The sequence below is a fragment of the Helianthus annuus genome, chromosome 17 (genome assembly GCF_002127325.2).
Source record: "Helianthus annuus cultivar XRQ/B chromosome 17, HanXRQr2.0-SUNRISE, whole genome shotgun sequence".
NCBI classification, from domain to species: Eukaryota; Viridiplantae; Streptophyta; class Magnoliopsida; order Asterales; family Asteraceae; genus Helianthus; species Helianthus annuus.
This window is the reverse complement of record NC_035449.2, coordinates 77,102,454-77,174,542: the sequence shown is the minus strand read 5'-3', so window position 1 is coordinate 77,174,542 and position 72,089 is coordinate 77,102,454. Positions and strand designations below refer to the sequence as shown.

At 38.5% G+C, this 72,089-nt stretch overlaps 1 protein-coding gene across 4 annotated transcripts; it reads left to right on the top strand.

Moving 5' to 3' along the window:
* The first annotated feature begins 52,235 nt into the window (after window positions 1-52,235).
* Window positions 52,236-59,932, top strand: LOC110865169 (kinesin-like protein KIN-7E). Of its 4 annotated transcripts, XM_022114392.2 has the most exons (15): window positions 52,236-52,285; window positions 52,606-52,655; window positions 53,051-53,448; window positions 54,670-54,759; window positions 54,844-54,944; window positions 55,031-55,144; window positions 55,238-55,319; window positions 55,403-55,470; window positions 56,050-56,115; window positions 56,272-56,396; window positions 56,509-56,833; window positions 57,338-57,442; window positions 57,539-58,264; window positions 58,595-58,908; window positions 59,365-59,932. In XM_022114392.2, exons 3-15 carry the CDS (start codon window positions 53,226-53,228, stop codon window positions 59,684-59,686), a joined length of 2,661 nt encoding a protein of 886 aa, XP_021970084.1. In that variant the 5' UTR covers window positions 52,236-52,285; window positions 52,606-52,655; window positions 53,051-53,225; the 3' UTR covers window positions 59,687-59,932. The 4 variants fall into 4 exon arrangements, with proteins under 4 accessions (XP_021970084.1, XP_035842423.1, XP_035842422.1 ...); XM_035986530.1 differs by lacking the exon at window positions 52,236-52,285 and having other exon boundaries at window positions 52,604-52,655; XM_035986531.1 differs by lacking the exons at window positions 52,236-52,285; window positions 52,606-52,655 and adding an exon at window positions 52,815-52,945.
* Window positions 59,933-72,089: the final 12,157 nt, after the last annotated feature.

The following is a 72,089-nucleotide window of genomic DNA, read 5'->3' as shown; positions in this document are numbered from 1 at the left end:
AATTTTTAGGGTATAACATTGCGTTTTATGTAGTCTTTTGATTTACAAATTTAATTCATTTGTTTTTTTATACAAACACATTAATTTGATAATCAAATAATGTTTTATTAATGTTGTTAATCATTATATTCAGGTGCGTTTTAGAAAGAGTATAAAAGATTTTATCAGTGTATTTAAAAATGCTTTTTATAACATTGCGTTTTAAGTTTATTTTGATTTACAAGTTCAATACAATTTGACGATTTTATTAATTATTATTTACAATTGCATTTTATTAAAAACAAAAGGTCCATTGATTTAAATCAATATTATAATATAACAAGTATCTGATGTGTAGCATTGACAAAAATTTTTACATCAAAAAGTAACATATTTATAAATAATAATCCTGTAGAGATGCATTGCGTTATATGGATAGGACATGAATAATTACCAAAGACATTGTATTGCGTTTTATAATAACAAACTATAAGACAAACAAGTATAAAGATAAAATATTGTGTTTTAGCATAACTACAATTTCAATTCTAAGTACTTGTTTTTAAACAACATATATAATAAATATTTCCATAAAAAGTAACATTTTTATAAATAATAATCTTGTAGAGATGCATTGCGTTATATGATAAAACATGAATAATTACCAAAGACATTATATTGCGTTTTTTAATAACAAAGTATAAGACAAACAAGTATAAAGACAAAATATTGCGTTTTAGCATAACTAGCATTTCGATTCTAAGTACTTGTTTTTAAACAACATATATTCATAAACTAGCATCATCAAGCCTATTTTGAATCCTCTCTAAACTAGTGTCATAAAGAATTTTTTTAAGTTGTGCACTGAGGCTGCAATACTTCTTTGAATCTTCAATAATAAAATCTTTGGATTCGTTGAGATTGTGCAATAGTATCTTTTTGATATACTTATGTCTTAAATCCTCAAGTTGTGCTGTCTGTTTGCTCACTGGTTTTTGTTTTTAGGCTCATTGATATTTGCTGGCTTTTCATATTCCTCGTGAAATCCACAATCCCATTTTTCCACACTTACACATACAGAATATACCACAGTCGACGTGGTTATCTTGATTTCTCCATTTCATCTCCATTCTTTTAGTCTCTATGTTCTTTATATCATTTGCTTTTGAATGATTAACTAATTTAGGATAACCTACGAAAGCATTCCTCTACAGAAAAATGAGTAAACTGCCATTTTGGTCCCTGAGGTTTGGTCACTTTTGCCATTTTAGTCCAAAACTCAAACCTCTTAAATCTGGGTCCCTGTGGTTTCACTTTTATTGCCATTTTGGTCCAAAAATCAAATCTCCTCTTATTTGGCTATTAAAATATGGTTATTTTGTCTTTTACTTCAGGGGTAAAATGGCCCATTACAATTTATTATAACATATTATTAATTAAATTAATTATATTAAATATCATTTACCCTATAAAACCTTTACCCAGTTCATCTTCTTCATTTCTCCCCACACCCAAACCCTAATCCTCATCAACTCCCCTGCACATCATCAAATTCAATATACGTCTCATCTCTCGGTTATCCCTCCGTAAATCACTCAACTCTCTACTCATCCAAGAACACATACCCTTCAACATCTCAAACTCCCCCTCAATCCCAATCCAAGCGTGTCCAGAGTTGCTAGAGATTGTAGCGGACGACAATCTTAACAAGTTGAATGCGAAGTTTCAAAGGCGAGATTTGATTACCTTAAGTTAACTTTTGATGTGCTTTTGAGGAATTTGAGAGATGATGGAGTAAACAAGATTAAGATCATATCTTTTAGGATTGTGAAATTGAAAGATAAATTGAAGAGATTCAATTATGAGTTTGAGAAACATGAAAAGGAACTTGGGAAAGTAGTTGTCCCAGATTTCAGACTTGTGTTGGAGCTTCGTAAATTAATCGTTGAAATGGTGGTGACCACTTATACCTCCTTTCTTGTTCATAGGAAGAAACTAGCTCGCTTGGAGACGTATGTGAAGTACTCAGTTGAGGTGATTGAGACTGCCATTCAAGGATTCTATGATTGTAGATAAGCACCTCCTTTTAGAGATACTTTCATGGTGGTTGTTTTGGGCGGTGATCGATCAGACGGTTATAAGGGAGTTGATGAGGATTAGGGATTAGGGTTCGGGTGTGGGGAGAAATAAAGAAGATGAACTGGGTAAAGGTTTTATAGGGTAAATGATATTTAACAATATTAATTTAATTAATAATATGTTATAATAAATTGAAATGGACCATTTTACCCCTGAAGTAAAAAACAAAATAACCAGATTTTAATAGCCAAATAAGAGGTGATTTGATTTTTGGACCAAAATGGCAATAAAAGTGAAACCACAGGGACCCAGATTTAAAAGGTTTGAGTTTTGGACTAAAATGGCAAAAGTGACCAAACCTCAGGGACCAAAATGGCAGTTTACTCATTTGAGTTAAAAAAAAGATTAGGTGGTTTATATTGCATTATAAAAGCATAACTTGGCATATCTTAGTGTTTTTTCAGGCACATCGCTATATTTCTCAAAATTTGTAACCTTTTTGTACTGTTGTTAATGATGTTTATTTCTTGCTCCTTGAGATTGAATGACATCACACAAAAATGTTGTTGAGTATAATATCAAAATCTTTTATGCTTTTTATCTTTGAACCTTGAAGAACTTTTGTTATCTTTTGTGTGAACTCTTCTATCATTTCTTTTTCAATGTTGTTTAATGTGTAAGCCTGCATTACAATAAACAAAGTAAATAATTCATTGTGTTTCAGATAAACCATATATAACAACAAACATTAAACAATCAAAGTCATTGCGTTTTATACATCATTATTCAGATAACTTCAACCAAACCAAACTACTATATAACTTCATTAAACAAATTATCAATGCTATTTAGATACGTTTTATATATTATTAGTATAAAGGTAATAAAACAAACACATTGCATTTTATATAACTTCAATCAAACCAAACTACAAAATAACTTCATTAAACATAAATTTCAGTAAAATTATCAATCATATCATATTGTGTTTTAAATATATTTATATAAAGGTAATAAAACAACAAATTGCGTTTTAGCTAACTTCATACAAAACAAAGAACAAAATAAAACAAACAAATTGCGTTTTAGAGATCTTACCAGCATTTGAATTTTACAGGAAAATCTTGTAGTTAATTTTTCTTTTGATCTTCATTTTTCTTCTTCGTTCAAGATATAAGCCCAAGAATTGATTATTTCTCTTGTTATGTACAATCTTGGCCTCATTGTTTCTACTGCCCATCTTGACAACGATACATTATCACTTATTAAAAAGAGAGTGTCCCTGCAAAAAAATAATTGAATTATAATATATGATTTTGCATTTGTTTCTATGTGTGAGTGTGTGTTTTTTATATATAAATGTTTTTGTACATTACGTCGCCGTCTCCTTGGAAAGCATATCCAGAAATGTTGTTTTCAATCTTCATTCTATCTTCATTCATTGCTATTTGTCTTTGATAGTATGGGGAACATAATGCTTCTCCTGCATTTTTCTGACGATCAGGTCGTATTATATTTGTAATTATTTCTTCCGTTTTCTTGATATCACTTATTGTTACTGTTCCTGAACAGATTTTGCTAGTGTTTTATATGGATCTTCTTCTAGGTTGAGGAATGATGTGTTTCCAGTAATATCATTGATTTCTTTTTCATTCTCATTTTGAATACATGTTTCAACTCCTTTTGTTTGATCTAATTCTTTATCAGCATTTTCAGATTATGTTTTTTCGCTTGTTGCATCTTTTTGATCTTCGGATTGTGCAGTGTTACGACTACTATCATTTTCCACTACTATTTCTTTCTCATTTGTAGTTATTTGAGAAATTTTCAAATCAAATGATGGTCCCTCCTCATTTTGAATTGTTTTTGTTTTGTTCTTCTTTTTGCTTCTTCTGTCTTTTTTATCATCTCTAACATTATTGATGGAGTTTCTTCATTAAATGATGATTGTACCAACAAAGGATTTTCATCGCAGTTTTCCAGACTTGATGGAGTTTCTTTACAAATTGAAGTTTGTACTACTGTATTATCTTCATTGGTTTTTTTCAGGACTTGAGGATTGTACCAAAATTGTAGTATCTTCATTCCAAGTTCATTTCTTTTCTTTAAATCGTTAATCACATTGGCAATATACAGTTTCTTCAAAAGTTCTTGCCTGAATTGCCCCCGCAAGAATTTAATTATAAGATCTGTATCTTTGGGTGATGTGCACAAAATGCAACGTATAAATTACATCAATTGTGGCATAAAACTAACCCTTTTTAGTACTAATGTTGGGAAAAGTGTGTTTTTGTCTTCCTTTTGTATTTTCAGGATTAAATGAGCTCAAATGAACAAAAGAAGCAAAAAAGACAGCTAAATCTAACATAAATACAAGAAAAGGAACAAACGTGGCATGCCCGCCCCCCCCCCCCCCCCCCGACGGCATCTTCCCAAGCAAAACAAGAGAACAGAAGGCTGAACACGGCCTGTGCTCAGTGAGCACGGGGGCGTGCCCAAGTGTCATCAGAAAAGACAAAGATGTAGAAGCTTCTATCACCCACCACGGGGGCGTGCCCAGCGGACACGGGGCCGTAGTCAACTCTAAGATTCGCTTCTGCACACGGGGTCGTGCTCAGCGGACACGGGGGCGTGGTCAACTAATGCAGACAAACTACAATTAATGAAGAAAGAGAGGAGGATGGACACGGGGTCGTGCCCGAGCTTCTGTTCAGCCTATAAATAGGAGCGCTTGGATTACTTGCAACTCATCCCTTGGCACACCACCTCTCTCACACTTCACCCACCACCCACCACCATCACAACACCATCATCCACTACCAGCATCCATGGTCCATCATAGAGTGTGTGAGTCATCTCGGGATCCAAGATTGATCGTAAGAGTTCTTGACAATCAAAGGCCATGTTTGCCTAAGTCTCTTACATCACTAGGTGAAGACAAGTGTTTAGTGTAATACTTTTTATTTTTAATCTTTTCGCACTATTTATTTGGTTATGTATTAATGACTTTAATAACTAGTTTCTTATGTTGAAGGTGATTCTTCCTTATCGTTTGTCTGTGGTATCTTGGCATTATTTTACTGTCTATATAAAATAAAAGATTTTCACCATTCATATCTCCACGGTCTATATGGAGATATGTTGGCTACCTGGTCGGGGGTTAAGGGAACGGTTTGGTAAAAGTCTTGCCATTGTTCAGTGTATAGATCCTGCAAAGGACCTGGGTCAAATTTAGCAGGACCTCCTTCAATACCCACCGGTATTGAATGGCGGGGGTAACGTCACCTTCAAAAGAGGGGCCTACTACAATAACTAAGATAATCTCTTAAAAAGTGCAAAAGTGCGGAAATAATCAAAGGTTACACTACACATGAGTCGGATCCAAGTGATTCATCTTGTCTATCTGTTTTTATTTTTATTTTATTTTTCAGCATTTTAGTTAGTTTTATTTTTCTAGTTTAAAAATCTTTTTTCTAACTTTTGATTTGATTAGACGTTGAGGATAAACCGGTACTAAAAGCTCTTGTGTCCTTGGACGACCTCGGTATCTTACCAACACTGTACTACGTCCACGACGGGTGCACTTGCCCATATGTGTGTTTAGTGTTAGTAAATATCGTGTTTTATAAATTTAAAACTTGGCTAAAAAGTGTAAAAAGGACTTAAAATATATACATAAAATATATTACACTACACACGCATCAAGTTTTTTTGGCGCCGTTGCTGGGGACACAAGGATTTTAAGAAAGTTAGGAATCAACGGCCTAATCGTTTTTCTAAAATTTTCTGTTTTTTTAGGATTTTCTTTATTTTTCAGCTTCTGCAGAACTCAGCACGAGCCGTGCCCGCTGAACACGCCCCGTGCCCAATCTTTGGAACTGGCAATCCTGTTTTAAGTCAGACAGTGAGCTGAACACGGGGCCGTGCCCACTCAACACGCCTCGTGCCCGTCTTTTTTGCAGCTTTTGTTGTTGCCGGAACTATGTGGTATGGTTCAGCAACTACCCCCACCGAATTATACTTGACCAACCATCAGGAGAAGCAAATACAACGGGTACGCCAATCAATAAGATTTATGAAGTAAGATTCAGTTACTGAAAACAAAACCGTAAGATCCCGACGATTGGTAATTTCTGACACAAACATGAGTGATACTGATACTTTTTACTTTCGGAACTCTTATGGTACGTGGTGTCAAATATGTGGAGGCTCTCATAAAGAATTAGAATGTTATTTTCTAAATTATAAGCCCCACTATATAGACCCATTATTTTCCTGTAGCCTTAAGAGGGGCGAAAGTAAAAATAATCCCTATCTCTCCCTCGAATGCGCTCAACCGGACCTTCTAGGAGAAATGCTTCTTGATGAGCTATTTCAATTGGAAGATTTAATTCTTAATTGGTTAAAAGAACTTAGGTTGGATTTTATTAATTCATCTCAAGACGATACCCAAGAAGAATTGTTGGGATCACATTCAAACAACTCCGTTGTTCCCGATATTACCTCCAACTCTAGCGAGGACTTGAGCGATAGTCGTCCCTGTGCCAATTCCTCCGTGAAGGACTCTCCATCGAATTCGTTCGGTGCATACATAGACCTGAGCGATTCGGCATACACCATCTTTAACTAGAGCCCGGGAAAGGGTTGGACTTGTCCACCTACATTTAGCATAGGAATCACCCTCACCGACAACCTCTTGCATTCTCGTCTTAATCTAAAGCAATTAAGGTATCTTAGGCACTTTGGGGTTGTCCCATCCAGTAAGGAGCCGCCCGATCTGGATAAATTCCTTAGAAATAGGAAAGTCCTTAAGACAGCTTCTAGACACGGGGCCGTGTCCAGGTCAACACACCCCCGTGTCCACCGAAAGTTTCCTTTCTGATTTTTTATCAGAATACGGACAAAATGTGTCAGGATTCTATCTGCACACGGGGTCGTGTCCAGCCGACATGGGGCCGTGTGCAGCGTGCTGTCGTTTTCTATAAATGCAGCAAGATTCCTGCTCATTTGGACCACTCCAAAGACAAAGATCTGCTGAAATCTTCACTCATACCATCCTAGGTATATTCTAAAGAAGGTTCTCAACAACCATCTTGTCTTTTCCACTTTTGTTCATTGCCTTCCCCTTCAATTTTCACTCAATACCTCCATTAAAGTTTGAAATCACAATGATTCCAAGCTTTATTGTAATATTTGTAAGGTTATTATTCAAGGAATCTTGTTTAAAATGAGTTATAAAACTTTGTTTTAAATTATTGATGCTTAAAAGTACTTTATAAATTGGAAAAATAATTTAAAACTCCAAGATTCCTTGCTCTAAAAACCTGCAGACAACTGAGCACGGGTCCGTGTTCATTGAACACGGGGCCGTGTCCGAGGTACTGTTCCATAAGAATTGAACTCTTTTCGGTCCGTTTTCTCAGAATGGCGAGCAGAACTAGCGGAACATCTTCATCGCAATCAAGGAACAGCCGACAAGGAAGGAGGTCATCAATGGTAGAAGACTCTCTTGTAAACTATGTTTACGCTTTAAGAGAGGCTATTGATGAAATGACGGGAGTAGAAAAAGCGTTGGCCGACCGTACTAATCACTTAATGGTGGGACTAGAAGGGTGTCTCCGAGAGGTCAGCCTTTTGCACCAAAGGTTGAACATTCTCGCCTCTCCTCCTTTGGTACCGGTCATTACCCAAAGGGCATGGAACGTGGTGCCTGAAGTCATCATACCAGCCGAATGGTACATCGTACACCCGGGACCTCCTCGTAATATACTACAGGGGTTCCGGTTGGTGTCACTCCCCCTCCACAAGATGTTGAGGAGAATGAAGCCGCCTTCTTCCTCCCGAGAGGGATAGAAGAATGGCTTTAACAACATCTAGGGAACACCCCTCGGCCCGGAGTTCTACCAAGCTTTTAGATACCGGAAAATTGTTTCCGGAATTTTGGTTCTTAATGTAAAAGTAGAGCTCCTTAGAATGATTTTATGCACCACTTGACCTATCTAGTTTAACTCTTATCTTTCTTTTTCTTCTTTATTTTTAATTTTCTAGGAGTGTTATGTAATTCTCTCTATGAATTAAATGAAATGATGGTTTTAGTTAATTTGGTGTTTGGATGATGTTGTAATGGATAAAACACACTCGGGATGGTGAAGGATAACAAGGGAAACTTGCACCCGCACCCCATGCACGAAAACAGGGCCATCAGACAAAATTTTCTTCATTACAGCAAGTTCAGCACGGGCCGTGCCCACCCAACACGGCCCCATGCTGCACAATCTGCAGGAAATGCCCAGTTCAGGTAACTGGACACGGGGCGTGCTCACTGAACACGCCCCCGTGTCTAGGCTTCTGTTTCTTTTTACGAACTTTTCTTACTGGCATCTGAACACGGGGCCGTGTGCAGACGCCCAGTAACATAAAATTTTGCTTTTTCACACCTTTTTGCACATTCAATCAACCTAAAAACTTATTTTTGGGACACATTGAGGACAATGTGTAATTTAAGTGTGGGGGGATGCTAAAACATTGAATCTTGCAAGTCCTAATTAACAAGCCTTACACAAAACTTTATTGGAACTACTAATCACCCCAAATTTTTTCAAAAATTTTTATTTTTTTACTTGTCTAAGTTTAAGTTGGGAAATTCAAGTTCTAAAATGGTTATATTTTTACAAATTTACAACCGATAGAGACGTGATAATGTTGGTGCAGTTGTCTGTCGACTACATCCTCGTTCGAGTCTTAGTTAAAGAAAGACAAGCCACTACGAGTTTAACTACGAATTGACTGCGGCAATATCCAAGGGGGAGTTTGTTGATGCATTTATTGTCTATCGCCTTCGTCAATTCGTGTCGTAGTGAAAAGCCGGAAGAAATCAAGCTCATAATGTCACAAGTAGATAAAATTAGCAAGGTGTCATTTTGGTAATTAATGAGAAATCTCATTAATTCCAATGACATATAAATAAGAGAGTTATGTTATAAGTTGAAAGACTTGGGAGACTTTTGGAAGACTTTTGCTCCATTTGAGGATTTTGTGATTCAAGTCTAGAGAGAAAAAGTCTAGAGAGAGAAAGTCTTTCTACACGTGGTTTTTGTACCGTACTTGTCATATCTTGCAATAAAATCACGTTTCTAGTACGTTATAGTGTGTTCGGTCACGCACGTTCACGGATTCCGTACGTCGAACGTTCGTTACGCAATCGAACTGCGTCAAACGATCCTACAAGTGGTATCAGAGCTCAAGAGGAAGAGTTCTTACCGTTTAGCTCGATTTTCGCTCAAAATTCTGATTTCTACACTTTCTTTTCTTGGTTCAGGGAGATTTCACGGTCAGAATTAGGTCAAAATTGCACAGATTACGTGTTGTTAGACATAGACAAACCCTTGAAAGTTTCAGACAAAATTATGGACTAAAAATGGATCAAAACAGCTTCGAACTTAGGTCCGCTTATTCGGACAGTGGATAGATTCGCTTATTTGGACACATTTTAGTAGATCCGCTCCAAATAGCACCTAGGTTCGCTCAAGAGATCCGCTTTTAGAGACATTTTGTGTATAGGTCCGTTCCAAATTGCACTTTGGTTCGTTCAAGTGGTTCGCTTATTGAAACAATCTGGTCCGCTCCAATAGACATCAAACAGGTTCGCTCATTGGGTTGTGGTCAGGTTCGCTCGTGAGGTTGTTTACTGGTTCGCTCATAGTGATTAATTCTGGTCCGCTCATTGGACTGAGACTGGTTCGCTCATTTGTACAATAAGTGATCCGCTTATTTGAACAATTTGTGGTTCGCTTTTCTGTCATAGTGGTGCTTCGCTTTTGTGAACAACAAATTTGTCGAGATTATTTGAACGATGACAAAAATGTTTGATAAAGAAGAGAATAAGTTTGTTGAAAGTTTAAATAGATTTGGAAGGCATCGTACAAGTCTGTATGATCAAGATGATAAGAGGATTTGGATTCTTAGACTTGAAAACTTTGCTTGTCAACAGAATGAAAGCTTGAAAGAGATGGAAAAAAGATTTGATTACCTGATGGACAAGTTAAAATCGTTTGGATTAAATTTGACAGATACTGAAAAAATATCAAAGTTGGAAGCTGCTTTACCTGCCGAATGGGATGATGTTTTAAGAAGTTAAAACAAAAGCCTAAATTCTCAAAATTACATCCATCTGATTTCATCAGTAAACTTCAAAAACGTCATTATGAAAATCTTGATAAGAAGAAGATATTGATGAATAAAATCAAAGAGCATCTAGATGAACTGAATCTGGGAAATCTGGATAAAATCAATTTGGATGTAATTACTGAGATTAATAAAAGAATCTGTATATGTTTTGCTGCAAAACAAAACATGAAGTATGATTATAAAAGAGGATGTTATATTGATGAAAATTTAAAACCTCTTGAGTTTGTTAAAATTGTTTGTGCAGGAACATACAAGGCAGAGATAAAGTGTAACAACTTTAAGACTGAAAATGACAAACTCGTGAAAGATGCGGAAAGTTTGGCATTGGAGTTCAAGAAGTTGAAAGATGAGAAACAGGCTGATGATAAGCAGATTCTTATTCTGAAACGAAATTGTGAGAAGTTGAAAGCCGAAAATGACAAACTGTTAAATAATTTGAACAGTTTGACATTTGAAAACAAGAAGTTGAAAGAAAAAGAAAAAGTTTTTGAAGAAAAAGTTAAAGGTTTTGAAATTGAAAAAACAAAAAGTGAAAAAGAATTTCAAAATCAAATAAAAATTCTTGAAGATGGGAGAAATATTTTTAGTCAAAACAACATTGAAAAGCAAAAATTGATCAATTCCCATCTTCAGAAAATTATTAAACTTGAAAAAGAATGTGAATGTGCTCAAAAGAAAAACAAAGAGTTAGAAAAAGAACTTGAAAGCAACAAGAAATCCTCAAAAAATGAAGATTTCTGGATTAAGCTGGAAAACAAGAATCTGAGAGCAAATGAAGCGAAATTTCAAGAACAGATAAAAGTTTTGGAAAATGAAAAATCTGTTCTTGAAAACGTGAAAAATGAGAATGAAAAATCTATCAAGTCTCATCTTGAAAGAATATCTCAGCTTGAAAATGAAGCTGAGAATTCAAGAAACAAGATTGATGAACTTGAGAAGAAATTGATAGGTTTTGTGACTGCATCAGACAGTTTGAAGTTTCCCTGTCCAAAACCAATCAATTCAGTTCCAATAAGTGACGATGTCACAAACTTTGACAATGTCAAAGTTGAAGATTGCGATGAAAAATCTGATGATGAAAATGAAAAATTAGAAAAACAAAAATTGTTTTTAAAATTAAAAGAAAAATTTTAGAAAACTGTTCTACAATCGACTGAAAAAGGTGAATGTTCTAAACAAAAACCTTTGAAGAAGAAAGTGGAACAGAAACAAAAAGATAATAAAAGTTCATCAGATCGATCATCCAATCGCAATGAAAAATTACAAAAAGTAAAAAATGAAAACTCAGAAAGTGTGGGTAATAAGTGGTGCAGGTTGGACCACAGTGCTCAAAAGCAAAATCCAGTAAACATGAGGAAGGAATATCACCAAGCCAGACAATGCCATGATCTGAGCGTTTGGTGTGAAGGTGGTATACGGTACGATAACAGAGTGTGTTACCGATGCAGTTATCAAGGACACATTGCTGTTAACTGTCGGAATTGGAGTTATGAGACCAGAAGATGCTACAATTGTCAGATCAAAGGTCACATTACCAGAGATTGCCCAAGGAGATCGAATGAAAGATTGAGGGCTAAGTCTCAGAAATTGGCAAAGATTCCAGTCAAAGTCAAGCCCCATGAACAGAAGGTTCTAAAACCTAAAGTTCAAAAACAGTCAATTCAAGAAAAGAAAGTTAAACTTTCACAGGGGCAGAAAGACAGACTGAGGAAAAAGAGGAAGAAGGCGAGAGAGTATCTCGAGAAGATCTTGTCCTCGGGTTCATCTGTTGATAAAAATAAAAGTTCTGATGAATCGACTCCTTCGAATGCCAAGTTAAGCCAGACGAATTCATCAGATACAAATCTGAGGACGAAAGTAGAAAAGAAGAAGAAGAAAATGGTCGGCGATGAATCTGACAGGTCAAAGTCAGACAAGCCACCTGCAGGCAATGATTCTGGTTCATCAAAGCCAGAGGAGCCATTGGTTGAGATAAAAAAGGAGAATTCTGGTTTAACAATGGAAATGCAAATTTTCCACCATTGTTGAACAAGAATTCGAAATCACCCAAGGACCGTCAGGCTTGGGTGAATCTGTTCAAATAGAAAAACCTGACTTGCCGGAGTTCCCAGGTTGGTAAGCGTGGAGCATGAATCGGCATCTTTCTTAAAATTTTATTCGGTAACGTCATTCATTCAAAAGGTAAAAGGTTTGTTTGTGATTGATTCAAGTGGTTCAGATTTTGAATCAGATCAATCCTACAAGTGGTTAATCAAGGTCATTAAATTGAACTTGAGTTAACTACATGATTTGATCCCCAGAATCTACAAATAATTGGTAAACAAACTAAGTTTTCCGAAAAAACCATTTTGATTAAAACAAACTTAAGTGTTTTAAGATCACAATGGGAAAATAGTTTGTTGAGAGGGGGAGTTCTGATTGTTTACGTCAAGTGGATGGCGAATCGAAGCAATTCGATATCATGTTGTCAATTTTTTGTACAGTTTGTTTCAAATTTTCCCAGAAAATCAAAATTGAAACATATTTTGATTTTAGGGGGAGTAAAATTTTTAAAAAATTTGAAAATTTGAAAATGTAAAAAACATTGAAAAATTAAAAATGAGTTTTGGTGCAAATAGGGGAAATTATAGTACATCAGCTAGACTGGCACAGTACGCTAAAGATTTGTAATGTATAAATGCAATTAAGCAGTCTCGCTAAAGATGTGTCGATAGGTTTTCACAGAATTAGTAGATTAGTTTGGGATATAAACATAAATTTCACTTACGTCTACGTGGGGAACACCTCCAGGATATATAGGTAACCCCTGAAATCCTGTTTGAAGGGTCCCGTATTCTGAGATACTAGGTCTTTATGCTCAGTGATATCTGGGGTATTATCCCGGGACTTCTGCTGTATGGAAATACTGACCTAGTCCCCGAATAATACTTTCTGCAAAAAGCTTTGAAACATAAGCTCGCCCTCAGTAATCGGATTAAACAATAAAATTGATAATCTTTGTTGTTGTAATAAAAGATCCTCTAAAGGGGACTCACCAAAAGTCGAAGCCGTCATCTCTCTGCGTATACGGAAGTATCGACCTGAGCTCTCACGGCCCTCGCACATAACCCCTTAACAGATATCAGCTGTGGTATACTCACCTGTAAGACTGAATACTGGGGTCTGGATACGGGAGTATATACTGAGGTGGGACACATGTAGATGTTTAAGTTCTAAAATACTAAATCTGTATCCCGAACAGGTTGAACATTTTGTGAGAATTTAAGTGGATCAATATATCGACAATCAACGCGAACTGTTTAAAAGCTTAAAATGAAATAACAGCTTAACGGTGCTAGTGTCTAGTCAGCAGCTGATATGATCCTCTTGCACAAACTCACAAAAATATGTTTGTATATATTTCATTTTTGCATTTTAATTGATGTTATTGCATTTGTGTTTCATATTTGAAAAATTCAAAAAGATTTTCGACAACTGATGTTGGGGAGCTGAAATTCAAAATTTCAAAGGCTAAACAAGATGAACAGTTGGTTTGGTTAAAGTGTTTTGAAATGATTAATCAGATTTTGGAAAGTTAATAAATTGTTAAATGTGAAAGATTCTTGAATATTCTTAAATGATTAGTTGATTCATTAAGTTGAATCACAATTGTGTTTGTTTGTGATAGATTGTTTGAGTTGTGCAGGTTTCTGATCCTGTTGCTACAGAAAGCCAGGAGATACATCAGAACCTGAGAAGAAGTTTAAACTGATAAAGCCAGGAGTTGATTTCAATGGTGATAACGATTTCCAGACGGCGATCCCAGCATGATGATAGGGGGAGTCTGATGAAAGTTAGAGCCAGAGAAAGATCCGGGTAGAAGATTCCAAGAAGAGTTCCTGAAGAAGACCGATCAAGATTGAAGAGCTATCAATGTTTGAAGACTCTCACTGAAGATTCCGTCAACATTCAAGGGGGAGTCTGTTGGTGCAGTTGTTTGTCGACTACATCTTCGTTCGAGTCTTAGGCTAGGGTTGATTGTACAGTGAACAAAAGTCAGAAAAACACATAAGCTAGTTAGGTTCGATTATCTGTCAAAACTGTAGGTTCGCTTATGTGTCTTCATAATAGGTTCGCTTATATGGTCATATGAGTGTAGGTTCGCTTATCTGATCATATGAGGTTCGCTTATATGGACATGTCCATATAAGCGAACCCATGACTCCTATATATAGGGGTGTCATTCAAGCAGATCAGTAACAGTCAGTGTGTATGTACGGCGAAGCCCTGCCAGTTTGTCTCCGGAACTTGTAATTTGTCAGCAAATCAATAAAAGAGACGTTAAATAGTGAAATCAAGCTACACGAAGACCGAATCAATGAATTCCGCCTCTGATTTTGTCTAAGCACTCTTCTGATCGACTCGTCAGGTCGTATAACGATCCTACAGATAAAAAGAACCAACATAAGAAAATTATGAAACGGCATGACAAGTTTAGTTAAAATTTGATTATATATACTTGATCACATAAAAACCCATTCCCACAAAAAGTGAGTTTTGAGCCTTTATTGAGCATACAAATACACATCTTTAAACTAAATGCTCATTTTTCGTTTCTTGTGTGAATAGCCGCTTGGTTCGTACGACTCTAGAACTTGCCATGACGATACACTCCCGGTCCTTACCAACTTAAAACCGAGTAAGTAAATGATGGAGGCATTAGGACTAACCCTTTTTATTTCTACACCATTATTTTTCTTTTTTTTTTACCACCTACCCAAAATCCCCCTAGTTAACCCCTTTGAGCCTAAACCTTTTCATTTCTTAACCCAAACCAAACACCCTTTTTACCCACCTAAACCCTTTTTCATTTTAAACCCTTTATTTTAGTAACAAAGCTCGGTTTTTCTTATGACTTGGTTAAAAAAAATTTGAGGATGAAGCCAAAGAAATAAACAAACAAGTTTATCAAAAACAACTTTGTTTGAAAGGAATGCTTCATCAAAATAAAAAGTTTGGAAAAATAACGAGTCTTATGAAAACCAACGCTTTTTACGCTTTTCGCCCTTTTACTAACCACTAACCCAACCACCCACCTTTAGCCCAAGCCTAACCCTTCACCCAAAAAGTCCTCTTGATATTTACAAAGGTGTATAGTTAAAAAGGAGGAGGATTGATTGTTTGGCAAGCTTATGGTAGGAGTAAGTTTCATGCCGCTCTCGAGTGATTCACTAAAATACATCTTCGGCTGAGTGTTGACTGATTCCCCCGTGAGGTATGTGAACTTGTATATAAATGGAATTTCAAAAAGGCATGTTATGCCCTAATAAGTAATTTATCTTATGAAACGTTTTTAATAAATCATGACGAATAGGATTGTGAATAAATGAAAATAAAATTTAATTAAGAATTTTGGAAATCCCGACACTCTATGACAAGCCCAAAAAACCTTCTCTTCTACCCAGTCCATTTGGGAGTGTAAAGCAACATTATAAAGAGTTTTGCTTGAGAACAAGCAAAGATTCAAGTGTGGGGGTCTTTGATGTGCACAAAATGCAACATATAAATTACATCAATTGTGGCATAAAACTAACCCTTTTTTAGTACTAATGTTGGAAAAAGTGTGTTTTTGTCTTCCTTTTGTATTTTCAGGATTAAATGAGCTCAAATGAACAAAAGAAGCAAAAAGGCAGCTAAATCTAACATAAATACAAGAAAAGGAACAAACGTGGCATGCCCGACCCCCCCCCCCCCCACAGCATCTTCCCAAGCAAAACAAGAGAACAGAAGGCTGAACACGCCCCGTGCTCAGTGAGCACGGGGGCGTGGCCAAGTGTCAGCAGAAAAGACAAAGTTGTAGAAGCTTCTATCACCTACCACGGGGGCGTGCCCAGCGGACGCGGGACCGTGGTCAACTCTAAGATTCCCAGGATCTAGGGAAATCCTGATAGTACAGATACGCTTCTGCACACAGGGTCGTGCTCAGGGGACACGGGGGCGTGGTCAACTAATGTAGACAAACTGCAATTAATGAAGAAAGAGAGGATGATGGACACGAGGCCGTGCCCAATGGACACGGGGTCGTGGCCGAGCTTCTGTTCAGCCTATAAATAGGAGTGCTTGGATCACTTGCAACTCATCCCTTGGCACACCACCTCTCTCACACTTCACCCACCACCCACCACCCACCACCATCACAACGCCATCATCCACCACCATCATCCATTGTCCATCATAGAGTGTGTGAGTTGTCTCGGGATCCAAGATTGATCGTAAGAGTTCTTGACAATCAAAGGCAATGTTTGCCTAAGTCTCTTACATCACTTGGTGAAGACAAGTGTTTAGTGTAAAACTTTTTAGAGAAAAATGCCTGGATAGTCCCTTTGGTTTCGCCTTTTTTCACCTATAGTCCCCAACTTTCTAAAACTACCTGAATAGTCCCCAAATTTTCATTTTTTGTTCCCGGATAGTTCCTGGGTCTAACTTCAGTTTGTTTTCTCTGTTAAGGAGGGTGTGAAATGACAAAAATACCCTTTCCTTAAAAGGCCAAACCATAGGGACTATCCGGGCATCTTCTTCATATTTATTTATAAAACCCCACCACCACACTTCATCTTCAACCTCCACCCTCCACCATCACCGCCACGGTTTCAGAGAAAATCCGCCCGTCTAAAGGCCAACTACGATAAAAGTTGGGCTCGGTCCCGAACCGACCTCAAAACTACATCGCCATCATCACTCCCCCCCCACCCCCACTCCTTCTCCCCTTCCTGTTTGTTTCTTTGTCTCTACAACCTGCAACCTGCAAACACCACTGGCCCACCATCGGACGACCACCTGCCATCACCACTGGCCTGCCATTATATTGTCGCATCATGTGTATTTGGGATTTAATGTCAGAATCAAAAAGAACAAGTTCACATCATCAAATAGTCACTACAGATTTTTGGCATAATCATCACTTTAGTTCACAGTTGCAAAGGTCTAAATCTACTTACAATTGACACGTCAAAACCCTATCTTCACAAACACATCTGCTGAACACTTGTTTCCCTCCCAAATGCTCTCATCTACATATTTATCAAACAAAACACAGACAAATCAATTGAAGAACTGATCCATCTCACATTCCTCTCAATCTCCCTCTCACCTTACACAAAATCCGGTCACCGGATTCCAGATCCGGGCGACGTTTACAGGCAAGACACCCCCCCCCACCTCGGTTCTTCACTGTTGAAGACCACCGACAGAACCAGGATGAGATCGGAGAAGGAAAGGGAGCCGCCGCACACGGCGGCGGCGTACCTGGCAGAAAATCCCTTCGTCTCTACCTGGCAGAAAACCCCTTCGTCTCTACCGGTAGAAATCCCTAATCGAAGCCCTAATCGTACCTGCAAATCGAACCAATTCCGTCATCTACACTCGATGGTATGATTTCAGATATGTTTCAGAAGAGATGTGGGGTTAGAAGAGGGTGTGGGGTGGGTGGGGCTGGTCGGCTGGTGGTTGTGATAGGTGGTGACGGTGAAGGGTGAATATGGTAGAGAAGGAAGAGAGAGAAGTAGTGTTAAGTGGTGGTTGTGGCAGGGGTGGTTATGATGATGGTGGTAGTGGTTAGTGATGATGGCGGCGGTGGAGGTGGAGGTGATGGTGGTGGTGATACCAAAGAGAGAGCAGGGATGAAGAGAAAGGGATAATATGGGGTTTTATAAATAAATATGAAGAAGATGCCCGAATAGTCCCTATGGTTTGGCCTTTTAAGGAAAGGGTATTTTTGTCATTTCACACCCTCCTTAACCGAGAAAACAAACTGAAGTTAGACCCAGGGACTATCCGGGAACAAAAAATGAAAACTTGGGGACTATTCAGGTAGTTTTAGAAATTTGGGGACTATAGGTGAAAAAAGGCGAAACCACAGGGACTATCCGGGCATTTTTCTCTACTTTTTATTTTTAATCTTTTCCCACTTTTTATTTGGTTATGTATTAATGACTTTAATAACTAGTTTCTTATGTTGAAGGTGATTCTTCCTTATCGTTTGTCTATGGTGTCTTGGCATTATTTTACTGTCTATATAAAATAAAAGATTTTCACCATTCATATCTCCACGGTCTATATGGAGATATGTTGGCTACCTGGTCGGGGGTTAAGGGAACGGTTTGGTAAGAGTCTTGCCATTGTTCAGTGTATAGATCCTGCAAAGGACCTGGGTGAAATTTAGTAGGACCTCCTTCAATACCCACCGGTATTGGATGGCGGGGGTCCAAACTCTTTGATCCCCTCATAAGTTAAACTACTACTAAAACTTTAACCCGGCTACTTAGGACTGTATCCCTGCTGACTCAGACTACTTAGCCGAGGGTAACGTCACCTTCAAAAGAGGTGCCTACCACATTATGCATTAATAACTTAATTAATTATCTTTCAATAATCCGACCCTTTAGGATTGTATCCTTGCTGACTCAAACTACTGGGTTGAGGGTAACGTCACCTTCAAAAGAGGGGCCTACTACAATAACTAAGATAATCTCTTAAAAAGTGCAAAAGTGCGGAAATAATCAAAGGTTACTCTACACACGAGTCGTATCCAAGTGATTCATCTTGTCTATCTGTTTTTATTTTTATTTTATTTTTCAGCATTTTAGTTAGTTTTATTTTTCTAGTTTAAAAACCTTTTTTCTAACTTTTGATTTGATTAGACGTTGATGATAAACCGGTACTAAAAGCTCTTGTGTCCTTGGACGACCTCGGTATCTTACCAACACTATACTACGTCCACGATTGCTGCACTTGCCCATATGTGTGTTTAGTGTTAGTAAATATCGTGTTTTATAAATTTAAAACTTGGCTAAAATGGGCTTAAAATATATACCTAAAATATATTACACTACACGCGCATCATTGGGCCTCAATTTTTCCTCAATCTTTATTTTGCCATTTAGTATTTGAAATAACTTTAGAATCAAATCAGCCGTAATCTTAATTTTTTCATCTCCGGTATTTATCATATCGTTTTCAGCATCAAAGTTATTTATTAGCTAATATCCATATTTGCGTGGAACTGATTGCAAGTTGATTGATAGTGCGCTGCCAAATCCTATTTCTCTCACATGTTTCTTTTGCTATTTTGCCAATTGTTTGCACATCTTATGTTGATTTTTCTTCCATCGTATTCATAATAAGGTTGTTGTTTTTGTGTTTTATCTTTCCTCAATGATCTCTTTTTCATTGCTTTCACATTATCTGACTTTTCTTCCTTTTTCTTGGCTTGATTTTTCTCACTTGCTGAAATAACGATGTTTTTTTTTGTCTTTTTCACTCTTAGTGGAAGATCAATAAAATCATCATCTGATATATACAAGTGTATTAGAAACAAATATTTGTTCATAGAATTATGTTTTCTGTGATTTATGTTACCTGAATTTATTTTTTGTTATTCAGAACTATTCAGAATTATAACTCTCAGTATTTTTCTCTTTTGAAACAGAATCTTCATCTTCTAAAGTCTCAATCACCGCTTTCTTTGTTCTCCTTTTCTTTTTTTCTTGTTATGTTTTATCTTAAAGAGAATAATGAAACAAAGTCAGTTTAAAACATAATAATGTATAATACATTATTAAAATAAAACGCATTAGTTAGCAATTTTAAGATAAAAAGCAGTAATTCACAGTTTTAAGATAAAACGCAATAGTTAACAACATATATAACTAAGAAAATACAAAAAATAAGATAAAACGCAATGTGTAAAATTACCATTATCATAAATCTCTTTTTGTTTTCTACTAGTATTTTAAGATAAAACGCATTAGTTCACAATATTAAGATAAAAAGTAGTAGGTCACAGTTTTAATATAAAAAACAATCGTTAACAACAAACCTAACTAAACAAATATAATGATAAGATAAAACTCATTAAGTAACAGTTTATACTTAATATTAGGGAATATTAGGTTATATTCTACCTTACAAAACGTAATTTATTGAAAAGAATACAGTTTAAAAGGAAAACATATATCAAATTACCATTATCAGAAATCTCTTTTCATATTCTACTAGTTTGTTCTTTCATTGTTGATTTTTCGCTAATTTTTCCTTGTTGATCGATGTTTTCTTCATATGATGTTTTTTTGCCTCTTTGATGAATTAGGGTTTTGCGATATGGATTTCTTTTCAGTAAGTCAAAGGTAAACCTTCAAATTATCTCTCGATGATGCTATGAAGTTCAATGGAGTTTGATTCTCACTAATTTGAATGTGTGTGTTCTTTCAATCGAAATGTAAAACGTAATGAAATTTTTTATGAAGCTTTTTTGGTATATACAAGAGCGGTTGTTGTTGGAATTTGACGATAATACCCTTGAAAGCCCGAACAACGTGTTTAAATGAGGGTTTTTTATTTGGTTTTAATCTTAGCCGTTAATAATGCAATTGGACGTACCGGATTGCTTCCTATCCTTCCTATTGATATAAACTTTCTATTATATCTTGACCCAAAATAAAGAGTTAATTACTGTTTTCGTCCCTGTGGTTTATCAAAAATCACTATTTCAGTCCATTAGTTTAAAAATTGCGATTTCAATCCTTCTGGTTTCACTTCCATAACCATTTCAGTCCACCTCGTAACCATTTCAGTTCCTGTACTTAACAGAATAATGGATTGAAGTGGTTACGAAAGTGAAACCACATGGACTGAAATGGTAACGAAAGTGAAACCACAGGGACTGAAATCGCAATTTTTAAACTAATGGACTGAAATAGTGATTTTTGACAAACCACAGGGACGAAAACAGTAATTAACTCCAAAATAAAAGTATTAAGTCTTTGTAGTGATATATAGGATGTGCATGATTCGGTCAGTTCAGTTATTATTCTCAACTAAAGGCGAAACCGAAATCATCGGTCTTTTGCTTATAAATACATGAAATCCATACTTATACTTACTATATAATAAAGTAAATCAATGGGGAACATGTGTCAATCAACGAGGCTATTAAAAATTGGCTTTTCCTGTCTAAACAATTGGGTTCTAATCTAAATTAAAAAATATAAAAATTATTTAAGTGTGATGATGTAACACCCCAGTGTTTCGGAAGTCAAAGTCAAAGTCAAGATTGAAGTCAAAGGAAGAAAAGATTGCAAATGGCGATCTGACTTTCCTGGCTCAATTCCTGTTTTGACTTCTTTGACCATAGATAGTCTACTTTATGCTTAACGTTAGTTGTATTATGTGGAATAATTAATTATAATCGCAGTAATCGACGAATATTTCACGCTACAAATCGCTTTACGACTGTGAATAATAGGAAGTAACAATGCGATAAAGCCAACCAAACGCTAATCAATCTAATCTAATCAACATCGCTCTCGCAACTCGAATTACTCATTTTGGTGATTGTTATACGTGTGTGTCTGCCTTATATGTTACTTGTGCATGTTTATTTACGTTATGTGTGGTAATCAATCGAAACGCAATCGAACTCATCGCAATCGAATCGCAATCGCAAACCGAATACGAACTAAGGATGATTGTATGTACATATAGTATGATAATTGGTGGCGAAAGGACAGTGCGCGATATGAGTAGTTGGGATTAAAAGTAATTTAACTAGGAAATTCTATCGCTCGCAACGCTCGTAAATCGCAATCGAAATATCAAAAATCGTCACACCGAACACGCAAGCCAGATGTCAACTGACCGGATTGTCATTCGACCGGGTTGCCATCCGCTCGAGGTGTTGTCCGACCAGTCCGCCACTCGGACGGAGTACCATCCGACCGACCCACCCCTTTCCACTTTTGGAATCCTATAAATACCCCAAGTCACTTTCATTCTTTCCACTTTTGGCAAAGTGACGTCCGACCAGCTCGTGCTCCTCATCTTTTCTTCAATTTCTCTCAAATCCGGTAAGATGTCGCCCTAAATCTTGTACTTTCTTGATCTACACGCACTCCTACACCTTTCTATCTTTTGAATCTTAATTTTTAACCATGAAATCACTAGATTTGAGGTGTTCTAGGATGACGTCATCATGGTGTTCTTATGAACTTCATGTTTTGGCTTCAATCCACCAAGAACAACTTAGATCTAACCGATTTCCACACAAATAAACAAAGATCTTGCATAGATCTAGATGCATTCATGGTGAAAAAGGATTGAAAGATGGTTTCTAACTTTCTTTCAACTCTTTTACACTCAAATGCACTCAAAACCGATAGAATCGGACCTTGTTACTCATTCTTAGTGTTGTGCTAGTTCAAGATCTGGATTTTACTCACGAGACCATCGATTTCGGGTTAACCGAGAACAACCGTCTTGAACCGGTTAACTGGTCGAACTAGGGTGATTCCTGTTTGGTCGGGCCACTTGGGTCAAGATGGGGTTCTGTTGGTTAACACGCTGTCAAAACATCTCGATAAAAACGACAAACTTTCCAACGGCCAAGTGAAAGACGAACGGAACGACCAGGACGGAGAGCTATCCGACCGGACTACCGTCCGAACGGACAACCATCCGAGCGACTGGCCGTCCGAACGGCTTACATCTTGAGTCCCATACTTAACCAACCTTATCTGAAGTTTGAGTATTGAACGAATTGCTATCCGATCGGACCACCACCCGACCGGATTGCCCTTCGGATCATGAGATACTTGGACTTTAACACTTGATCGATTTTTCAAACATGTTCAATACACTAAGGGTGCCACCCAACCGGACTACTGTCCGATCGAGTGACAACCTGCTGTGAACTTGTTCTCACTGAAGTGTCAACCTATCGGATTGCCGTCCGATCGGACGACCGCCCGATCGACCGACCTGAAAGGTAGAGATACTTCAATGTTTTCAAAATGCTACAACAAAACTTCAAAAGTCAAACCATCATACACAAGCACATCCCCTCATAGGAAGAAACAATCCACTCAAATAGGCATCCGACCGGACTACCGTCCGACCGGATAACCATCCGAACGGATCATCATCCGCACGACTGGCCGTCCGATCGGATTACCATCCGACCAAACTGCCATTCGACCCATCAACACTTGTTTTCGTATTACGAGTCACTTATCATTATGCTATCGTTCTAATCAGGCTAACCTTACTCTAAAGCGCTCCCTTCAATCCGTCAACCGCTGTGAGTATACTCGATCCCTTTTTGCTTTATGCACTTTTGGGTGTTACATACGTTACTTATACGAAATCACATCAACACACTACGCGATACTTTTAACGCTAACCGTTACCGCATGTATTGCGTGACTTAAGAATGCTTGTTTGTTATGTTTACACATGGAATGTTGTCTACCTGCCTTAGCAACGATAGTACTATAGTTTGGACTCAGCACCCGTTCACTCGGGGGTTGTTAAGGACAATTATTTGCATGGATTACGGTGGTGATCATGTATTACGAACTGCCTTGGGCAGTCAACCCGCAGTCATTGGTATCGATAGATTCATTCGAACTCTATATGCTACTATCAAACTTGTATGCTCGCCTTTACACTATGTGTATTGACTTTTATTTTAACGTATCTGAGACATGTTATGGGACATGTTACTTTAAATTGATTGGTAATGATAATTGTTATGGAAACTTCTGGTCAATCTGTTTCACTCAGTGCCATGCCCCGATGTTTCTGCCATCGGTTGGGGTGTGACACATTGGTATCAGACCCATAACTATAGGGAATTAGGCAAGACTTGACCTAGTCCGGGACGACGTCTTAGAGACCTAGTCTATAGTTAGGAACCAATAGACCGACTCGTGCATGTCCAGTAGGGACTATGTATGAGCTTACTGCTATTCTTTGCCATTCTCGCCTACGCTACCCTATCACTGCACTCGAATTTTCAAATGAAGATAAGCGAATAAGTTGAGATTAGGTGTGAAAACCGCAAATTCTCGACTAAAATTGCTTGATCAACCCGCATTCTACTTACCAACGGGGAGAATTATACCAAACTAGGAGTGAAATCCATATTTTGATGAATAATCTCCTCTATTTTATTAAAAACAGGAAAGAAGTTGTTAAGCCAGGGGTGGAACCCTAACCTTGACGACTTGTTCCGACTTTTACTTGGTTTTACAAAACTCTCACCAAAGTCTCGAAGGACTCCAACGACCTGAAGTCACGATATGACCAACGGGATGCGTGCCAAATGCCCAAGAATCGAGGCAGGAGCACAAGTCCTGAAGGTCGAAGCGTGAACGACAAGTCCTTGAGAATAGTCGAATCACTTTGGATAGTCAATGTCTAATAGCCGCAGACGATCTATTTCTCAATTTTTATATGTTTCGATTCTGAGCCTGCAACTGCTGACTCTGATGACTCGTTGATTTTACGTACTGTATGTGTATTTACCTGCTTATGTGTTTAAAATTTTGGAAACTTATTCGATTTTTGCTTTCGCTTCGATTAACACGCACAACTCGCCCTGCATTTTTATCTCAAAACATTAACAAATCGCTACATACAGATAATCGCATGTTACGTAACTCGCTTATACTCTACTATACGCCAAAATAATCGCTGTACGCAATCCCTCGCAACAAAAGTCCGCGAGCGTAGACTTTGAATGACAGGTTTCTGTATTCTGATGCCTCTGTGATTACATGAGTATGTGTTTCTATGTTTCTGTGCCCTACGTGCTTACGTGCTTATGTGCTACTGTGTTTATGTGAATCTGTGATTTCGTGCCTATGTGTTTATGTGATTATGCGACTATGTTCCTAAGCTTTAGTAAGTATTGGACGTGTGGTGAGATCTGATTATGACGTGTCTGAGACCTATGACGATGTCTGTTGCAGACGATGCCAACTGGACCGTCATCAGGATCCCGTCACCCACCACTTTCTCGCCAAGAAAAGAGAGACAAACGTCTTGATGCTATCATTGCTAAATAAGTAGCAAAAGCTGTGAGTGATGTCTACAAGAACGTCAGCAAATCATCTGAGGAGTCGAGAACCAAAGCTCCTAAAGCTACCCCCAAAGCTGCCTTCAGTTTCAAGCAGTTCAAGGCTTGTGGGCCAAAGGAATTCACTGGCGAGGAAGGCCCTACAGCGTTATTCCAATGGTTTGATTCAATTGAGGTCACTCTATGACAGAGCGGTTGCCCTAACAACCTCCACACTCTCAATGCTACTGGCGTCTTCCAGTCCCGCGCACTAGACTGGTGGACGGTCGAGAGAAACAAACGAGGGAACGATGCAGCCTACAGTCTGTCGTGGGACGAACTCAAGGAGGTCAGGCTGGAAGAATTCTGCCCTCCTCATGAACACCAGAAGTTAGAAGATGAATTCTGGCACATAAAGCAGAAGGATTGCAAAAACGCTGCTCTAACCGCTCGATTCAAGCAGCTCAGTATCATCTGCCCTGATCAAGTATATCCGAGCCCTGCCTGAATGTGTTGCAGATTTCGTGCAAGCGGCTAAGACTAAGACGGTCGAAGAGACCAACTTACTGGCCGCTGAAATCAACGACAAGCGGGTCAAGGCTGGTGTCTGGGATAAAACTTCGAAACACCTGCATCAAGCTACCACCGCCGCTCCAACTGCCGAAACCGCCGCCGCTCAACCGTCAAAGCCCTCACGCCGAAAGAAGAAGAACAACAACAGCAGCTCCAGCAACAAGAACTGTGCTGTCACTACCACTGCTGCTCCTCTCCAGGTCGTACCGGCCCAGCAGCAGCACCATCACCGTCCAGCACCAACTACTTATGCACCACCGGCAAAACGTGCATACACATGCCCCCACTCGGTTTGCCCAACATGCTCTTATCATCATCCGGTGGGTCTCGCCAGTCGTTTCTGCACCCACTGCAACATGTACGGCCACTTCACTGTTAACTGCCGTACTGGTCCCCGCAACACCACAGCTCCTGCCGCTGCTCATCAAGCTCTGCTCCCAGCCCCGCAATGTCATCAAGTGGCACAGGCACCCGCAATCAATGCTCGAGTCTGCTTCGCAAGTAGTGATCCTAACCACTTTGCGAACATGTGCCCGAACAGGGTTGTGAAGTAAGAGCCCCAACCGCAGCAGCCTCAGCAGCAGCAACAAGCAGCCTCAGCAGCAGCAACAAGCAGCCCGCGCCAAAACCTTCAATATCAATGTACGCCAAGCCCAGGCTGACAACAACGTGGTCAATGGTACGTTCCTTGTGAATGGTATTTATGCATCTTGTTTGTTTGATACTGGAGCCGATAATTGCTTTGTGTCGTTCGAATTTGAGAAGCTCCTTAGTCGTAAACGCTCCCATCTCCCCTCGACATTCGATGTTGAAGTCGCCACTGGAAGAACTGTCACCGTAAATTCTGTTCTTCGTGATTGTACTCTTGAGCTCAATAATCACATCTTCCCAATCGACCTTATCCCGATGCAACTCGGGAGTTTCGACGTCATAGTAGGCTTGGACTTTCTTTGCGAAAACCATGCTGAAGTTGTATGCTTTGACAAGATGGTTCGATTCTCGCTCGCGAATGGTGATTTATTGTGTGTTTATGGTGAAACTACTTCGAAAGGTCTCAAACTCATGTCATGCGTCCAAGCTAGCAAATATCTCCGCAAGGAATACAGAGCTTTCTTGGCTAACATTGTAGTAGCGGAGAAGGAAAAGAAAAGGAAGACAGAAGTAAAAGACGTTCCTATGGTCCGTGAATTTCCTTAGGTGTTCCCTGATGATCTTCCTAGACTTCCGCCAAGTTGTGATATCGACTTTCGAATCGACCTCATTCCTGGAGCCAACCCTGTTGCCAAAGCCCCTTACCGACTCGCACCGTCCGAAATGCGTGAACTCTCGAACTAGCTTCAGGAATTACTTGAGAAAGGCTTCATTCGCCCAAGCACCTCTCCTTGGGGCGTGCCTGTCCTCTTCGTCAAAAAGAAGGATGGGTCGTTCAAGATGTGCATTGACTATCGGGAATTGAATAAGCTAACCATCAAGAACCGCTATCCCCTACCTCGCATTGACGATTTGTTTGATCAGCTACAAGGTGCCACGTGCTTCTCGAAGATCGATCTCCGTTCAGGCTATCACCAGCTACGCATTCAAGAGGAGGATATACCCAAAACCGCTTTTCGCACACGCTACGGCCACTATGAGTTCGTTGTTATGCCTTTTGGTTTAACCAACACACCCGCGGTTTTTATGGATCTGATGAATCGCGTGTGTAAACCATATCTTGACCGTTTCATCATCATATTCATCGACGATGTCTTGATCTATTCCAAATCGAAAGCCGAACACGCGCAACATCTACATTTGGTTCTCGAACTACTCCAGGGGAATCAACTCTATGCTAAGTTCTCCAAGTGTGAATTTTGGCTGGAGGAGGTTCAGTTTCTGGGTCACATCGTAAATAGTCAAGGTATTCATGTCGATCCCCCGAAGATTGGGGCAGTTAAGAGTTGGATTACACCTAAGAACCCATCTGAAGTCCGTTCTTTTCTCGGACTAGCGGGCTATTATCGACGATTTATCGAAGGATTCTCAAAGATCGTTGTGCCGCTTACCGCTCTCAGGCATAAAGACAAGCCTTTTGTTTGGGGAACTGAACAAAAGTCTGCTTTCCAAACCCTCAAGCATATGCTCTGCAATGCTCCTGTTCTCACATTGCCAGATGGAAACGACGGTTTCATTGTCTATTGTGATGCTTCCAACCTTGGTCTTGGTTATGTCCTCATGCAACGGGACAAGGTTATAGCTTACGCGTCTCGACAGCTCAAAATACACGAGAAGAACTATACAACCCATGATCTCGAGCTAGGCGCGGTTGTTTTTGCGTTAAAGATTTGGCGACACTACCTGTATGGTACCAAGTGTACGATCTTCACCGATTATAGGAGCCTACAACATATCTTTGATCAGAAAGAACTTAATATGCGTCAACGCCGATGGGTAGAACTTCTTAAAGATTACAATTGTGAGATTCGTTATCACCTAGGCAAAGCAAATGCCGTTGCCGACGCACTCAGCAGACAGAGTTATCTGCTCAGGATTCGCGATACCCAAGCCCAATACGACCTCGAAACCCTCATTCGTGAAGCCCAGCATGCCTGTTTTAATGAACGCACTCTGAAGAAGGAACGAATCTATCACGATGGAGCTCAACTGGTGAATAAATCAAATGGGATATTCTACTTCCTGGACCGAATTTGGATCCCTAAGCGGACCAATTTGCGACAGATTTTGATGGACGAAGCCCACAAATCCCGGTATTCTATTCATCCAGGTGCCGACAAAATGTACCAGGATCTTCGTTACAGGTACTGGTGGCCGGGTATGAAAAGGGATATTGCTCTCTACGTTGGGAAGTGCCTGACTTGCGCAAGGTTCAAGGCTGAACATCAAAGGCCCTCTGGCTTACTCGAGCAACCCCCAATCCCCATGTGGAAGTGGGAGAGTATAGCTATGGACTTCATAACAAAACTTCCGCACACGTCATCAGGTCACGACAGCATTTGGGTTGTTGTTGACCGTTTAACCAAATCAGCCCACTTTTTGCCAATACGAGAAGAGTACAAGGTGGAACGGTTAGCCCGAATCTACACAGACGAGATCATTTGTAATCATGGGACGCCTCGTGACATCATCTCTGACCGTGACGCTCGGTTTACCTCACGACTGTGGGAAACATTTCAAGCTGCTCTCGGTACTACGCTTAATCTGAGTACCGTATTCCATCCCCAAACCAACGGTCATACTGAAAGAATGATTCGTACTCTTGAAGACATGCTCCGTTCGTGTGTCATAGACTTCGGTGGTAATTGGGACAAATACCTACCATTAGTCGAATTCTCGTATAACAACAGCTATCATACGAGCATCCAAATGGCACCATTCGAGGCTCTATATGGAAGAAGATGTCGATTGCCTATTGTGTGGCACGAGATCGGTCACTCGCAATTAACCGGTCCCGAGCTATTGCAAGAAATGACTGACAAAGTCCTCCAAATTCGAGACAACTTGTTGAAAGCTCGAAGTCGACAGAAAAGTTACGCCGATAGACGACGCAAGCCCCTTGAATTTGACGCTGGCGACTACGTACTCCTAAAGGTATCACCTTGGAAGGGTGTGGTCCGATTCGGCAAGAAAGGGAAACTAGCGCCTCGATATGTTGGACCTTTTAAGATTCTGGAAAGGATCCGAAAAGTCGCTTACAGACTCGAACTACTGGAGGAACTCAGTAATGTCCACCCGACTTTCCACGTGTCAAACCTCCGAAAGTGCCTAGCTGAGCATGATTTGATTGTACCTCTCGATGACCTTCAAATAAACGAAACACTACACTTCGTGGAGAAGCCTGTCGAAATCATGGATCGCCAAACCAAGCAGCTCGAACGCTCGCGCATTCCTATTGTGAAAGTCCGATGGGAAGGCAAACGAGGCGCAGAGTTCACTTGGGAACTCGAAAGCCACAGGAAGACAAAGTACCCACAGTTGTTTTTTACGGCTTCGGCCTAATTTCGGGACGAAATTCCCTCTACTAGGGGAGGCTGTAACACCCCACTGTTTCGGAAGTCAAAGTCAAAGTCAAGATTGAAGTCAATGAAGAAAAGATTGCTAATTGCGATCTGACTTTCCTGGCTCAATTCCTGTTTTACGTTAGTTGTATTATGTGGAATAATTAATTATAATCGCAGTAATCGACGAATATTTAATGCTACAAATCGCTTTACGACAGTGAATAATAGGAAGTAACAATGCGATAAAGCCAACCAAACGCTAATCAATCTAATCTAATCAACATCGTGCTCGCAACTCGAATTCCGCATTTTGGTGATTGTTATACGTGTGTGTGCACCTTATGTGTTACTTGTGCATGTTTATTTACGTTATGTGTGGTAATCAATCAAAACGCAATCGAACTCATCGCAATCGAATCGCAATCGCAAACCAAATACGAACTAAGGATGATTGTATGTAGATATAGTATGATAATTGGTGGCGAAAGGACAGTGCGCGATATGAGTAGTTGGGATTAAAAGTAATTTGATAGGAAATTCTATCGCATCGCAACGCTCGCAAATCGCAATCGAAATATCAAAAATCGTCACACCGAACACGCAAACCAGATGTCAGCCGACCGGATTGTCATTCGACCAGGCTGCCATCCGGTTGAGGTGTTGTCCGACCGGGCCGCCACTCGGACGGAGTACCATCCGACCGACCCACCCCTTTCCACTTTTGGAATCCTATAAATACCCCAAGTCACTTTCATTCTTTCCTCTTTTGGCAAAGTGACGTCCGACCAGCTCGTGCTCCTCATCTTTTCTTCAATTTCTCTCAAATCCGGTAAGATCTCGCCCTAAATCTTGTACTTTCTTGATCTACACGCACTCCTACACCTTTCTATCTTTTGAATCTTAATTTTTAACCGTGAAATCACTAGATTTGAGGTGTTCTAGGATGACGTCATCATGGTGTTCTTATGAACTTCATGTTTGGCTTCAATCCACCAAGAACAACTTAGATCTAACCGATTTCCACACAAATAAACAAAGATCTTGCATAGATCTAGACGCATTCATGGTGAAAAAGGATTGAAAGATGGTTTCTAACGTTCTTTCAACTCTTTTACACTCAAATGCACTCAAAACCGATAGAATCGGACCTTGTTCTAGTCTTCTACTCATTCTTAGTGTTGTGCTAGTTCAAGTTATGGATTTTACTCACGAGACCATCGATTTCGGGTTAACCGAGAACAACCGTCTTGAACTGGTTAACTGGTCGAACTAGGGTGATTCCTGTTTGGTCGGGCCACTTGGGTCAAGATGGGGTTCTGTTGGTTAACACGCTGTCAAAACATCTCGATAAAAACGACAAACTTTCCAACGGCCAAGTGAAAGACGAACGGAACGACCAAGACGGAGAGCTATCCGACCGGACTACCGTCCGAACGGACAACCATCCGAGCGACTGGCCGTCCGAACGGCTTACATCTTGAGTCCCACACTTAACCAACCTTATCTGAAGTTTGAGTATTGAACGAATTGCTATCCGATCGGACTACCACCCGACCGGATTGCCCTTCGGATCATGAGATACTTGGACTTTAACACTTGATCGATTTTTCAAACATGTTCAATACACTAAGGGTGCCACCCAACCGGACTACTGTCCGATCGAGTGATAACCTGCTGTGAACTTGTTCTCACTGAAGTGTCAACCTATCGGATTGCCGTCCGATCGGACGACCGTCCGATCGACCGACCTGAAAGGTAGAGATACTTCAATGTTTTCAAAATACTACAACAAAAACTTCAAAAGTCAAACCATCATACACAAGCACATCCCCTCATAGGAAGAAACAATCCACTCGAATAGGCATCCGACCGGACTACCGTCCGACCGGATAACCATCCGAACGGATCATCATCCGCACGACTGGCCGTCCGATCGGATTACCATCTGACCGAACTGCCATTCGACCCATCAACACTTGTTTTCGTATTACGAGTCACTTATCATTATGCTATCGTTCTAATCAGGCTAACCTTATTCTAAAGCGCTCCCTTCAATCCGTCAACCGCTGTGAGTATACTCGATCCCTTTTTGCTTTATGCACTTTTGGGTGTTACATACGTTACTTATACGAAATCACATCAACACACTACGCGATACTTTTAACGCTAACCGTTACCGCATGTATTACGTGACTTAATGAATGCTTGTTTGTTATGTTTACACATGGAATGCTGTCTACCTGCCTTAGCAACGATAGTACTATAGTTTGGACTCAGCACCCGTTCACTCGGGGGTTGTCAAGGACAATTATTTGCATGGTTAACGGTGGTGATCATGTATTACGAACTGCCTTGGGCAGTCAACCCGCAGTCATTGGTATCGATATATTCATGTCGATAACTAACATACTTCGTTTTCCTCTGTGTACGTGCTGGTTATGCGTAAACTATTTCGAACTCTATATGCTACTAGCAAACTTGTATGCTCGCTTTACACTATGTGTGTTGACTTTTATTTTAACGTATCTGAGTTGTCGGAGTAGAACTATTTGCCTAGATTTTGTCTGTAATAATTTGTTTACCTTTTGAGATGTCACAGCCCGATATTTCCACATATTACCGGTGGGCCCGGCGAGGAGTATCGTGACGTAGTTGATATCATCATTGTCAATACACAATAATATAGCACGGTGGAAGGCTGGGTAAATAAACTATTACAAACCATGCTGTCTGAGTATTCGAGTGTATAAATAATACAGACTGGAATGTAATAAGATCCACAGGCGGATCATAAATGTACAAAGAAACAAGAACAACAGACTTCAGGTATCTATGGATTTGCAAGATTCTCTTATGATACCTAATAGCTCCAGCCTATTACGAGAGGTACCTGTCAATCAGTCTTTAAGAAAATACGTCAGTTTACAGTGGTAAATACAATTAACTGACTCTTTTGAAAACATTTATGAAAATTGATTTAAGTGCACATGGCTCAAATCATTTATAACTTGGAACAATTATTTAAAGATAATCTTGTATACAGATTTACATGTTTGTCATACAATTGGGGCCGGTTGGAAGCTGGTCATGATTAACCGACTCACCACTTATAGAACCCACAAAGGATTTATCCCCAACATGTGGGTTTATATATATTATTTACCATTTGCATCTGTCAGGTGTATGCCTACACCCCGTGCATAGGTCGTGGCCATTTTCAAATGAAATGAGCCGAGAATATCCAGGACACGGTCAGATTAACCCCCAATGTTTATGTTATCAAACAAAACAGATTAAAACGGGTTATGTAAATTTATTAATCACAATCCGATTAAATGATTTTCTTACCCGACCAAGCGGTATTGTTATAATACCGTATCCCAAGCCCGTATAAGGAAAAATAAGTTAAAAGTATTTACCTGATGCTAGCAGTATAATCCTAAAGCTTTTGAAGGCACCTTCTACCGGAAGCTATTTAATCTGTATAAGAAGGTTTATTAACCTATTAGGATGCTAACGGGTCTTTAATTAAGTCAAGGACTTAGACCGGCTAGCTAGAAGGAAACCTTACGGTTCTAAACGCTAGATTAAGCGGAGACCGGAATAGAATGTGGTTTAGACTCGACAAGCTTGGATACTTGTATAATATGGGTAAACTAAACACATTCTGGAAAATGAGAATTTAATGATATGCTTAAGCCCGTTTCGGCTATTTTACGTAAACTAGTCACGTAAACCGACCCGAACACATAAACGCGTAACGGGTAACCAAATAAATTATATACAGGTCTTAATCGTTATTATGCTTAAAATATGTTAATACATCAGTAAGATGTTAACATATATGCCCAAAAAATAATTTAAACCATATTAAGTCCCATAAGGGCATTTTGGTAATTTTAATGTTCATAAAAGAGTTTAAATGTTAAACTGAGTTTCAGGTCTGATCTAATCAGTAAAAATATGTATTTTTATAAGTTATAACAGTAGGGTATTTTATATATGTGAAATTTATCTTATATAACCAAACTATGCACCGTAGGGGCATTTTGGTAATTTCACATAAGCTTTTAAAGGTCAAAATAGACTTCTGAGTTTAAAAACTTTGGCTTACTGTTTAATTATAAAAATTAACTTAAAACATCAGTAGGTAATAAGTTTTATATGCCAAATATAGTTTTAACCCAAACTATGTGCTAAAAACGCTTAAAAGTCGGTTTTAAGGGATATTCGGGTTAAAATAGGAAATCTGAGTTTTTGATCAGTTTATAAAGTTCAAAATATTTTATTTACCATATAAAATCAGTAGCAAAAAGTTTGGCATTAAAATGTTATGTAAAACTCATTTTATGCATGAAAAGGGTAAAACCGACAATTACCGAAATCAAGCTATAATCCTGTGTTATGCTCAACCTAAAATAAATAAAAATCTTCAAAAATCCCAAAATATTATTTTACATCAGTAGGTAAAAAGTTTGGTATCAAAAATTGGGTTTAGATAGGCTTTATGCTAATTACGCCATTTAACTATTCAAAAGCTTTCTAATTACGCTAATGAGCATAACTCCTAATCTAGACCTCAAACTGATGTCAAATTTTCGGGATAAGTCTAAATATCAGTAGCAAAGGTGTTAGTCCATTCACATTGCTAAAAATCTGAGTTGTGTGTCAAAAGAGCGTTTATGGCATTTTTAAGCATAATTACGATCAAGTGCATATAATTCAAACCATTAGGCATCATGCAATATAACTTTAGAGGGTTATACTACTGAGTAATGTGGTCCTAATGGAAGCTTAAAACAAGGGAGAATTAAGCGTAAACGGGTCAGAACTGAAAGTCAAAGCATAAGTCAAGCTTTTGCGACTTTCGGTTATAAACTAACCTTAGACTATTAATTGCCGGGTTAGGACTGATAAAACATGTTTTAATATTAATTACCAAGTCATTAGAATGTTAAAATATAATTTAGAACTTCTGTTTAATTAATTTACATCATTTTCAAACATTCTGTCCAGTTTGACTTTTTGTCAACTACTTTGACCTGACAATTAATTGGTCAAACGAGATAATTAGGAGGTGCCCTTTTAAGGGTTAATCACCTACCTTAATATGGTCCCATAACCACTTTCAATTTGATCAGTGGCTGGTCCATATGTAATTAAAACGAAAGTCAAATCTAAATTACGATAAGTTTGACTTCTAGGTACATAAGCTAATTAAAATGACTAAGCAAGTGATTAGAAGCTTACTAAAGGTCCAAGCTGTCTTTTCTATACTTCTAAGTCTTCTCCTAGCCCTTGCAAAGCTCCAGAGGTTGGGTTGAAGATTAATTGCAAAAGTGAGTATGAGAACTCAACACTAAGGCTTCTTATATAGTGCATTTCAATCTCTTGGATTACTTGCAGCTGTTAAGGGAGGCCCTAGGATCACCCCAGGTGTCCTAGTGGTTTATAAAAACCGTCCAAAAGTCCAAGGTTTCGAAACAAGTAAGCTTGAGTCGGTTTAACAGCTGAAACATACATCTGTCCAAATTTCTGCCCAGCGATAAGCTTACGGACCGTAAGCTAATCTCCTTGCGGTCCGTATCCAACAGTTACGAACCGTAAGTCCATGTGGTTGCGGTCCGTAACCGAACCTAAAGTGCATCGCCCAGTTACCTCCTTGCGGACCGTAAGCCTAGGGCCACATGGTCCGTAACCGATGACCAGAAGACAAAAAAATTTTGAGAACTTTATATTTGATCATGCAACCTTTCGAACTCGAATCTTCAGACATTTTTTAGTTGGGATAGCCCACATGATCAGACCTGCCTTTCACATTTTACCATGCCATGCACAAGTGTTCCCTTGGCTTCTTTAAAGATGTCCCTTGCATGAGAATTTGTCGGTTTATGGCACATGGGCTCTTATTTTGTGAAAGTGAAGTGAATCATCACAAACTAAACCGATGGTTTATGATCTCTTTCACAAATATTCAAAAGGTATAATTTATATCTTACAAAGCTTTTGGGAATGTTAAAAGGTCACTCAAAGGTAGAATTAACATGTTGACACGTTTAATTCCTGAAGCTTTGTAAATATTCCGATCATATTCACGAACGGCTTGTTACATTCAATTAATCATTCGATTAAGAATATATTCCCCGCGTACTGTCATTCAGAGGCTCAAGTTTGGCATGTTGACATTTTAAGTCCTTCAAACTAAATTTTCATTTATTTAGAGTTTAGGACACGTTTCTATACATAATTTAGACACGTCTTTACGTGGTGTTACATGAGACATGGTATGGGACATGTTACTTTAAATTGATTGGTAATGATAATTGTTATGGAAACTTCTGGTCAATCTGCTTCGCTCAGTGCCATGCCCCGATGTTTCCGCCATCGTTGGGATGTGATAGATGATATCTTTTATTGAAGATAACTTAATCCATTAAAATATAAATACGGTGTCAAAGAAAGTGGGGAAAAAACAAACTTTTAATAACTAGTAAGATGCCCCCCCCCCACGCGTTGCGGCGGGAGACGTGTGCATGTAGAGAACCAAGTGTCGAATATGTCGTATACTGGAACAACTTTCACCAAAAAGGAAAAAGTGCGCATACTCATGTTATAGTAATCCCGAATTTTTATGCTCTCGCTAGTACTTCCCAAGCACCGGCTTTTGTGCGACTTTTTTAAGCATCGGCTTAGATGCTTTTCTTTGCATAGCCCATACACACAATGTGAAGACTTTAAGTTGGAGGCATATACCCTTGACTTCCGGAAATATGTAAAAGAACTACATGGCCCTCACACTACACATGAAAACAATATTGTTAGAAGAGATGATAGATGACGTGTTTTAAAGGGAAATGAGACAACAGTCCGAAACGAACAGCAAGCTACAGTTAGCACGGGCAATGCCAAGGAATGATCTACACACACTATATGTCCATTTTTTAACAAATAGCTAATGTATAACTTAATTACGTATTACAAATTCTATGAACAACCTAGGCGATCTTATGCATTAAGTATAGACTTTGGACGAACTTAAACAGTTTGACCCATTCAACTTGTTTACGGAAATAACTATTTTTAATTTGACTCATTTAAAACAAAACACAACCCTAATTAATCCATTTGAAGGGATATTTTAACTTAAGCTACTTTCAACTTTATGTCATGATTATTTGCGACAAACCCATATGACTTGGGCAGAAAGTGAAAAACGTCGTTCATTTGGTGCAACGTTTATTTCTAATAAAGTAATGATGACACACAAACTTCATAGTTGTAATGACCAATCACTTTCAACTTTATGTCATGATTATTTGCAACAAACCAAGGGTGATACTTTCAGTAAAACTTTATCGCCTACCTCAAACTTTAGAGGTTTTCGCCTTTTATCAGCATAACTTTTTTGCCTATCCCTGGCAGCTTTTAGGCGATCACGAATCTGGACAATCTTGTCCGTCGTTTCAAGGACTATATCAGGTCCTGATAACTGAGCTTCTCCTACTTCTGCCCAACATACAGGCGTTCTGCACTTCCTACCATATAATGCCTCAAAAGGCGCAGCTTGAATGCTTGAATGGTAGCTATTGTTATAGGAGAACTCGATCAAGGGTAGTTGGTCATCCCAACTACCACCTAAATCAATAATGCATGCACGAAGCATATCTTCCAAAGTTTGAATTGTACGCTCACTCTGTCCATCAGTCTGAGGGTGGTAAGCAGTACTAAAATTCAAATGCGTGCCCAAAGATTGTTGGAAACTTTTCCAAAAGTGTGAGGTGTATCTAGTATCTCTATCAGATATAATAGACACCGGCACGCCATGAAGAGCCACAATCTTATCTGCGTATAACTGGGCTAACTTGTCGGAGCTATGAGTCTCCTTGATGGGCAAGAAATGTGCTGACTTAGTCAGTCTATCAACTATAACCCATATGGTATCATTTCCATGTTTTGTTTTAGGTAACTTGGTTATAAAATCCATAGTTACCATTTCCCACTTGCATGTGGGTAGTTCCGGCTGTTGTAGAAGACCTGATGGCTTTGGATGTTCAGCTTTAATCTGAGCACAAGTCAGGCACTTAGCTACATGAGTGGCAATAGATTTCTTCAAACCTATCCACCAATAATTAGCCTTCAAATCCTGATACATTTTATCACCTGCAGGGTGGACTGAGTACTTAGAGTTGTGGGCTTCCTGGAGGATTACATCTCGAAGTCCTCCCTGAATAGGAACCCAAATTCTTCCATTCATTCTGAGGATTCCATCCTTCCCAGGTGCTAACTGCTCAGCAGTTGCACCTAACTTTTCGTTTGGAAGGTTAACTTCCAAAGAAGCATCTTTCTGTGTAGCTAATAGTCTTTCATTTAGACTATTCCTCAGCTCAATGCTCTTGGCATTGATCCTAATTGGTTTAACTCTTTCCTTTCGGCTTAGAGCATCAGCGACCATGTTCGCTTTACCTGGATGGTAGCGAATCTCATAATCATAGTCATTCAGAGTTTCCATCCAACGGCGTTGTCTCATGTTGAGCTCTTTCTGATTGAACAAGTTTTGGAGACTTTTATGATCCGAGTAGATCACACATTGTTCCATACAAATAATGTCTCCACAACTTTAGTGCGAATACAACAGCACCCAGTTCTAAATCATGGGTGGTGTAATTCTTTTCATGCACTTTTAGTTGTCGTGATGCATAGGCGATTACCTTGCCTCGCTGCATAAGTACACACACCATACCGGCGTGTGAAACATCATAGTATACAACAAACTCTTCTACTCCTTCCGGTAAAGATAATACCGGAGCATTGCTCAATCTTTGCTTTAGAATCTCAAAGGATTCCTGTTGCTTTGGACCCCAGTCAAATTTCACATTCTTACGGGTCAAGGAAGTTAATGGTGCAGCTATTCTAGAGAAGTTCTCAATGAATCTTCTGTAATATCCAGCTAAACCCCAGAAAGCTGCGAATTTCCGTAGGCGTCTTTGGTGCTTAAGAGTAATTTTATCATTTTTTATATGTAATTTTACAATTACATATATGTAAACTAGTTTTTTTACATATATGTAATTAGTTATGACACATATATATAATTTTGGCAATTAAACATATGTAAACTACTTTTAACATGTATGTAATCAAAGAAATACATATAATAGATGATAAAAAGATCCTAAATACAAAAACTTATATATAAAATGATTATTTATTAGGAGTTCTGAAAGTTCTGTATTTATTTAGGGTTCTGAAATGAACTCAACCCTAACATAGTTAACGTATAAATACATAAAATTAATGTATGTATACATGAAATGTTTCAGTTCGGTTCGTTTAATTTGAAATACATGAAACGAAGGTATAAAAGTTAGAAATATCTAGCTAAACCCCAGAAAGGTGTGAATTTCCGTTGGCGTCTTTGGTGCTTCCCAATTCATAATGGCTTCTATCTTGGCGGGATCTACTTCGATACCTTGCTTACTAACAACATGTCCAAGGAATTGGACTTTACGAAGCCAGAACTCGCACTTGGAGAATTTATCATACAATTTCTCCTGTCGAAGCAATCTTAAGATACACCGAAGATGCTTCTCGTGATCGACTTGGCTACGAGAGTAAATAAGTATGTCGTCTATAAAGACAATGACAAACTTATCTAAGTATGGTTTGCAGACTCTATTCATGAGGTCCATGAATGCTGCAGGCGCATTAGTTAGCCTAAAAGGCATCACTAAGAACTCAAAATGTCCATACCTTGTTCTGAATGCCGTCTTTAGTACATCTTCAGTTCTCACTTTAAGTTGATGATACCCAGATCCCAAATCAATCTTCGAGAAATAGCTCGCCCCTTGAAGTTGATCGAATAAATCATCAATCCTGGGCAAAGGATAACGATTCTTGATCATTACCTTATTCAATTCATGGTAATCAATGCATAAGCGCATTGATCTGTCCTTCTTTTTCACAAACAGTATTGGAGCTCCCCAGGGCGAAGAGCTGGGTTGAATGAAACCTTTTTCCAGTAAGTCGTCTAGTTGAGTCCTAAGCTCTTTCATTTCCGTAGGTGCTAGACGATAACGAGCTCTTGCAATAGGTGCAGACCCTGGTAGAATGTCTATCCTGAATTCTACTTGCCTCTCAGGAGGTAATCCAGGTAACTCGTCAGGAAAGACATCAGGATACTCAGAGATGATTGTAATATCCTCGATCTTAGGCTTCGGATCATTCACAGTCACTTGTGCCATGTAAATGACACATCCGCTCTTCAAACACTACGATACCTTGAGAATAGACACATTGCTGGGTAATCCATATTGCGTATCTCCTTGAATAGTGACTGATTCACCAGAAGGAGTTTTGATAATAACTAGCTTTTTATCATAGGCAATTTGGGCTTGGTTATGCGACAACCAATCCATGCCTAAAACTATATCAAACCCAGCCAATTTCATTGGCAAGAGGGATAGCAGGATAGAATGATTCTTAATAGATATAGAGCATCCATCAAGAAGAGTGGAAGCTGTTTCTAAGGTACCATCGGCAAGCTCTACCTCATATTTTATGTCTAGAGTCTTAATAGGCAAATTCAATATCTTACAGAACTTATGGTCTACAAAAGACTTACCAGCACCGGAATCAAGCAAGACTCTAGCATAGTTATTATTGATGAGGAAGGTACCTGTTATGACGTTCTCGTCGTTCACCGCTTCCCTCGCATTCATCTGGAAAACTCTTACATTTGTTTTCTTTGCCTCCTCAGGCTTCTTTGCATTCTTGGAGCAATTGGTTTTGATGTGCCCCTTTTCATTGCAACCATAGCAAGTTGCATCTTTGATATTTCGGCACTCAACAGACTTGTGCCCTTTCTTTTTTGCAGATCCCACATGGTTTGGCCTGTGGGTCTTGGTTGCACTTTCCAAAGTGCCTTTTATGACATGTCTTGCACCTGGGCCTATCATTCGACGTCCCCTTTTTGGAACCAGAGTTCCCTTTGCCCTTTTTGTTTGACTGAGGAGACTTGTCATCCTCTCTTTTCCTCTTCCCTTCATCGCTAGTCTTCTTCGCCCTACTCCTCACAACATCCAAAGTGAGTGACAAAGATAGATCCACAGCAGATCTATAAGTGGCTGGCTTAGAGGCCTTAACATTCCCTTTTACTTCAGGGGCCAAGCCACCGATGAAACGCGCAATGCGTTTGGGTTCAGGAGTGACTAAATATGGCACAGGCCTTGACATTGAATTGAAGCTAGTCATATAGGATCTACAATCCAGATCCTTCATCACCAAGGTGAGGAAATCAGTCTCTATCCTTTCTACCTCATGTTGAGGACAGTAAGTGTCCTTCACCAAGTCAACAAACTTCTCCCAAGAAAGATTGTACAAATGAACCTTCCTGGTGGCCTGCACTAATGCTTTCCACCAAGTAAGGGCATCGCCCTTGAAGGATTGTGATACAAACTTCACTATATCCTCTTTAGCACATCCGCTGATGTCTATCACAGTCTCCATCTCGTCCAACCATTTCATACAATCAATCGCTCCCTTTTCTCCTGTAAAATCCCTCGGCTTACAGGAGACAAAGTACTTATATGTACAACCCTTGGTGTACCTAGGAGTCGGCTCGAGGACAATCTGCCTCTTGGGCTCACTACCCTGATTGGATGAGTGCTGAGACTCACTTTTCTTATGAGTATGAGGTTGGGAATGGGATCTCGAATGAGTTTGAGACCGAGTAATACTTGGCTCTTTAAATTTAGCATCCACCGCCTGAGAAACTGCTGTGGTGATCATTGCTTGCAGTTCGGCACCAGTTATATTAATCCTGGTGTTGTTGCCTTCTACAAGATGACTGTTTGCTTCATCCGAGCTAGACATTTTTGAATACTATATCAAACAATGATGATATTTAAATTATATATTGATTCATCGCATTGATGATCTGATGGTCATGGTATTATTAAACCATTTAGACCATGTGAAGTAATAATTAAATAATCAATAGAATATAATATCCTTTATATTTATTTGACAGGGGAATTATAATTCACAACTGTCAATGTCGGAGAAGACATTTAACATTAGGCTCGTCTCGAAGGACATTTAAATAGCTTAGAAAGCTTGTCATAGGGACGATTTTAAATATAACTAACGATCTCTTGGATCAGTGATCTTTTAAGGGTCGAACAAAGTTCATCGCCTTTTTGACAAGAAGTTTAAAAACTATCATTGTCATTATCACACCTTTGCTTATAAGCACACATCTCAAATGGATGTTTTGGTGTATACATCATAGTGATGTTTATTAGCCATGATTCGCATTGATCATTTAGGCTATATATAAGTGACTTGGAAATCCCAAGTACATTTGGAAGCTCGTGTGGTTTCTCGTACCGCACAGCTAGGAATGTTAACATGTTTTCAGATGTTAACAGAGATTTACTGTCTTAAAAAGGTTGTACCATCATAGCCAGTTAATATTTTGGCTAGGTTATACCTCTAAGAATTTCTTTGGCAGATCAATTATAAATTGAAAAGATATAACATGATGTATAAAATACATATTTAAAAACCAAAGATAAACTTCATTAAATCATAAAACTAGTACAAGTGCCCTAAACGGGTCTTAGAAAGAACAAACTGCCCACGCAGGGGCTTACAGAAATAGGAAATAAGTCCACGCAGGGACTTGAATAAAAGACAATACGAGAAAATTAAACAATTTCCTACTTCTTCTTGCCTTTAATAAGGTTTGCAAGGCCCTTCATAAAGCTACCATGCTCCTTCTTATTTTTTCTAGCTTCGTGTTCAACCTTGTCTAACCTCTCTAGGACCTCTTGAGTTTGCTGTTGCTAGAAAGGAGGAGGTTGCTGGTATGGCGGGTATTGATAACCGTGCACTGGGTATCCAGTTGGATGAACTAGAGGGTAAGAAGAAGGGTAAAGATGATGGTATTGTGCAGCTGTAAGGTACCGGTCATGAGTTCCATAGTCCGATGGATATCCCGATGGGTTTTCAAAAGGGTTGTACCCAGAAGAACCTGGGTAAGTTGGGATTGGGTTGTCGAAACCCATAGGCGGCTGTGGTGGTGCATAAGAAGCTGGCGGAGGATCGATCTCCGGCGCCGCGTTTCAGGGCCCACCCATTTGGGGGTCCTCTGGAATAGGAGGGTAAGAACTCGAACCCTGAGGAGAACTAAAACAAGGTCCTCCTCGCACGGATATACGTGCGTTCCTCCTTCGCCTCGGAGGCGCGGGAGGTGGCTGCGGTGGCTGCTGAGGCGGCTCCTCAACAGGAAGTGGTGGAGGTGAAACTGCTTGAAGCTGGGGTTCAACCAAAGGTGGTTGGGCTGGAGAGTTATGGTACGAAGGAGTAAAGTACCAGTCATAAGTGGACATCCTCTCCTGAAATGAATCGGGCCCACGGTACGGTGATCCCTGAAATGGGGAACCGCTTGATATGCTTATTGGGTGGCCCGGTGTTTCGGTCTGCATCTCCGGGTCTGGGTCGTCGTCCATCTCCATTTCCTGAGAAAAGTGATCCTCAGGGCCCAAAGGGTTGTAGCCCAAAAAGTCGTTAACATAATCATTCGGATTGAACTGCGCCAGCGAGTAGGTAGAATCCAAATGGTGAAACGAATGAGAGTGCAACGAGTGGTACGATTGGTGAGATTCATGGGAGTGATGGGAGTGTTGAGAATGGTGCGAGTGTTGGGGCTCGTCTGGGATAGGCGGCCCGAATGATGGGTGGAATGAAGGAGATGAGCTCAACGAGACAGAATGTCTCGCGGGTTCAAAGGAGTGACCCCACAGATACTGTAAGTCAGAACTGGAAAGGGACACAGACGGAGTGCGTCGGTGTGATGGTCCTGCTGCTGATGGTCCCCCTCGCATGGGACCCTTTCCTCTACCCCTAACTCTTGGAGGCATTGTTGTTGAACTTCCTATCAAAACAAGAAAACAAAATAAAACAAAATATAAACAGCAAAGGAAAGTTAAGAATAAATCCTAGGTCATGGCCTAGACTCGAAAGTCTAAGGAATGTGCTTATTGTGTCATTAAGATTAAACACAAAAAGGTTAGTGTTTAATTCACTCAATGTTGGTTCTGATACCAACCTGTCACAGCCCGATATTTCCACATATTACCGGTGGGCCCGGCGGGGAGTATCGTGACGTAGTTGATATCATCATTGTCAATACACAATAATATAGCATAGCGGAAGGCTGGGTAAATAAACTATTACAAACCATATTATCTGAGTGTTCGAGTGTATGAATAATACAGACTGGAATGTAATAAGATCCACAGGCGGATCATAAATGTACAAAGAAACAAAAACAACAGACTTCAGGTGTCTATGGATTTGCAAGATCCTCTTATGATACCTAATAGCTCCAGCCTATTACGAGAGGTACCTGTCAATCAGTCTTTAAGAAAATACGTCAGTTTACAGTGGTAAATACAATTAACTGACTCTTTTGAAAACATTTATGAAAATTGATTTAAGTGCACATGGCACAAATCATTTATAACTTGGAACAATTATTTAAAGATAATCTTGTATACAGGTATATATGTTTGTCATACAATTGGGGCCGGTTGGAAGCCGGTCATGATTAACCGACTCACCACTTATAGAACCCACAAAGGAGTTATCCCCAACATGTGGGTTTATATATATTATTTAGCATTTGCATCTGTCAGGTGTATGCCTACACCCCGTGCATAGGTCGTGGCCATTTTCAAATGAAATGAGCCGAGGATATCCAGGAGACGGTCAGATTAAACCCCCAATGTTTATGTTATCAAACAAAACAGATTAAAACGGGTTATGTAAATTTATTAATCACAATCCGATTAAATGATTTCATACCCGACCAAGCGGTATTGTTATAATACCGTATCCCAAGCCCGTATAAGGAAAAATAAGTTAAAAGTATTTACCTGATGCTAGCAGTATAATCCTAAAGCTTTTGAAGGCACCTTCTACCGGAAGCTATTTAATCTGTATAAGAAGGTTTATTAACCTATTAGGATGCTAACGGGTCTTTAATTAAGTCAAGGACTTAGACCGGCTAGCTAGAAGGAAACCTTACGGTTCTAAACGCTAGATTAAGCGGAGACCGGAATAGAATGTGGTTTAGACTCGACAAGCTTGGATACTTGTATAATATGGGTAAACTAAACACATTCTGGAAAATGAGAATTTAATGATATGCTTAAGCCGGTTTCGGCTATTTTACGTAAATTAGTCACGTAAACCGACCCGAACACATAAACGCGTAACGGGTAACCAAATAAATTATATACAGGTCTTAATCGTTATTATGCTTAAAATATGTTAATACATCAGTAAGATGTTAACATATATGCCCAAAAAATAATTTAAACCATATTAAGTCCCATAAGGGCATTTTGGTAATTTTAATGTTCATAAAAGAGTTTAAATGTTAAACTGAGTTTCAGGTCTGATCTAATCAGTAAAAATATGTATTTTTATAAGTTATAACAGTAGGGTATTTTATATATGTGAAATTTATCTTATATAACCAAACTATGCACCGTATGGGCATTTTGGTAATTTCACATAAGCTTTTAAAGGTCAAAATAGACTTCTGAGTTTAAAAACTTTGGCTTACTGTTTAATTATATAAATTAACTTAAAACATCAGTAGGTAATAAGTTTTATATGCCAAATATAGTTTTAACCCAAACTATGTGCTAAAAACGCTTAAAAGTCGATTTTAAGGGATATTCGGGTTAAAATAGGAAATTTGAGTTTTTAATCAGTTTATAAAGTTCAAAATATTTTATTTATCATATAAAATCAGTAGCAAAAAGTTTGGCATTAAAATGTTATGTAAAACTCATTTTATGCATGAAAAGGGTAAAACCGACAATTACCGAAATCAAGCTATAATCCTATGTTATGCTCAGCCTAAAATAAATAAAATCTTCAAAAATCCCAAAATGTTATTTTACATCAGTAGGTAAAAAGTTTGGTATCAAAAATTGGGTTTAGATAGGCTTTATGCTAATTACGCCATTTAACTATTAAAAAGCTTTCTAATTACGCTAATGAGCATAACTCCTAATCTAGACCTCAAACTGATGTCAAATTTTTGGGATAAGTCTAAATATCAGTAGCAAAGGTGTTAGTCCATTCACATTACTAAAAATCTCAGTTGTATGTCAAAAGAGCGTTTATGGCATTTTTAAGCATAATTACGATCAAGTGCATATAATTCAAACCATTAGGCATCATGCAATATAACTTCAGAGGGTTATACTACTGAGTAATGTGGTCCTAATGGAAGCTTAAAACATGGGAGAATTAAGCTTAAACGGGTCAGAACTGAAAGTCAAAGCAAAAGTCAAGCTTTTGCGACTTTCGGTTATAAACTGACCTTAGACTATTAATTGCCGGGTTAGGACTGATAAAACATGTTTTAATATTAATTACCAAGTCATTAGAATGTTAAAATATAATTTAGAACTTCTGTTTTATTAATTTACATCATTTTCAAACATTCTGTCCAGTTTGACTTTTTGTCAACTACTTTGACCCGACAATTAACTGGTCAAACGAGATAATTAGGAGGTGCCCTTTTAAGGTTTAATCACCTACCTTAATATGGTCCCATAACCACTTTCAATTTGATCAGTGGCTGGTCCATATGTAATTAAAACGAAAGTCAAATCTAAATTACGATAAGTTTGACTTCTAGGTACTTAAGCTAATTAAAATGACTAAGTAAGTGATTAGAAGCTTACTAAAGGTCCAAGTTGTCTTTTCTACACTTCTAAGTCTTCTCCTAGCCCTTGCAAAGCTCCAGAGGTTGGGTTGAAGATTAATTGCAAAAGTGAGTATGAGAACTCAACACTAAGGCTTCTTATATAGTGCATTTCAATCTCTTGGATTACTTGCAGCTGTTAAGGGAGGCCCTAGGATCACCCCAGGTGTCCTAGTGGTTTATAAAATCGTCCAAAAGTCCAAGGTTTTGAAACAAGTAAGCTTGAGTCGGTTTAACAGCTGAAACATACATCTGTCCAAATTTCTGCCCAGCGATAAGCTTACGGACCGTAAGCTAATCTCCTTGCGGTCCTTATCCAACAGTTACGGACCGTAAGTCCATGTGGTTGCGGTCCGTAACCGAACCTAAAGTGCATCGCCCAGTTACCTCCTTGCGGACCGTAAGCCTAGGTCCATACGATCCGTAACCGATGACCAGAAGACAAAAAAATTTTGAGAATTTTATATTTGATCATGCAACCTTTCGAACTCGAATCTTCAGACATTTTTTAGTTGGGATAGCCCACATGATCAGACCTGCCTTTCACATTTTACCATGCCATGCACAAGTGTTCCCTTGGCTTCTTTAAAGATGTCCCTTGCATGAGAATTTGTCGGTTTATGGCACATGGGCTCTTATTTTGTGAAAGTGAAGTGAATCATCACAAACTCAACCGATGGTTTATGATCTCTTTCACAAATATTCAAAAGGGTATAATTTATATCTTACAAAGCTTTTGGGAATGTTAAAAGGTCACTCAAAGGTAGAATTAACATGTTGACACGTTTAATTCCTGAAGCTTTGTAAATATTCCGATCATATTCACGAACGGCTTGTTACATTCGATTAAGAATCACGTACTGTCATTCAGAGGCTCAAGTTTGGCATGTTGACATTTTAAGTCCTTCAAACTAAATTTTCATTTATTTAGAGTTTAGGACACGTGTCTATACATAATTTAGACACGTTTTTACGTGGTGTTACATGAGACATGGTATGGGACATGTTACTTTAAATTGATTGGTAATGATAATTGTTATGGAAACTTCTGGTCAATCTGCTTCGCTCAGTGCCATGCCCCGATGTTTCCGCCATCGGTTGGGGTGATAGATGATATCTTTTATTGAAGATAACTTAATCCATTAAAATATAAATACGGTGCCAAAGAAAGTGGGGAAAAAACAAACTTATAATAACTAGTAAGATGCCCCCCCCCCCCCCCCCGCGCGTTGCAGCGGGAGACGTGTGCATGTAGAGAACCAAAAAACTGTGTCGAATATGTAGTATACTGGAACAACTTTCACCAAAGAGGAAAAAGTGCGCATACTCATGTTACAGTAATCCCGATTTTTTATGCTCTCGCTAGTACTTCCCAAGCACAGGCTTTTGTGCGACTTTTTTAAGCATCGGCTTAGATGCTTTTCTTTGCATAGCCCATACACACAATGTGAAGACTTTAAGTTGGAGGCATATACCCTTGACTTCCGAAAATATGTAAAAAACTACATGGCCCTCACACTACACATGAAAACAATATTGTTAGAAGAGATGATAGATGACGTGTTTTAAAGGGAAATGAGACAACAGTTCGAAAGGAACAACAAACTACAGTTAGCACGGGCCATGCCAAGGAATGATCTATACACACTATATGTCCATTTTTTTTAACAAATAGCTAATGTATAACTTAATTACGTATTACAAATTCTATGAACAACCTAGGCGATCATATGCATTAAGCATAGACTTTGGACGAACTTAAACAGTTTGACCCATTCAACTTGTTTACGGAAACAACTATTTTTAATTTGACTCATTTAAAACAAAACACAACCCTAATTAATCCATTCGAAGGGATATTTTAACTTAAGCTACTTTCAACTTTATGCCATGATTATTTGCAACAAACCCATATGACTTGGGCAGAAAGTGAAAAACGTCGTTCATTTGGTGCAACGTTTATTTCTAATAAAGTAATGATCACACACAAACTTCATAGTTGTAATGACCAATCACTTTCAACTTTATGTCATGATTATTTGCAACAAACCCAGGGTGATACTTTCAGTAAAACTTTATCGCCTACCTCAAACTTTAGAGGTTTTCGCCTTTTATCAGCATAACTTTTCTGCCTATCCCTGGCAGCTTTCAGGCGATCACGAATCTGGACAATCTTGTTCGTCGTTTCAAGGACTATATCAGGTCCTGATAACTGAGCTTCTCCTACTTCTGCCCAACAGACAGGCGTTCTGCACTTCCTACCATATAATGCCTCAAAAGGCGCAGCCTGAATGCTTGTATGGTAGCTATTATTATAGGAGAACTCAATCAAGGGTAGGTGGTCATCCCAACTACCACCTAAATCAATAACGCATGCACGAAGCATATCTTCCAAAGTTTGAATTGTACGCTCACTCTGTCCATCAGTCTGAGGGTGGTAAGCAGTACTAAAATTCAAACGCGTGCCTAAAGATTGTTGGAAACTTTTCCAAAAGTGTGAGGTGTATCTAGTATCTCTATCAGAGATAATAGACACTGGTACGCCATGAAGAGCCACAATCTTATCTACGTATAACTGGGCTAACTTGTCGGAGCTATGAGTCTCCTTGATGGGCAAGAAATGTGCTGACTTAGTCAGTCTATCAACTATAACCCATATGGTATCATTTCCATGTTTTGTCTTAGGTAACTTGGTTATAAAATCCATAGTTACCATTTCCCACTTCCATGTGGGTAGTTCCGGCTGTTGTAGAAGACCTGATGGCTTTGGATGTTCAGCTTTAATCTGAGCACAAGTCAGGCACTTAGCTACATGAGTGGCAATCGATTTCTTCAAACCTATCCACCAATAATTAGCCTTCAAATCCTGATACATTTTATCACCTCCAGGGTGGACTGAGTACTTAGAGTTGTGGGCTTCCTGGAGGATTACATCTCGAAGTCCTCCCTGAATAGGAACCCAAATTCTTCCATTCATTCTGAGGATTCCATCCTTCCCAGGTGCTAACTGCTCAGCAATTACACCTAACTTTTCGTTTGGAAGGTTAACTTCCAAAGCAGCATCTTTCTGTGCAGCTAATAGTCTTTCATTTAGACTATTCCTCAGCTTAATGCTCTTGGCATTGATCCTAATTGGTTTAACTCTTTCCTTTCGGCTTAGAGCATCAGCGACCACGTTCGCTTTACCTGGATGGTAGCGAATCTCACAATCATAGTCATTCAGAGTTTCCATCCAACGGCGTTGTCTCATGTTGAGCTCTTTCTGATTGAACAAGTGTTGGAGACTTTTGTGATCCGAATAGATCAAACATTTAGTTCCATACAAATAATGTCTCCACAACTTTAGTGCGAATACAACAGCACCCAGTTCTAAATCATAGGTGGTGTAATTCTGTTCATGCACTTTTAGTTGTCGTGATGCATAGGCGATTACCTTGCCTCGCTGCATAAGTACACACCCCATACCGGTGTGTGAAGCATCACAGTATACAACAAACTCTTCTACTCCTTCCGGTAAAGATAATACCGGAGCATTGCTCAATCTTTGCTTTAGAATCTCAAAGGATTCCTATTGCTTTGGACCCTAGTAAAATTTCACATTCTTACGGGTCAAGGAAGTTAATGGTGCAACTATTCTAGAGAAGTTCTCAATGAATCTTCTATAATATCCAGCTAAACCCCAGAAAGCTGCGAATTTCCGTAGGCGTCTTTGGTGCTTAAGAGTAATTTTATCATTTTTTTATATGTATTTTTACAATTACACATATGTAAACTAGTTTTTTTACATATATGTAATTAGCTATGGCACATATATATAATTTTGGCAATTAAACATATGTAAACTACTTTTAACATGTATGTAATCAAAGAAATACATATAATAGATGATAAAAAAGATCCTAAATACAAAAAATTATATATAAAATGATTATTTATTAGGAGTTCTGAAAGTTCTGTATTTATTTAGGGTTCTGAAATGAACTCAACCCTAACATAGTTAACGTATAAATACATAAAATTAATGTATGAATACATGAAATGTTTCAGTTCGGTTCGTTTAATTTGAAATACATGAAACGAAGGTATAAAAGTTAGAAATATATGAAAATATAAATGGTTCAATTCAGTTCGATTAATTTTTATTAAACAAGGGTACAAATAACAGATAATAGATTTTTTGTTAATTAGTTTTCGGTTAATTGGTTTTTAGTTAATTCGGTTTTTGGTTGATTTTGGTTAAGTTTCATCTGTTTTAATTTAGTTTAGGTTAACGATCCAGTTATTGCTCACCTTAGACACTGTTAATCACGTAACATATTAGATTTTTTAATTAAAAAAACTATAGAAATACTATACTCATATTAAAAAGAATAAAATACTTATTTTTATGGTGTATTGTTTTTTTTTTTAAATACTAACGTACAAAAAAGTTATGTATGTTTAAAAATCATGTGGGAGTTACTATTTTATAAGGGTATAAAATGTAACTATTAGTTAATTATCTATAATTTTGTTAAAAAATGCGAGAGTTAAAGTGTAATTAAGATGGTGAGATTAAATTGTAATTAGTGTTTGAAAAACTAATTTACCCTCATTTTAGATTGTACCTTATACATTAAAACAAACAAAGTTTATTAACAACCTCCGATCACCTCCAAACACCCTGAAATCCACCACGCATCTCGATCTGTACCCTTACAACCCGTCTACCAACAACCCCCACTGTTTCACCACTTTGACACCTACCGCACCACCACCATAAGCCACCATCTTATATTTTTTTGTTGTTTTTATATTTGGTTTGATGTAGACAAAGAACAAGAATGTAACAACTCGAAGAACAACACGTATATGCAGTGGTTTTGTTCCAATCATATCAATCAACTTCAGTTACAAATAGTCGACTATTCTTGCATATGATGTGGTTTTGTTCCAATCATATCGTTTAAGAAGGTGTTATTGGGGGAGATTTTATTGGTAGGGGTGGAAGTTGAAGATAAGTTGTTTTGGGTGGCCTCCACAAATAAATTAAAAGTTTGTTGTTTTTATAATTTTTAAAAAATTAATTAGTTTTTTATTGTTTTTGACTTAGTAAGGGTAATTTTGTAATTTTACATGGATTTAACAGAGAAAACTAACTGTCATCCACTCTAAGGACTATTCAAGTAACAATCGAGTAAACCATAGAGAACACAAGTGTAATTTTTAAAAGTTAGAGACTAAAGATTACTTTGACAAACCAGAGTGACTATCCGTAAAGTTTAGTTATAAAAGTTTGAAAACCAAAGTTACAACCACTTGTACGTAACTATAATTGACCCATAGCATATCACCGCGTGGTAATATTATGCATTAAACACTTGTACGTGGACCCAACTACCGGAGAAATCTCGTGCATTGAAAAATCTTCTAACGGTGTGCTGCACACACACATTATTAAACTCACCGAAATTCTGCCAGTCACGTGACTCGAAAATTAAAAAAATAACGCACGTGACTCGAAAATTAAAAAAATAACGCAAAAAAAAAGTAGACGTTAAGCAAAGGTAAATACTTTTTCCAGACCAAAAACTTTTAACCCAGACAATTACTTCATCACTAACAGTACATCACGCATTAAAACTTGTACCAAAATCTGGCTTTAAAAATTTCACCTCTGGAAAAAGCAAAGACCAGTAAAACCTTTAATTAATGAATAATAAATTATTTTGCTGCAAAACCCAGATGAAATATAAGTTATCTGATCAAGATTAAGCTTCTTCGAGAGAGAGAAAGAGAGGGGAGAGAGAGAGAGCGGTTGCTGCTGAGAAGGTAAATGCAGAGCAAGTGGTTCTGTGCGATTTGTGTTTATGAATTCACGGAGATCGTGGGGGGTATTTTTAGTTTTTTTATTCTCGATTTATAAAAAAATGTTTTTATAAAAAAAGTCACCGAATTTCTTGGTCAATTTCAACTAAAAATTTGATCTTTAACGTTTAATTTTTGTGGGTTCTTAATTTTTTGAATTTTGATTTATAAAAAAAATTGATTTTTAAAAACAGATACCGAATTTCTTGGTAAATTTGAACTAAATATTTGATTTTTAGCGTTTAATTTTTGTGGGTTTTTTTTTTTTTTTTGATGAACTACAGTTTAATAATCTGAAGAAAGCAGGTTAATTGGGGAAAAACAGATCAAGAAGGTAAGTTACCACTTTGTGTATGGGACCCACCATTTCTGAAAATTCCAAGCTTTCATCTTCCTTTTAAAGAATGCTTATTAAAGAAACGAAGAAAATGAGTTACTTAGTTTTCAAGCATAGTAGGGTCCTCTTTAGGATCTGTGTTGTGTGGTGTTGAAAAAATTAAAAATTTTAGGGCTTTTTATTTTATACTTTATTTTGTTTGTTTCAAGCTTGAGAATAAAGATTAAGCAAAGTTCTTAATCACCCAACAAACCCATGATTATGCTCTAAAAAATCCCCTTTTTAAAGTTTGGATCTTTGAGTCTTGTTTAATTGTTTTTTTTTTAATATATATTATTATGTTTAAAAAAAAGGTTATAAAAACTAGCTTTTTTGTGCTCTGTTTTGTGCAGATAAATTGTTTGTTTGATGACATGTGGGACTGGGTATTGGTGCTTTATCCCCTTTAGGCAAAGAAGCAACAACCACTCTGGTTTTAAGTTTTAACTGTTTTTTGTTGATTTGTGGGGGCTTTTAGGGGAAAATGGTACATGGGTGTTTGATTTTAGGTTGAAATTTTGAGAAAAAATGGGGGCAATTGGTGGGGAAGAGTTGATGAATTGGGAGAAAATGGAAGGTGTTGGAAATGGAAGAGAGGAGAAGATTCTTGTGTTGGTGAGGTTGAGGCCTTTGAATGAGAAAGAAATTGCAAGAAATGATGTTTCAGATTGGGAATGCATCAATGATACTACTGTTTTGTTTAGGAATAGTTTGCAGGAAAGATCTATGTTCCCTACTGCTTATTCATTTGGTAAGTTAAATTTCTTCGTTTTTTCGGTTAATTTTTTTGGATGTTTGTGTAATTTGATCTTTTTCTAAGGCTCTTGGTGAAAAGTTAGATGCTATTTGATATGAGGTTTTGACTTCAATTGGGTTTGATCTGTCAAGTAGGTTCATGGTAGCTTGAATCATTAAATGGATTTTATTTTTTCACTTAATTTATTCATTACTAGTGTTCTGTTCAAGTTCTGATCTTTATTTATGGTTTTATTTTTTTTTCTGGGTTATTCCTTAATAGGCATTTTTTTCGCGTATTTAACATTTTGTCTTGGATCATTAAGTGATTTTTCTTGCTCTTTTCTTCACCATTGATTTATGCATTAGTGTGTTCAGTTTTTGATTCGATGTTACGGTGTGCTAACTAAGTGAAATTTTTATTATTTTTCGGGTAATTTATTCTAATATTCTCATCTAAACTTCTCTTCTTTTTTATATTTTTATAGCATTCTTGATTTAATGAAATGCCACTTGATATGATATAAGTTTTGAAGGCCAGTTTGTCTTTGAAATTAGTAACATTAACTGGATTTTCTTACTTTCTCTTATTTAATTTATACATTAATGGTCAGATTCTGATCTTAGTTTAGGGTTGCAAGTAAAAGCATGTTGCGTAATTGTAACTGGATTTTCTTTATCTTTTGGTTAATGTGTCTGTATATTGCAATAAGACGGTTAGTAGATCCATGGTTCTCTTCATGGGATCGAATCATTAGGTTTAAATATATATTTTGTTTGTGATCTTGCAACATGATGTTCAGTAAATTCATGGATGGTTTTGTAAATCGAGTTATCAGGCAATATAATATGTTGGTAACTAGTTTTATAATCTATCATTAATTGTTGTTATTTTGTTAACTGTAAATGTACTTATATTAATCACAAAAATGGCCCCTAGACTTTTGTTTGATTGTTTCATGTTCTGCCGTTCTGGGATGACGTGTGTGTGTGTGATTGGGGGGGGGGGGGGGGGGTCTGCTTGGTTTGTTTTTATTTATAAATGTACCGGCCTATGCCCCAACCCAAAAAAGTATGATCCCTTGTTCCATTAATTGCTCATTAGACAATTGTAGAGCAATTAACGACGGCTTGTCTGATAAAAAAATATAAAGATAAAGTATCATTTTATGGATTCTTGTATGATTTTTTTCCTTTCGTCTTAATTATCATTTTATGCATTCTTATTTGGTAACAGACAGAGTATTTAGTGGTGATGCAACAACTAGGCAAGTTTACGATGAAGGAGCTAAAGGGATTGCACTTTCGGTTGTTAGTGGCATAAACTGTAAGTCCCATCATAAGCTGAAAGTCAAGCATTGACAAGACTTTGACTTTCAACTTTGACTAATGAATCCTTCTCTGTTCTTAGCAAGCATTTTTGCATACGGGCAAACAAGTAGTGGGAAGACGTACACAATGACCGGGATAACAGAGTACACCGTGGCGGATATATACGCGTATATGCAAAAAGTACAAAACTTTTTACGTCTTCTATATTTAAATTCCACTAGTTTGTTGGATGTTTATTGAAGTAATGGTTTCTTTTTCGTCTTTAGCATGAAGAAAGGGCGTTTGTTTTGAAATTTTCGGCTATTGAAATCTATAATGAAGCCATAAGAGACCTTTTAAGCACAGACAATATTCCACTTAGGGTTTTGGATGATCCGGAGGTGGTTTCATACTTTCATGCCCATTAATTCGCGTTTAATGTCTTATGTCTCAGTTGATACACACTATTTACTAATGTTTTTAATTTATCTCAGAAAGGGACAATTATCGAGAAACTTACAGAGGAAACTCTAAGAGATTGGGGCCATCTTAAACAGCTTTTGTCCGTATGCGAAGGTGACGCATTTTCAGGACAATTATCGTATTTTCTAACGTGCTAATTTAACCTTATATATGTTCTTTGCGGTTTTTACTTGCAGCTCAAAGAAAAGTGGGAGAGACATCCCTCAACGAAACAAGTTCAAGATCTCATCAAATTTTAAGGCTGGTATGCTATTATTCTATATGATTTTCATATTAATCATCGTATGACATTGATGTAGCGTGTGTTACGAAAACGAAGATCAAACACGTTGATTCTGCGAATACCCGTGTAGTTCTTCCCCAACCCCCAAAATTCAACCCAAAGGGCACAGAATTTGAAGTGAAAATGAGTTAATTCAAAATTCAAGTCTGATCTTTCAAATTACTAGAGAAACATATAAATAGGAACAAAAATTCGAAATGGGCCTCAAAAAGACAATGGGCCAAACACAAGCCCAAAAACAAAATGCCCAAAACACTCCAAAAAACATAAAAACGTAAATAACTAATAGAAATAAGCGTTTTTTTTTGGCCCGGACGATGACCCAGTTTGCAGCAAGATGGAGCTCGTTCTCACGTTCGTTTCGCCTGGTCGCACACCCAAAACGAAACCCCCATAGCCCAAGTTTCACGATCTTGGGCCTCCAAATACAAGATGGCCCCCTCCTCCACACTTGGGCCCGCATCAGACAGACACACTCACACATGTATGTACATACAATGCATTTTGAACTTATCCCATGGTCAATTTGGCGTTTTGCAGACGATTGAGAGTTCAGCTAATGAGTTCATAGGGAAGGATAAGTCTACAAAACTTACGGCTAGTGTGGTATGTATCTTGATTATTTATTAGCTAAGGAATTTCACATTAAAAATAAAACATAAAAAAAATCGATATTGTGGAGTTTTTATGTTATTATTATTATTATTATTATTATTATTATTATTATTATTATTTTTAATATGATTGAGCTGTAATCTGCAGAACTTTGTTGATCTTGCTGGAAGTGAGCGTGCAGCTCAGGCATTATCTGTTGGGCAAAGACTGAAAGAAGGTTGCCACATAAATCGTAGCTTATTGACGCTTTCCACTGTCATTCGGAAGCTAAGGTTTGACTATTTGTCACAACTTCCATAAGTTTATATATTATATACAGAAAACTCCCGTTGGGGTATTAAAATTGCAACAATAACTAAGAGAGAGCACCGATGAAAAATGCAGCAAGGGCAAACATGGGCACGTGAACTACCGTGACTCAAAGCTGACACGCATATTGCAGCCGTGTTTGGGAGGAAATGCACGAACCGCCATTATTTGCACCTTGAGTCCAGCTCGAGAGCATGTTGAGCAATCTAAAAATACCCTTTTATTTGCAAGTTGTGCAAAAGAAGTAACCACAAATGCACAAGTTAATGTCGTGATGTCTGATAAGGCCTTGGTTAAGCATTTACAAAAAGAACTGGCTCGATTGGAAAACGAGCTAAGAACGCCCGCACCGCCAGATTATTCCGCACTACTCAAGAAGAAAGATCAGCAGATCGAGAAGGTATGGTTCACTTTTTGGTACGGGCTTTTTGTCCTATTTTTTCATGAATAATTAGTTGGTCAAAAGTCATTACAAAAATTACACACTTTGGGCAATTTTGACGTGTTTTCATTTGACTTATTTTTATATCATTGTTTGACCCGTTAATGAAAATAGACGGGTCTAAACAGTTAACTTTTTGGTATGGACCGGGCCAGTTCGACCCAAAAAAATTATTCTCCTGCGGTTTTAATGGTTCAGAAGTGATTACAAGATTTATATACACTTAGGCCAAGTTTGAGTTCTTTTTTATTTCTGTTTGGCCTGTTACAGATAATAATAGTCGGATGCGACCCATACATAATTAATTGTGTTGAAATTGCATTCTTTACTTTTGCAAGTCAACCCATACATAAAAATTGACCCGTTAGAGATAACGAAAATAAGCCCGATTCGTAGTTAATTATGTTGAAATTGCCTTCTTCACTTTTGCAAGTCAAACAGGTCTAAACTTTATTTTTGCAGTTGGAGAAAGAGGTCCGGGATCTTATCAAGCAACGGGATCTTGCTGAATCTAGGATCCAGGAATTGCTACAAGCTGTCAGAAATGATCAAGTTTCAACACAATGGGTAGATCTTATTTTTACTGAAATTGAACGAAAATAATTTATTCATAATTTTGTACTAAAAGTTTCAAATTATCTTGTTTTGCAATTTTCTTTCTAGGATGGACGACAAGGCAACACATGTGCAGATGAATATTCGTCCGAATCATCGAGCACTAAATTACCCGGTACAACTCGTCACCAAGAAAACTCCAACTCTCCCTCACTGCCAAGTAGAACTTTGTTTAGAACAAGAACCGAAGAAGAAGAGTCTAACACCGTTTGCAAAGAGGTCCGTTGTGTTGAAACCGATGAATCCACCAACGATCAAACCGCCATTTCCAATGGCGAATCTGAATCAGTGTCGGGCCCCACCGAAACAAGCCACTTAAGAAACCGGGTTAATATCGGGTCGTTGGAGCAAAATTTCCAAGATTTGCAAAACACCATAAACTCTCTAGTTACACGACCATACGGTGACGGTGACGAAGAACAAGAAGTGCAGTCACAAATATCGAATCCGACGGGTCATAAGCTCACCAAAAGCAGGAGTTGTAGAGCAAATCTTGTAACTAGTTCTTCACCACCTGCGTTTGAGAACACACCGCCTAATGATTTTGAAACAAGACATTCAGCAAGGCCTGAAGGCCGGAAGCTATGGGATATTCCGCCGCAGGAGTACGGTGGTGCTGCCAGTGGAGGACTGTTGAGAAGTGATTCACAGTCGTCCCTTGGAAGCACAATGTTGGAAGATGCTAAGAACAAAACCTCGGGCGAAGAAGATATTCCTAGCGTAGATACTTTCGTTGCGGGATTGAAGAAAATGGCCAAACTTCAGTTTGACCAGGTTTGAATTTTTACTACCTTTGTTGACTTTGTTAATGTACTTTAGACTCATTTTTGTTTTAGGTTTCGTACTTGTAAAAATCAAAAGCAAGTGGGTCAAAATGTGTCATCGGTTGAGCTGACCCACTAACTTTAAAAAATTAAAAAACAAGCAGGTTGGTTAATGGATCAAAACAGGTATAGTTTTAGGACAGTCCAAACAGAATGTGTCGGGTTGAGTTGACCACTTGACCGGCTAACATGTTCTTGTGCCTTTTTTTAGGTTTTCTATTACTGCAAATAACTGAATTTCGTTGATTTTGATTATTTATGTATTTTGTGGATGCTATAGGTTAATGGTTCAGGAGCAGAGGGTGATGGCTTGGGTAAAAGCGTAAAAAGCATAGGAATAGATTCGATGATGGATTCGCCGCCTGCAGATTGGCCTCAAGAGTTTGCAAGGCAGCAGAAATGTATAGTTGAACTTTGGCAAGCGTGCAACGTTTCTCTGATTCACAGGACGTATTTTTTCTTGTTGTTTAGAGGCGATCCAATGGATTCTATTTACATGGAGGTTGAGATTAGGAGGCTTTCTTTTCTTAAGGAAACATTTTCAAAGGGCAATCCAGCTTTTCATGATGGCCATACTCTCACATCCGCATCCAGGTTCTCTCTCTCTCTCTCTATATATATATATATATATGTAGTGTAAAATACAATACGGCTTAACGTACATCACGTACGACAATGTGCGTGATTAATGTTTTCATCATGCGTGATTAATGCTTTCCAACATGCGTAATTTGGGTTTTTTAGTTTATAACATGCGTGATTTTCAAATGAACGTGCCTAATTATCTGTCGTACATGATGTACGTTAAGCGGTATTGTACGTTAACTGACCTCTATATATGTTAGTAGCCATTTTCGACCCTTTTGATTTCCGTTCATTTTTAGTTTTGTGATATACAATTTACAAAATTAGTTTAGTTCGAATAATATTATTGTTTTTTTAATAAAATGATTAATGTGTAAATTGACGCACTGAAAATATGCTTTGGACGACTTTCAATCACATTTGATGAACCGTTTCCTTTCAAACATGTGTCTTTGTGATAAACAGCATCAAAGCTCTAAGAAGGGAGAAAGCAATGTTAAGCAGGCTGATGAACAAACGCTTTTCAGAAGAAGAAAAGAAGAAACTTTACCAAAAATGGGGTGTCAACCCGAACTCCAAACGAAGGAGGCTGCAGCTAATCCATCGCCTGTGGACCAACACGGAGGATCCGAACCACTTGCAAGATAGCGCTTCAGTAGTTTCAAAACTGATTAAGTTCTCTGAACAGGGTCAGGCTCTTAAGGAGATGTTCGGGCTTAGCTTTAGTCCTCCGAAAATGGTCAGGAGATCGCTGGGTTGGAAACCGAGCATGTCATCGCTGTTGTAAGTCAAAGGTTTTTATAGTTGACTTCCAAGGTTCTGATGAACAGATTGACAAAAGTAAGGATTTAACCAATACGCGTTTTAGTATGCTTATAAGTAGTAGGTTGGAATTGGAACTTGGATCATTGTTGGTTGTGGGACAAACATGCATTGGAATTTACTGATTTGGTTTTTTTTTTCCTTGTAATACAATTCTTGTAGTTGTCTATGTTTAAGGGTTTTTCTTATTATTTGGTTTTTGGGTTTGATCTTTCCTACTTGTCAAATTATTTTCCATATGTTATGTAGCAACCCTGATCTTCCTACTTGTCAAATTATTTTCCATATGTTATGTAGCAACCCTTATATTCTGGAATGTCGTCTATAGGGGTGTTCAAAAAACTTGTGGCTCGCAGCTCGCTCAAAACTCGCTCGAAAAAAGATCGAAAAAAGCTCGGCTCGTATTTGGCTCGGTTGTAAACGAATCAGCTCGGCTCGACTCGATTTGTAAACGAGCTGAGCTCGAGCTAGGCCTGGCTCGGCTTGTAAGCCGGCTCGATAAGGCTTACCATGTATATAAATACAGTCACAACTTGTTTGGCTTGAGAATGATTTCACAAAAAAAGATATTGGTTATTGCACTAATAGCAAATTGTTTGTATAATGGGTTTATGTTTGGCCCAACTTATAGTACAAGGCCCATTACACAGTTATCTACCAATTCAAATCCAATACAAAAACCCAATAACCACTTCATTGCAATCTCTTCATAGCTTTTTAACCACAGATCTCATTGACAGCAACATAACTAGCTTGGCATAAGAGGGGAGATTTTTATTTTTTATTTATTTATTTTTATCACATTAGACCTCATTTGTTGACCATTGTTTTGGGTTTTTGGGCCCATGAGGAAGCCTAACAAATTTTAAAGCCCATTAGGTTTTTTTTGGTGATATATATATGAAGGGGTAAAGCATTAGCAGAAGTAATCAGCCAAAAAGAGACATCACAAAAGGTCTAGCATAAAAGAAAGAAGAATCATTTTCCTCATTTCCGTCACCAACTAACCCAGCTGCAGAGGTCGTCTATTTCCGGAGATTGAACCGTTGGATCGTTCGGATTTTTGGAACAATATTCACAACATCAGGGCGACCTTATCCAACGGTGGGTTTGTGTTAATCACGTCCGGAAGTCTGGTTTCACAGCCTCTGTTCGCTGCTGCAGATTTTGGTTATATCTCTTTCTTTTGTCTTTGTTCTTGATTCCGTATGCTTGAAGTTGTTGATTCCAAGTGTATGAAGTTTATTGTATGCCTCTAGTATACCTAGGGAAGACTTTGTATTGCTCTAATTTTGTGATAGTGGATTTGAAGCGGCTCTAGTAGTCCTGTGGTTTTTACTCTCGTCTTGAGAGGTTTTCCACGCTAAAATTTGGTGTTCTTGTTATTTTTTTCGGGTTGTTTAGATTGTAGTTGGTATACCCTATTTGTTTGCATCCTCACAGGTTCATTCAAGTTTGGGAAAAATCTTGGTCAAACGAAGTTTGCTTCCGCGTTTGTGTTTACCGTTTGTGACCGGGTTTCGCGTTTTTCCCATCATAGTGGTATCAGAGTCATTGGCTCTTGTTATTGGGTTGAAACTTGATTGAATGATGGAAGCTAATACAAGTAGGATTGTGAATTTAAATGGTTCTAATTATCATGTTTGGAAAGGCAAAATGGAAGATCTCCTTTATGTTAAGGATTATTATATGCCTGTTTTTAATACCAACAAACCGGGTGATAAAACAGATGAAGAGTGGAATATATTTCACAGAAAGATTTGTGGTTATATTCGTCAATGGGTTGATGATAATGTTTTGAACCATATTAGCGGTGAGACTCACGCTCGAACTTTGTGGAACAAGTTTGAGGAGTTGTATGCTTGGAAGACCGGAAACAATAAACTGTTCTTGATTAAACAGTTGATAAATTTGAATGTGTTTCAGGGTCTCATTAATCAGCATGTAGGAATGGGTATTAAGTTTGAAGACGAGATACAAGGCTTATGGCTTCTTGGTACTTTACCGGACTCATGGGAGACTTTTAGGACATCATTGTCTAACTCTGCAGCTAACGGTATCATTACTATGGAATTGGCTAAAGGCAGTGTTTTAAATGAAGAGATGAGAGGAAAATCACAAGGTTCCTCTTCACAATCAGATGTCTTGGTCACAAAGAGCAGGGAGAGAGGTCAAAGTAGTGGTCCGAGTAACAAAGGGAAGCATCGTAGCAAGTCCAGAGGTGCATTTGCTGATTACGAGTTTCATCATTGTGGTAGGAAAGGACACACAATTAAATTTTTGCAGACAATTAAAAAGGGAGAACAAGAAAGCTAATTACAACAATCAAAAGAACAATCATAAAAAGGATGATGGTGGCACTGACACTGATGGAGTTAATACTACTACTGAAGAGTTCTTCATTTGCTGTGATTATGAGATGGTGAACATTGCACGTGATGATTCGAGTTGGGTTGTTGACAGTGGAGCTACGTGTCATGTGACACCAAAAAGGGAATTTTATTCATCTTACACACCTGGTGACTTTGGGGTTGTTAAGATGGGTAATAACGGGCTATCAAAGATTGTAGGTGTTGGGGATGTCTGCTTGAAGTTTGACACTGGGATGGAGTTGGTTTTACACAATGTAACATGTTCCAGATATTAGACTTAACTTGATCTCCACGGGTTTACTTGATGATGATGGTTACCATAGTACCTTTGGTGATGGTATTTGGAAACTCACTTGTGGTTCTTTGATCGTGGAAAAAGGTAAAAGAAGTTCAAAGTTATACAGAACACATCCGAAGATCTCCAAAGACTCGGTCAATTTGTTAGTGAATGCCGATATGACCGACTTGTGGCATAGGAGACTTGCTCACATGAGTGAAAAAGGGATGTCTATTTTGTTGAAGAAGAATGTCTTCCCCGATTTGCATGATGTTCATTTGAAGAAGTGTTCTCATTGTCTGGCAGGTAAGCAAAAAAGAGTTTCTTTCAAGAGTCACCCTCCTCATAGGAGAGGCAATATACTTGATTTATTACATTCGGATGTTTGTGGTCCTATGAAGACTAGAACACTTGGGGGCTGCTTGTACCTTGTCACTTTTATCGATGATCATTCGAGAAAAGTTTGGACCTATACTTTGAAGTCTAAAGATCAAGTATTAGATGTGTTTAAGCAGTTTCATGCCTTAGTTGAGAGACAAACTGAGAAGAAGCTCAAGTGTATTCGAACAGATAATGGAGGTGAGTACATTGATCCTTTTGATGCTTATTGTAGAGAGAAAGGTATTCGGCACCAAAAGACTCCTCCAAAGACACCACAGTTGAATGGTTTAGCAGAACGAATGAATAGAACATTGGTTGAAAGGGTTAGATGTTTGCTATCACATGCAGGGTTGCCTAATTCCTTTTGGGGTGAAGCTTTGAACACCCAATAAATGTTATTAATCGTACTCCTCATGTTCCTTTGTCTTTTGATGTTCCTGACAGGGTGTGGAGTGGCAAAGATTTTCATATGATGATTTGCGGGTCTTTGGATGCAAGGCTTTTGTGCATATTCCCAAAGATGAAAGAATAAAGCTTGATATAAAGACCAAGCCATGTATATTCCTTGGTTATGGGGGAGATGAGTTTGGACACAGGTTTTATGATCCCATCTCAAAGAAACTCATAAGAAGTTTCGATGCTGATTTTATTGAAGATCAAAGTTTGAAAGATATTGAGAAGACAAAGATAGTTCCTCAACATACTGATGATCTTTCTGATTTGGATCTGGTTCCTCCTAAGCACAATGAGCCACATAATGAAGATAACATTAAAAATGATGAACAACATGGTATTGATAATCATGATATTCTAGAGCAGCAAGAGTTAGATGAGGGTCCTCATCCAAAGTTACCAGTACCAGATATGCCAACATTTGTCCCACTCAGACGGTCTACAAGAAACTGTCATCCTTCCACCCGTTATTCTGTTGATGAGTATGTCTTGCTCATTGATAGGGGAGAGCCCGAGTGTTATGAAGAGGCCATGGAAGATGAACACAAAAGGGAGTGGGTTGAAACCGTGCAAGATGGGATGAATTCCTTGTATGAGAACAATACCTTTGAGTTAGTAAAGTTGCCCAAGGGCAAAAGAGCTTTGAAGAACAAATGGGTCTACAAAGTGAAAAGTGAAGAACATACCTCGTGGCCTAGGTACAAAGCCAGATTGGTGGTTAAAGGGTTCAGTCAGAGAAAGGGTATTGATTTTAATGAGATTTTCTCTCCAGTCGTGATGATGAGTTCTATTCGGGTGATTCTTGGTTTGGCAACTAGTCTTGATCTTGAGGTTGAGCAAATGGATGTCAAGACAGCTTTCCTTCACGGTGACTTGGATAAAGAAATCTATATGGAACAACCCGAAGGTTTTCAGGTTAAGGGTAAAGAAGACTATGTCTGTAAGCTTCAGAAAAGTCTTTATGGTTTGAAGCAAGCACCGGGACAGTGGTACATGAAATTTGAGTCCGTTATGGGGAAGCAAGGTTACCGAAAGACTACTTCAGACCAATGTGTTTTCTTTCAGAGGTTTGGTGATGATGATTTTATCATCTTACTTCTTTATGTTGATGACATGTTGATTGTGGGCAAGAATGCAGAGAGAATTGTTCAGCTGAAGAAGGAATTGAGCAAATCGTTTTCTATGAAAGACTTGGGGCCAACAAAACAAATTCTTGGTGTTCAGATTACTAGAGATAGAGCTTCAAAGGAGTTGCACATGTCACAAGAGCAATACATTGAGAAGGTGCTTCGCAGGTTCACCATGGCTAAAGCCAAATCGTTTAGTTCACCTCTTACTCCCATTTTTAACCTAACCGATAAAGATTGCCCTTCTTCGAAGGAGGAGATTGAAGACATGGATAAAGTTCCATACACGTCAGCGGTTGGAAGCTTGGCATATGCAATGGTGTGTACAAGACCTGATATTGCCCATGCAGTAGGTGTTGTTAGTCGGTTTCTGTCAAATCCTGGTAAAAAGCATTGGGATGCGGTTAAGTGGATTCTTAGGTATCTACGTGGTACTTCCAAATTGGGTATAACATTTGGGAACGAAGAGCCGATGCTTGTTGGTTATACGGATTCTGATTTGGCGGGAAATAAGGACAACATGAAATCTACTTCGGGATATTTGATGACTTTTGCAGGGGGGGGGGCTGTGTCTTGGCAGTCTAGATTGCAAAAATGTGTTGCTTTGTCTACTACAGAGACTGAGTATATGGTAGCATCAGAAGCATGCAAAGAACTATTGTGGTTGAAAAGATTTACGCAAGAGCTTGGCTTAATGCAACGACGCTATGTTGTTCTCTGTGATAATGAAAGTGCTATTCACCTTGCAAGGAATTCTATGTTTCACAAGAGAACAAAACATATTGATGTGAAGTATCATTGGATTAGAGATGCTATTGAAGACAAGTTGTTTGACCTTGATAAAGTTCATACCGATGATAATTGTTCCGATATGTTGACTAAATCTTTAGCAAGGGAAAAATTGAAGGTTTGTTGCTCGATCGCGGGGATGGCGAACTCTTCCTCATATGCCAAAAAGGGGGAGAATTGTTGGGTTTTGGGGCCCATGAGGAAGCACAACAATTTTTAAGGCCCATTAGGTTTTTTTTGGTGATATATATATATATATATATATATATAAAGGGGTAAAGCATTAGCAGAAGTAATCAACCAAAAAGAGACATCGCAAAAGGCCTGACACAAAAGAAAGAAGAATCATTTTTCTCATTTCCGTCACCAACTAACCCAGCTGCAGAGGTCGTCTATTTCTTGGAGATTGAACCATTGGATCGTTTGGATTTTTAGATACAATGTTCACAACATCAGGGCGACCTTATCCAACGGTGGGTTTGTGTTAATCACGTCCGGAAATCTGGTTTCACAGCTTCTGTTCGCTGCTACAGGTTTTGGTTATATCTCTTTCTTTTGTCTTTGTTCTTGATTCCGTATGCTTGAAGTTGTTGATTCCAAGTGTATGATGTTTATTGTATGCCTCTAGTATACATATGGAAGACTTTGTATTGCTCTAATTTTGTGATAGTGGGTTTGAAGCGGCTCTAGTAGTCCCGTGGTTTTTACTCTCGTCTTGTGAGGTTTTCCACGCTAAAATTTGGTGTTCTTGTTATTATTTTCGGGTTGTTTAGATTGTAGTTGGTATATCCTATTTTATTTGCATCCTCATAGGTTCATTCAAGTTTGAGAAAAATCTTGGTCAAACGAAGTTTGCTTCTGCATTTGTGTTTATCGTTTGTGATCGGGTTTCGCGTTTTTCCCATCACATTGATAGTTTGAGATAATTGAAGGAGACATCCAATTGCACAACCATTCGAAATTGATCGAGCACTCTTATCACAGATTTTCAAAAATCTTCAATCAGACTCATCCAACTTGAGATGTAGGGGTGAAACCCAGAGGTTCGAGCGATACTCGTGATTAGCTCTGTTAAAAGCTCGAATGAGCCGAGCCTTAAAGATTCCGAGCTCGAGCCCAAAATACAGCCCGTTTAGTTATCGTGTGCTAGCTCGAGCTTGATATACAAAGCGAGCCTAAACGAGCCTAAACAAAATTTTAATTTTTTTTATTATACATAATATAACTAGGTTATCACCCGGGACTGCTTCCCGGTGTCGAGAAAGTTTTTGTATTCTAATTTTAGAGTTGTTGGTGCATATTTTGTATGTCTGCCACTGTACGAATAACTAGATAGAGCGTGTGTTGAATATTGTATAGAATAGAGTGAAATCCAGTACGAACTGAAGGTGTTGTGATGTATAGCTCCTTCGTACGAAGGAAGTCCCTTCGTACGAAGGAAGTCCCTTCGTACGAAGTGACATATTAATAGCTTCGTACTGAAGTATCAAGACCAAGCTGGGTTCGTACGAAGGCATTAGGAGCAGCTTCATACAAAGCCATGATCCCTATATATATGGGGCTTGGGTCTTGAGTTAGAAAAGCTTTTGGTTCCCTATGGGGAGATGCTGTTGTCACACCCCGACCACGAAGAACATACAAATCGTGGCGGAAACATCGGGGAGTGTTGTAACAGAATCAATTGTTTCAAATCCATGGCAATTGAAGTTTCGTTTTATTAATCAAACATGAATGTTTACATTGTTTAAACAAGAACCAAAGAGTACATAACATAAATTAACTAGTTCTTGTCTCGTTTTAAGGCACTAAGGCACAGGTCGGCCTAAGTATGTCTTGACAAGTCCTATGCATCATCTCCTGAAAACACATGTGAAAATAGGTACGTCAGCATAAAAATGCCTGTGAGATACATTGGTTTTGTGAAAACGGAATTCACGACTTATGTTTGAGAAAATGTTTAGTCATGAACCTCGTATTTTGCTTTGTCTTGTAAATCATTTGAAAAGCGGTAAGATCAAATGGTATATATAAATAAGAGAACACTGTATGGTTAAACGGATAACCATGTAAAATGAGTTTGTATAAGATGAGTCGTTTGTAAAACAATGTCTCATGAAAAGTGTGTTATTTGTATAAAATGTCATATGTCTCAAATTGAAATGATTCAAATAACGCTACGATATGTTAATACCATACAAACACTTATATATAGGAAGTACCAGCGGCGTATCCACCATGCTTGTATCATATTACACACGCCTCGTTACTTAATCACTTACTCAAACCAAACCATCGAGATGAAGTGTTTAACAATCGTGGAAATGTTTATGTATAGTCAAATGTCTATTGTCATATGTAAATCATGTAAACGGATACAACTGGTTTACACGGTTCAATGGTTACAAACGGTTCATATAATCAAAAGGTTAAGACAGTTCACATAGTCAAATGGTTACAACGGTTCAAAATGTAGTATAATGTGTTCATATGCTGGATGAGCATATGCAACAGAAATGCAATGTGAAACAATGTACTACGTATGCACACAATGGACGTACGTAGCATGAAATGTATTGTAGAGTACAACGGTTCAAAATGTAGTATAATGTGTTCATATGCTGGATGAGCATATGCAACAAAAATGCAATGTGAAACAATGTACTACGTATGCACACAATGGACATACATAGTATGTAATGTAAAGCAATGTACTAAGTACGCACACAATGGGCATACATAGCATGTAACGTATTGTAAAGTGATGTACTAAGTATGCACACAATGGACATACATAGCATAGACGGAATGAAATCATGTACTATATATGTACCATCGAACATAGCAAGTATATGATGTGAAAACCGGAAAGCATGAAAGTAACAGATAGGCACATGTGTTTCACCCCAAAACAGTTTGGAAAACGGTAAAAGAGGGGTTCAATGTACTCACCTGAGATTGCTTCGGAGTTCTTGCATAATAACCAGATAATGCTAGAGATCACGGAATATCAAACGGCACCTAATAGGTAGCTACATTAATATACCGGACCAAAATCGGAAGGATCGGATAGTATGCGGGTTCGTAAACCAAACGAGTATGGAGACTCGTGTAATATGGTTTAACAAAGCCTACATACTAAAATGAAACCTAACCTAAGTGCTTGCGACCCATTACGACCCGTTTAGGTAGCTTATGCTACCCTAACGCGTCGTTCGCGTAGAACGCGTTCGGAACGCCTAACATCGCGACCACAAGGTATAACCTCGGAAGGTTATAGCTATGGTCACCTAATGTGTTTGGTCGGATCCTAATGATCGACCAAATGGGTCGGGTTTGAAAGTATAAGCGATGGTTTAGATCGCTTACCTTACGACCCTATATAAGCACTAAACTAAAAGTGACGAGCTAAGCATGTTAGAACATGCTTAACTAACTTTAGAAAACAGGTTTGGCATCAAAACAAACGGATTTGATGCTCACGAGTAGTTTGGTTACAAAATACGCAAGAATGCGCATTTTGGCCGAAACTACGACTCGTCACTGAGCCTAGATAACGTGGTAATCAGTAGGTATAGTCACTACGGACTATAACCATCGTGATCACGCTCACGTTATGAAGTTCCACGAACTTCTTATTGACCATAGGCTGGTCAATGCAGAAAGTCAACAAAACGTTGACTTTCGGACTCGAAAAGCGAATAAAAGAACGAAAGAATACTTACGGAGGGTCCCCGAATGCTAATCTAGATCAAAGAGCTCAGGTATGAAGCAATGGCATCAACTTAGAGCATTTTGATCAGATTTGTGTGGGTTTTACACCAAAGGGGGGGGGGTATTTATAGGAAAACAAGAGCCGTTAGGATCATTTCTTGATTTTCGTGCCACGATCCTAAGCGTCCACTTGTCAAAATGTTGTGGTTACTGAAAATGGCCCTTGGCTCTTGATTGGGTGAAAGGGCATTGCCCCTTGAACGAACGAAAGGCCAACTGCAAGTGGATTCAAACATTGAATCTGGTCTGCAAGTCTGACGCGCCCCGCGTAAGGATTTGGGCAATCCTTACGCGCCCCGCCTGAGGGTCACAGTTCAGAATTTTCAGTTTTAGTCCCTACACTTCAGAAACATGCAATTTGGCCCATTTTTGGCACGTTTAAGCCCCTTTAACCTCATTTCAAGGCTCTAAGATGAAGTTAGAGTGTAGGGGACTTGAAATATGCTCAAAAATATTCCGGATGTCGGTTCGTTTGGTCGTACGATCGCGATGTTCGCTTAATTACGACGGAATGCGCATAAGCGCGAAAGACGATCCAAATGACGCGACGAATGGATTTTTCTCATGCCAAACACTAAGGCATAATATAAGGATGCTTACATAAATTTTTGGATGTCCGGATGTATTCAGAACGTAAGTTATGCGCGAAAGTGCAAACTTGTGCACTTTTTGACACTTTTAGTCCCTGAATGACCCAAAAGTTTATTTTAGCATACCAAACCCCTCAAAGCCTATTTCTAAGCTATGTAAAGGATATTTATGGTATGTTTAACTTATGGACATGTTCCGAAATGTTCGTTACAGTTCAAATTGGCATACTTTCGCAGTTTGTCAAGTTTAGTCCCTGTAAGCGAATTAACTTGTTTTTGCCATACCAAAGCCTTCAAAACTTATTTCTAAGTTATGTAAAGGTTATTTAAGGTATGTTAAGTATATGTTGATGTTCTGGAGTATTTGTCGCATTAAACTGAGTATGTTTACGCACTAGTTTGCGTATAATTCCCCAGAAAGTGTTGTAGAATTTGAAATTGAACAAGAATTGATATGTGCAAAAGATACACATATTTATACAAGATCCCAAGTATGAAATACAATATTTCATTGGCTTGGTATTTGTTTGATGGTCGCGGTGACACAGGTGTCACAGTCTCCCCTACTTTAGGAAATTTCGTCCCGAAATTTATTCGTAGGAGTCTATTTGTGACTCTGCCAAATAACCATCAGCGATATGCAAGGCAAAATCCTGTCATTTCCTTAACGGTCATTCTGCCAAATAACCATCAGCGATATGCAAGGCAAAATCCTGTCATTTCCTTAACGGTCATTCCTCAGAAACGAATATGAACAGACGGAGTCATTTTCCTCAACGAGTATTCTTCAGAAATGGAAATGACGGAATAAGCAAACGGATGTTCATTTCCTCAACGGACAAATCTTCAGAAACGAAAAATGAACAGACGGAGTCATTTTCAATGGTTGCTTCATCAGAAATGGAAATGAAGGATTACACAACGGATATTGATTTCCTCAACGGATAAATCGTCAGAAACGAAAATGAACTAACGGAGTCATTTTCAACGGTTGCTTCATCAGAGTTGGAAATGAAGGATTACACAACGGATATTCATTTCCCCAACGGAAAAATCGTCAGAAACGAAAATGAACTAACGGAGTCATTTTCAACGGTTGCTTCATCAGAGTTGGAAATGAAGGATTACACAACGGATATTCATTTCCCCAACGGATAAATCGTTAGAAACGAAAATGAACTAACGGAGTCTGATGTGCGTTAGGTGTAATATATTTTTTAGATGTATAATTAAGCCCTTTTTACACTTTTAGCCAAGTTTTAAATTTATAAAACACAATATTCACTAACACTAAACACACATATGGGCAAGTGCACCCATCGTGGACGTAGTATAGTGTTGGTAAGATACCGAGGTCGTCCAAGGACACAAGAGCTTTTAATACCGGTTTATCCTCAACGTCTAATCAAATCAAAAAGTGAGAAAAATGTTTTTTAAACTAAGAAAATAAAAACTAACTAAATGCTGAAAAATAAAATAAAATAAAAACAGATAGACAAGATGAATCACTTGGATCCGACCCGTGTATTAGTATAACCTTTGATTATTTTCGCACTTTTGCACTTGTTTAAGAGATTATCTTAGTTATTGTAGTAGGCCCCTCTTTTGAAGGCGACGTTACCCTCAACCCAGTAGTTTGAGTCAGCAAGGATACAATCCTAAAGGGTCGGATTATTGAAAGATAATGAATTAAGTTATTAATGCAAATTGTGGTAGGCCCCGCTTTCGGCGGTGACGTTACCCTCGGCTAAGTAGTCTGAGTCAGCAGGGATACAGTCCTAAATAGCCGGGTTATAGTATTAATAGTAGTTAACTTATGAGGGGGTCAAAGAGTTTGGATCCCCGCCATACAATACCTATGGGCATTGAAGGAGATCCTACTAAATTTGACCCAGGTCCCAAGCAGGATCTCTAAACGCTGAACAAGGGCAAGACCCTTACCAAATCGTTCCCTTAACCCCCGACCAGGTAGCCAACATACCTCCATATAGACCGTGGAGATATGAATGGTGAAAATCCTTTATTTTATATAGACAGTAAAATAATGCCAAGACACCACGGACAAACGATAAGGAAAGATCACCTTCAACATAAGTAACTAGTTATTAAAGTCATTAATACAAAACCAAATAAAAAGTGCAAAAGATTGAAAATAAAAAGTATTATACTAAACACTTGTCTTCACCAAGTGATGTAAGAGACTTAGGCAAACATGGCCTTGATTGTCAAGAACTCTTACGATCAATCTTGGATCTCGAGACGACTAACACACTCTACGATGGACAATGGATGATGGTGGTGGATGATGGTGTTATGGTGGTGGTGGGTGGTGGATGAAGTGTGAGAGAGGTGGTGTGCCAAGGGATGAGATGGAATGAAACCAAGCACTCCTATTTATAGGCTGAACAGAAGGCTGGGCACGGCCCCGTGTCCGCTGGACACGCCCCCGTGCCCGTCTGACACTCTCTCTCCTCATTAATTGTAATTCGCAATTACAATTAATGCGCCTGCTGTACTTTCACCACGCCCCCGTGCCCGCTGGACACGGCTCCGTGGTGGGCAATGGAAGCTTCTATAAGTTTGTCTTTTATGCTGCTTCTTGGGCACG

Coding starts and splice junctions, on each gene's coding strand:
- LOC110865169 (XM_022114392.2), top strand. CDS start 53,226: ATGGGGGCAATTGGTGGGGAAGAGTTGATGAATTGGGAGAAAATGGAA. Junction 53,449..54,669: donor CCCTACTGCTTATTCATTTG/GTAAGTTAAATT, acceptor ATTTGGTAACAG/ACAGAGTATTTAGTGGTGAT. Junction 56,116..56,271: donor CAAAACTTACGGCTAGTGTG/GTATGTATCTTG, acceptor TGTAATCTGCAG/AACTTTGTTGATCTTGCTGG.